Source organism: Tachypleus tridentatus, chromosome 6, assembly GCF_004210375.1.
Source record: "Tachypleus tridentatus isolate NWPU-2018 chromosome 6, ASM421037v1, whole genome shotgun sequence".
Taxonomy (NCBI): domain Eukaryota; kingdom Metazoa; phylum Arthropoda; class Merostomata; order Xiphosura; family Limulidae; genus Tachypleus; species Tachypleus tridentatus.
Genome location: NC_134830.1, coordinates 162,810,351 through 162,882,439, shown reverse-complemented (window position 1 = coordinate 162,882,439; position 72,089 = coordinate 162,810,351). Strand labels below are relative to the sequence as shown.

At 37.3% G+C, this 72,089-nt stretch overlaps 1 protein-coding gene and 2 non-coding genes across 3 annotated transcripts; 1 reads left to right on the top strand and 2 right to left on the bottom strand.

Annotated features, from left to right (window-relative positions):
- Positions 1-19,854: 19,854 nt before the first annotated feature.
- LOC143254327 (adhesion G protein-coupled receptor E2-like) lies at positions 19,855-22,800 on the bottom strand. Its single transcript, XM_076509314.1, has one exon. It carries the CDS (start codon positions 22,397-22,399, stop codon positions 21,368-21,370), a length of 1,032 nt encoding a protein of 343 aa, XP_076365429.1. The 5' UTR covers positions 22,400-22,800; the 3' UTR covers positions 19,855-21,367.
- A 36,296-nt stretch (positions 22,801-59,096) lies between these two features.
- On the bottom strand, positions 59,097-59,168 carry TRNAG-UCC (transfer RNA glycine (anticodon UCC)). Its single transcript has one exon. It is a non-coding gene; the product is annotated as a tRNA-Gly (tRNA).
- A 2,584-nt stretch (positions 59,169-61,752) lies between these two features.
- On the top strand, positions 61,753-61,824 carry TRNAG-UCC (transfer RNA glycine (anticodon UCC)). The gene has a single exon. It is a non-coding gene; the product is annotated as a tRNA-Gly (tRNA).
- The last annotated feature ends 10,265 nt before the right edge of the window (positions 61,825-72,089 follow it).

The following is a 72,089-nucleotide window of genomic DNA, read 5'->3' as shown; positions in this document are numbered from 1 at the left end:
TGTATGTTTTCTTACAACAAAGCCACATCGGGCTATCTGCTGTGCACACCGGGGAGAATCGCACTCCTGATTTTAGCGTTGTAAGTCCGAAGATTTACCGTTGTCCCAGCGTGGGACTCTTTATAAATGGTTGTCTCCCGACTTAATATTATATTGGCATAATGTGCTTCCTCGCTCAGTTAGCATATCTTTATGATGACTTGTAACTCAAGACTTGAATTATCTGTGAACAAGTTCAATAACCCGAAAACTGGGAGTTTCCTTCACCATGGAAGAATTGAAAAATGCCAAAAAAATATCCTCACTCACAGTCACCATGCAAAATGCTCATAAATTTCAAATTGTAACACTGACTGCTCGAGATAGATCTGTCTCATTCTAAATCATGATGGCTAGAGTTTGCCACATATGTCAAACTCGTGAAATCTAACACAACTCCAAATCGTAATATACGTCAACCAATGCAATCCAACACAGTACATCCTTAGCAAAATTACAACTTAGTGTTTAAAAAAAGAGCGGAGACTTCGCCCACCAGGAACCATCCAGCAAGATGAGAATGTTCACTTTCCTTGATGCAGAAGAAATAATCTTGTATTTAAAATGCAGCATTACATCCTTGAACCACAATTTGACATCTTTTGACGACTTTACACAATGTCTTTGCGTAAAGAACTGCCAAAATAGTTTTTTAGTAGTTTTTTTTTGTAAAATTATAAGTGCATTTGTGGAAAAGTTTCTTTGTTTTTGATGGTGACAACGTTAGGGACTCCATACGGAGTTCTTTTCTTTAACTTGAAGGCCTAAACCGTCAACAACAAGCATAAGGCAAAAACCGTCGACAAAAAAAACAACAACAAAAAACTCCAAAATGTTAACGACACGGCCTAAAGATACTTTCAAAGAACATTAGTTCCTTTAATATAACGTTATGCAATGTTCCATAGGCTTTTCCCCACATACTAAATTTCTTTTGTATAGTCAATACATAAAACAGAATATTTACCGTAAGCACGAATAGAACTTAAGATTAGTACTTCCCCTGTATACATACTTTTTTTCTCTCGTAAAAATACTTAAAGGATATCCACGCTAAATGTCCATAATTCAGCGATGATAGGCTAAAGGGAAGACAGCCAGTCAAATCCGTCATATTGATTGACAGAATATGAAAACAAAATGCTATTGCGGAAGTTGTGTTTTACCAGCTATGAATATAAATAGTATTTCTGTCTTTCTTCTTAACATACCAGTAACGACCGACGGTATACAGACTGTAATAAAAGAGAAAAGTAGAAAATTACCCTAGTGGCCACCATCACAAACTGATCTATATGTAGCCAGCACTGGAGCTACAAAATCTATGCATTTTAAAGAAAAATAACATACCTAAACATCCTTAGTTGAGTAAACTATATTTCACGTGTCCAATGCAAAAGTCCAGAAGTTGAGAGGACGAACAAGCTAAGTAGGATAATAAGCGTGACCTATTAAGGTCCAAGGTTAGAGCTCAAGGTATTTTGTTAAATACGGCCCACTTTTATAATACTTTGGACGTGTTATAAAAACGGCAGTCAGTCCTGCTAAGCAGCTGAGATTAGTTGTGCAGGTAGTGGATGCTAGTAGCTGTAAGTTAGCGACAGACATGCTAAAACCTTAGGGTATCTAACCTACATACCTACAAACATACAATTAACATATATGGTATTCAAAACAATACGCGTTTTTCTGTTCTGTTTTTACTGATTCATCAGTTAGAACAACTATTTGATTTGTTCTTTACAACGTTTCTGTCCTGATCTCAGTTTCATACGACACGTGTCCTTTTATAAATCATTCATCAGGCTTCGTAATCATTGCATATGTTTTTTTAAAACGATACCATTCAATTTGGTCGAAGCATGTGGCACGTCTGTGTTTATTGTTTCTCAAATGTATTTTTTGTTTCACCTTTTTTTTATCTCTCTTTTTTGCACGTGCATATATACATATATTAAAGTGATTAATTTCGTAAATACAATAGCCACTAATAAATTCTGAATAACGTTATCACAAATTCGAGTAATGTATTTTATATTTCATTTGTTCCGGATGTCAGCAAGTATGTGGTAAACCAGAAAGAACGAAAATGTCAAAAATGTCTCTGTTTTTCCTTTTACAATTTTAATCTAAGTACTTTTGGATATGAGGTAATACAAATTTCGGCAACACTGTAAGAAATATAAATTTTCTGTGTAAAGAAGTTTGAGTAACACTAGAATGTTTTTATGTAGTATTTTAAATCTTTACCTAAAATAAATGGAATCCCAAAACTAATCAGATGACATGTTTTTTTGGATTTTCATCAACCTAATTACTTATGTGAGATATTAAACCCATGATAAAAAGTACTTTAAAGACTCATCCACCCGAAACTCTTCGTCAATACAGAAAGTGGCTGACTACAAAAACACAGCCGACAGGTTTTTATGGTAATTAATCAACTATACAGATATCTTGATGGATATATAACATCTAATTATTTGCCCAACGGTTAAAAATAAACAAATATGCAATTTGTAGAAAGTAAATAATCCGAAGTTTGCTGATTAGCGATTTATCATCATCAGATTTATTCGGATTATAAGCTTGTTACCGTCTACTTCTTCGATTATAGTTTTTAGTCGCTTTTATACCGTTTATTTCTATGTGCCTGTCTATCGACAGTCCGTCCAGTGAACGTACATAATTATCACAAGTCGTGTCTGTTGTTACAGGCAGACAGATAACTGATTCAAAGCAGGAAACGCGCGTAACAAGAACTTGCGTCCCTGATAAATTTTTGAGAGAGGTAAAGAAGCAAAACAAAAACAGACAAAAAAAAGTTTTGTTTTGAAGACCGTTGAAAGGAAACAATGGGTCACATACAGTTTGCAAATGAACCTCTTTACGGAGTTTGAAGCTGATCCACCCGTGTTATTCGTAGACGTTAATATTTTACGTAGCTTGGATTGTTGATAAGTGGAAAAGGTACGGGATGGATTATATCTTGCTCGATTCTTAATAAATCTAGTCTAAGGAATTGGAAAAGCGTATGTTAGCTGTTTGTTTGTTTATGTTTTGCGGTACCCTCTTCTATCGAGAGTATGTTTTGAAAGATAAGAAGGAAATATAAGTTTCTTTTGTTTACCATAGTTATTACAGTGAGTAGTTGTTTTATACCTTGTTCGTATAATTAAGTGCTATCTCTATGGGTGCACCTTGTTCATATAATTAAGTGCTATCTCTATGGGTAAAGTTTGTTCATATAATCAAATGCTACCTGAATCTGTAACGATATTTTTTTATTTATTTTAAACTTATAGCTTTTGTTTGTTTGTAATTGAGAACAAAGCTACACGATGGGCTATCTGTGCCCATCATGGGTATCGAAATCCGGTTTCTAACGGTATAACCTCTCAGATTTACAGCTGTGTCACTGTGAGACAAACTTATAAATACTGAAGTTATTTAGTATGTGTTAATGGTTCAGGCTCGTGTCTTTTTCGAAGTTTTATTTCAACATACAAACTATCTTTCAAATCAGATGTTTGTTTGTTTGTTTTTTTGAATTTTCGCACAAAGCTACTCGAGGGCTATCTGTGCTAGCCGTCCCTAATTTAGCAGTGTAAGACTAGCTGCCTTCCCTCTAGTCATCACCACCCATCGCCAACTCTTGGGCTACCCTTTTACCAACGAATAGTGGGATTGACCGTCACATTATGACGCCCCCACGGCTGAAAGGGAGAGCATGTTTGGTGGGACGGGCATGCGAACCCGCGACCCTCATAGTCGCACGCCTTAACACGCTTGGCCATGCCGGGCCCTTCCAAATCAGAACGGGTGAAAATAGTTATGACGTAGCATGACGTATTCAGTTTACGGTAAAAAAACAAAACAAACAAACTAAATTTCCTTACGTCAGCAGACTACAATAATAACATATGTGTTTTATTTAAAAGTTACCCCAAGTTACTCTGGAAAGCGGTGTCCCGCCAAATCCCTTTGACTATAAAGAGCATGCGTGTGAGGTAACAAGACCAAACGTTCAGTGTTTCAAGCGAATTAGATAAGCCTACGACATTTCTAATATAGCATCTTATTACCTGTCCTCGTCTTCGATAGATTACCCAAGTCAATAAGTTAGTTAATTTTCTCCCTGTTTCTAGAATTAGGAAGAACAAGGATTTAAATAGATGGTAGGATTTGGCAGCACAATGGCTCGCGCTGATGATCAGACAGTAGTAATCCGATTAGGCTCTACCAAATACGCCACGTAAAATCAAGACTGCTCGTATACATAGACTGGTTTGTTTTTTACTTTTTGCGCAGAACTACAATAGGGTTATCTGCGCTTGCCGTCCCTAATTTAGCAGTGTAAGACTAGAAGGGAGACAGCTAGTCATCACTGTCCACTGCCAAGTCTTAGGCTACTCTTTTACCGACGAATAGTGGGATTGAGCGTAACATCATAATGCCCTCACTGCTGAAAGGGCGAGCATATTTGGTGTGAAGGGGATTCGAACCCGCGACCCTCACATTACGAGTCGAGTGCCTTAACCACCTGGCCATGCCGGGCCGTATATATATAAAAAATGCAACCGCATGGTTAATGTATACATATATATAATACATTCTGTTGAACATAATAATAATTATATTTGTATAAAATAGATAAGAGTGACTTATTCTTCTTTTCACTGAAGAATAAAATGAGATATATTAAATATGGTTTATACATGTTGGTAATAGTTAAGGATAAAACGACTTTTACACTTCATTGGCCCGGCATGGTCAAGCGTGTTAAGTCGTGCGACTCGTATTCTGAGGGTCGCGGGTTCGCATCTCCGTCGCGCCAAACATTTTCAGCCGTGGGGGCGTTATAATATGATGGTCAATCCCACTATTAATTGGTAAAAGAGTAGCCCAAGAGTTGGCGGTGGGTGGTGATGACCAGCTTCCTCCTTCTCCCTAATCTTACACTGACTAAATTAATGACGGTTAGGGCAGATAGCCTTCGAGTAGCTTTGTGCGAAATTCAAAAACAAACAAACAAACACTCCAGTTATATATAAAAGAATACATTTTTATATAAACCAACGTTTCGCCTTTGTGGCTTCTTCAAGGTTAATATAACACAACTCTGTATATTAACCCTGAAGAAACCGTGTGTTAAGTGTAAAGGTGTGCCCTACGAATCTTAAAAGACAACAAAAAAAATGTTTATGTATACAAAATAATTTCGCACAACTGTTTAATATACATAAGTGAATATTTCATTGTAGATGTTTCACGTAATTTTAATTAGAAATTTTCAACAAACACACTCACATAAACAAGTGACGGATTTTGATGACGTTTCTTCCTAATGATCATTTTATTCTACTTATTTATCTTGACATGCACCATGAATAGAACCAGAAATATTAACAGTGGTCCAGTATGGCCAGGTGGTTAAGGCACTCGACTCGTAATCTGAAGATCGCGGGTTCGAATCCCCTTCACACTAAACATGCTCGCCCTTTCAACCGTGGGTGTGTTATAATGTGACTGTCAACCCAACTATTAGTTGGTGGAAGAGTAGCCTAAGAGTTGGCAGTGGGTGGTGATGACTAGCTGCCTTCCCTCTAGTCTTACACTGCTATATTAGGGACGGTTAGCGCAGATAGCCCTCGTGTAGTTTTACGCGAAATTCAAAAACAAACAAACGTATACGTAAACGTGAATGTATACGTGGATAAAAGAGGTGAAGGAAACTTAAAGAAATTGACCAGTTCTAGAAGAAATTCCCTTGTCTTCATGGTTACTTAGAGTTAAATAACATTGTGCTTTTCAACTTTATGTAGCATTGCAATTATCACTAGATGCGTAAATGAACCATGAACGAAGAGGGTTCAGAATGCAGTCTTTCATATGGGGAGAAAAAAGGTTTTACCTGATATATTGATTTAAAGACAATTCTCAAATGAATTTGTTCGTAGTACTTACTTAACAATTTCGAGAGTTGGTGTTTAATAATTAAGTTATGTTTGTCTAAGTAAGTAACACGTAAGTATACTAAGCGTTTAAATACCATCTTCCGTTTGATATTGAGTTAAGTGGATTCGGTTTCCCATGATAAAAGTCACGAAGCTGTGTTTCAAGTAAATGTCAGGATATCTATTTCTCTCAAGATAAATGAGCAAAAAAAAATTAATGTTATTAAATAGAGAAAGGTAACACGAACCATTATTAATAGTTTTATAAAGATAACAAGTTATCATGTTACTTGTGTGTGTGTAAGTAGAGACTAGTGGTAAGTGGACGTAGAAAAACAGCGTCAGAGTTTATAATGATATCCAAGAAAGACAGACCATGTTCGACAAGCAAAACTACCCGTCCCCAGAGGCGAAAAATGTTCAAGTTAATTTATCAGTTTGAATTATTTCATGGACTTTAAGAAGGCTAATTACTTTGAACTCTTGGTTTCACTCAGAGCTGAGATCTAATATATTTATTCCGCCCAACACGTAACGTAATTATTGAGCATTTCAATCATGCTAAGAGCAGGTCAACAACAACATATGGTAAATATACATTTTTATTATTTAAGTTACGTCACATTTCCAAATGTGAATGATAGCGTGGTTAATTCCAAACATCTTAGTGTACAATATCCTGCCTTCGAAATAACATTTGGCATCAACGTTATTCATGCCTATTCTAACGCCACTTTAGAAGTGAATGTTCAGTTCTGCCTGCTTGTACAGCTTTTCACACAGGAGACAGACAAATATTCTAACAGGCACCATCGTTCGTAATATATCGTGCATGGAATATCTCAGCTTCGTAAGTGGAATTGATATTGAAGTAACAAGAGTTTGAATATTATAGAAATTTGAGCGAAATATTGAGAAAAAGTTTCGTGAACACACCATCTGTAACAGGCTGGATTATATTCAGCAAGATAACTATCGAACCATGATTGGTTTTAGTGACAGAGAAAAGCGTTAGCTTAAGTCATGCAAGGAGCTGGCCAAACAGCAGTGCCACCTATTTGATCCAGAAGGTAATAATGGAATAAAGAGCGAGTGTTCATAACAGAAGGTTGGAGAAGATGTTCACATTCTTGAGAATTGAGACCATTCATCAACAAGAAGTCGTTTCTGAAAAGTTTAGAAATAGAAATGTCGATTATTTCATCAGCGGAGATGTTGGTAAAGGTGGAGTTATTGTTAAAACTAGTTGTAATCTTCCATCTGGTCGTGAAATAACATCATTAACTAAGCAGAATGAGAAATTGACAGTACATATGTTGGTCGTAAGGCAGACTGGTGGTAGAATCATTAGATGGATACTGAACCAGAGATTGAACCATAAATGCACTTTAGAGACTGTATTCCTAACAACGTAAACTCCAATTAACCCCAATGTACTCTCTACAAATGGGCTGAGACCCTGCTTGCTATCACTATAACTGTGATCATATGAAGAACTTTCTCAAATGTAAGCACAGCTCGCTAGATTTCATCAAATGGTAACGCCCCTTAACAACAGTTGCTATCCAACATATTGGACGGCACGGATCGTTGATATTACATGAGCCTTCGTAATCTTCTGAGCATAAGACGGGTGGTGAGTTAGTCAACAAAGCAATTTGTTGGCTGTTATAAACCTCTAGTTTCTAAAATTAACACATTCGTACAATGTCTCATGAGAATTTGTTTAAAAAGGTGTATTATGATCCATAAACGTATCGTTAAAAGTTCGTGTTTTTTTTTTCTTTTCCAAGTTTAAAATTATAAATGTCTCAGCTTCAGGATAATACAACACATTGCTCTAACAGTTTATCTGGTTGGGCGAGTTATAATGGATTATTCCATAAAAAAAAATGATGCAAAGCCCAGTCCACTTAATGATAACAAAAATATTTGATTAATGGATTTTGTTTGTTTGTTTTGGAATTTCGCACAAAGCTACTCGAGGGCTATCTGTGCTAGCCGTCCCTAATTTAGCAGTGTAAGACTAGAGGGAAGGCAGCTAGTCATCACCACCCACCGCCAACTCTTGGGCTACTCTTTTACCAACGAATAGTGGGATTGACCGTCACATTATACGCCCTCACGGCTGGAAGGGCGATCATGTTTAGTGTGACGGGGCGCGAACCCGCGACCCTCAGATTACGAGTCGAACGCTTTAACACGCTTGGCCATGCTGGTCAACATTACACAGGTTGGCTTTACTTATCGGTCTTAGTTCACAGCAGATGATAGAAATATAACAGTAACTTCCCTCTCTCTCTAGCCTGGCATGGCCGAGCGCGTAAGACGCTGCGACTCACCATCCAGGGTCGCGGGTTCGCGCCCGCGTCAAATAGTGCGCTAAACATGCTCGCCCTCCCAGCCGAAAGGGGAGCACGTTTAATGTGACGGTCAACCCCACCCTTTGTTGGTAAAAGAGTAGCCCACGCTTTAACACGCTTGGCCATGCTGGTCAACATTAGACAGGTTGGCTTTACTTATCGGTCTTAGTTCACAGCAGATGATAGAAATATAACAGTAACTTATTCTCTCTCTCATAAGGCCCGGCATAGCCAGGTGGTTAAGGCACACGACTCGTAATCCGAGAGTCGCGGGTTTGAATCCCCGTCACACCAAACATGTTCGCCCTTTCAGCCGTGAGGGCGGTATAATGTGATGGTCAGTCCTACTATTCGTTGGTAAAAGAGTAGCCCAAGAGTCGGCGGTGGGCGGTGATGACTAGCTGCCTTCCCTCTCGTTTTACACCGCTAAATTAGGGACGGCTAGCGCAGATATGCATAGTGTAGCTTTGCGCGAAATTCAAAAACAAACAATATATATGTAAAAACAGCTGGTATGGGTTAAGATGGCCAAAGAAGGTCGAAACGTTGTTCGCTCCTCTACATAAAAAAAAAAATTCTCAACCCATACCAGCCGTTTTTACATATATATTTTTCTCTGCGAGTGGGTTTTCTCGTTATTACGGATTATTAAAAACAAACAATCTCTCATATACGTACTTTACTATATTGTACCACGTCACAAACATAAAGTCATTTATCTTTACAATGAACTAACTGGTGAATACTTTGGACAACAATGTTTTCCAGTATTTAAAAGAAACTTCCTTGTCAAAAAGGCCCGGCATGGCCAAGCATGTTAAGGCGTGCGACTCGTAATCCGAGGGTCGCGGGTTCGCATCCCGGTCGCGCCAAACATGCTCGGCCTTTCAGACGTGGGGGCGTTATAATGTTACGGTCAATCCCACTATTCGTTGGTAAAAGAGTAGCCCAAGAGTTGAAGGTGGGTGGTGATGACTAGCTGCCTTCCCTCTAGTCTTACACTGCTAAATTAGGGACGGCTAGCACAGATAGCCCTCGAGTAGCTTTGTGCGAATTTCAAAAACAAACAAACAATACTTGTCAAAAGATTTAACATGAAATATTTCCCGAGTGGATCAACTGAAGTATTAGCATTCAATGACATGATTATAATAGCCAGTTTTTTGCCTATAACTACGGCTCCTCACACCAGTAAAAACATTCCTTATTCAGTTTTCTTTCGAACTGGTGACGTACTCACTTGAAAAAAGCAATACAAACCTATGAGCATCAAGAATTAGGCTGTCTTTATCGCATATGTTATACGTCCTAGGTATTGCTTTATACACACATGAACCAAACAATATATTTTTAAGCACAAATTACGGAAAACGTAAATCTGACAATGATCAGGTACGTTTAAAATCCAGGATTGCTGGCCCGGCATGGCCAAGCGTGTTAAGGCGTTCGACCCGTAATCCGAGAGTCGCAGGTTCGAATCCCGGTCGCAACAAACGTGCTCGCCCTTTCAGCTGTGGGGGCGTTATAATGTTACGGTGAATCCCACTATTCGTTAGTAAAAGAGTAGCCCAAGATTTGGCGGTGGGTGGTGATGAGTAACCGCTTTCCCTCTAGTCTTACATTGCTAAATTAGGAACGGCTCGAGTAGCTTTGGGCGAAATTCAAAACAAGCAAACCAAGATTGCTCGCCACCATTACTTACACTCTGTCGTAAAAATAGAACGTAGCACATTCCATTCATTGGTTTTCCAGCTGGCTGAGTAGGTCCTACCTCAAAGTATCAGTGAACAAAATAGCTACACCTGAAACAAGTTCAAGTACCTCACTGTTACTCGCTTGTTCAATACTTTAGGCCTAACTATTACAAAAAGAAAGATCATTCTAAGTTTCTTATGGTAGTTCTATACGATACGCAGGTAGGTTTATTGGGAATACGGCCACAGAATCTGATTATTCACGTCGTGAAATTTTCTTGGAAAAATGTCTACATAAAATTCTTGGAAAATATGCAAAGTCTTTCACTCACGAGCAAACTTGCGTAAAACGCGAAACATGTCATTCAACGTACGTAAGTTAACCACGTGTACAGTGAACGTTTCTCAGATACGATGACTACAATTGGTGGGACATGCGTAGCTGTACTACATATTATTTTTATAGGTTAGGCTAATAACTACCGAAATGTAGTTTCATGCTTGTGTGATTTTTATCATTTTTACCGGCATGTCATTATAAAGGTACTATACAATGCACTATTTATGGATGTGTGTGCCAGTTTTTCTGTGTGTGCTTTTCGTATCAGTCAGTTCCAGCACCTGAAGACAGGTGATTTATTGACCAAAAGGTTGTTGTTGTTTTATTTTTGTGAAACGTATAAATACTGGAATGAAATTAATTGGAAAGTTGGTTAAATACGCAGCTCATAAACGATAATTCAAAACAAACCGACGAACAAACGCAGGTCATAATCAAAAATCTCTAAATGGATTATCTTATCATTTTAACTTGTCGAAATTAAATACAAAAAGATTAATTAATCTAAGGAAAGTAAATACGTATTACGCTTATCAAAGACCCCTAGCGAACTGCCAGTAAACCGAGGAATTATAATGCTACAAAATCTGGTTTCGATACCCGTGAAGAGCCTGAAAGAGCACATTGTGTATCTCTGCGGTGAATAACACAAACACTTACCCAGATACGCAGGGGTGGGTGGAGGACAAAACGAGAGATGATCGTCTTACTTTCTTACAATGATTTCTTGTTGTTCTGAAGAAACACGGAAACATTAAAGGAAAACATGCTTCTCTACTATTCCACTGGGAAGGAGTGGCTAACCGATATTACAATATAATAATTTTTATTGAGTTTTCCGCAAACTTGTGAAGTAAACACGATATAAAAAAATGATGTGTTTTTGTTTACAACTAGAAAATCGTTTAACGAAATAGCTTTTCGAAAAATGAATCATACGTTTTATTCAACAAAAATGAAATTTTCTTTTACCTGATAAATGCAATAGTACACGTGTAAAGCGTAACAAGTTTGAAAAGCTTCAACATTTTCTCCCTGAAACTGGTTGGATGTTTCTGTATATTTATATATTTGTTTGTTTGTTTTTTGAATTTCGCACAAAGCTACTCGAGGTCTACCTGCGTTAGCCGTCCCTAATTTAGCAGTGTAAGACTACAGGGAAAGCAACTAGTCATCACCACCCACCGCCAACTTTTGGGCTACTCTTTTCCCAGTGGCTCGGCGGTATGTTTCGATACCCGTGGTGGGCAGAGCACAGATAGCCCATTGAGTAGCTTTGTGCTTAATTCAAAACAACAACAACAACGAATAGTGGGATCGACCGTCACAATATAACGCCCTCACGGCTGAAAGGGCGAGCATGTTTGAAGCGGCCGGGATTCGAACATTTTTATGTATTTTAAATGCAATAGTAAATCACGAAAAATAAAAGAGGGACTTGGAATAAAAGCCTGTTTTTCGTTCGTCATCAGTATAAATGCATGGAAACATTACGGAGAGTCATTTCAAATGTGAAAGTTCACGTTTTCTAGCCGCGTTTAGCTACAACTAAAGTTTTTTTTAACTAATAATATTGCAAAAATACGTTTTTCACTGTTGGCTGTCTTTCTTTTTTTTTCTTTCATCTGAGCTACTTAATGTTATAGACGTTCCATACTGGCATCACTGGAATACAACGTTTTCTTAAAAGAACCAGGCGTCGTGTACCCATTCCTAGTGCGACTACATCGCTTTTTGTTTTCTAGTTAAACTATTGAAAACAATTCTTAGATTCCTTTTCTCTGTACAAAAAAATGTTAATGGCCTTCAATATAAATACAATATATTGAATCTGGTATCTCTGTACGGTTTTTATAAAAGGATTTGTTTTGAATTTCGCGCAAAGCTACTCGAGGTCTACCTGCGTTAGCCGTCCCTAATTTAGCAGTGTAAAACTACAGGGAAAGCAACTAGTCATCACCACCCACCGCCAACTTTTGGGCTACTCTTTTCCCAGCGGCTCGGCGGTATGTCTGCGAACTTACGACGCTAAAAACCGGGTTTCGATACCCGTGGTGGGCAGAGCACAGATAGCCCATTGAGTAGCTTTGTGCTTAATTCAAAACCACAACAAGAACGAATAGTTGGATTGACCGTCACTATACGACGCCCCCGCGGCTGAAAGGGCGAGCATGTTTGGTGCGACCGGGATTCGAACCTGCAACCCTCGGATTACGAGGCGAACGCCTTAACACGCTTGGCCATGCCGGGCCTTTATAAAAGGAATACCCTAGTTGTTCCTGGTGGAACAGCGGATAGTCTTCGGATTTACAGGCCCGGCATGGTTAGGTGATTAGTGCGCTCCACTCCTAATGTGAGGGTCACGGGTTCGAATCTCCTTCATACTAAACACGCTCGCCCTTTCATCTGTAGGGGTTATTATTGTTGATTGGTTGTTTGGCGTTTTATGGCGCAAAGTAACCAGGTTATCTGTGCCAAACAACCGGTAAATAAAGTAAAATTATTAAAATTCGTAAAAAAAATCATGTTAAAACAAAGTCAATTTTTTTCAATTAAAAACTTAAATAGCGTTAAAAAGGCCAATGGCCCTTAAAAAACTAAAAACATTTGTAAGGTGGACAATACTACCATCACCAGTGACAATGTCCAGCGTCAGAAGTGAACCTGTGGACAAAACACGTCTAAAGTAGTGTAGTTGTTTAGAGTCGTAACGACGGTGTTATTTTGTAACGATTAATCCCACTATTCGTTGGTAAAAAGAGTAGCCCAAGCGTTGGCGGTGGGTGGTGGTGACTAGCTGCTTTCCCTGTAGTCTTATATTACTAAATTATAGACGGCCAGCGCAGGTAACCCTCGTGTAGCTTTGCGCGAAAATTAAAAAAAAATCAAATGGGTTTTACAATTTTAAAACGAGAGGTTCGAATCCCCTCGGTGGAAACAGCAGATTGTCCGATGTAGATTTGCTATAATAAAACTCTCTCTCTCTCACACACGCTCTATGTAAGGACTTAGTGTTCCAAAATGTTCAATATTATGTATAATTGACAAGAAGCCTTGTTCCATATAAGATAATAAACACACCAATACTTTATTATCACGGGTTAAATTATCTCTACGTAACGTATCTAAACATCTGGAGATCTAAGAGTAATAACCACTTTAAACAAAGTGAGAGATGCAATAACTAACTTTCGAGAGTAACGTTCAGAATCTCTTTATTAAAAAACTCATTTTATCTCAGCATATTAGACTGGCTACTGAATAAATTTTAACAATAACATATTCTTCCTTCCTCTGTTATTATTACAAAAGTTATTATGAATTAATATTAAAGTTATTCCAATTATCCATGAAATATTTCAAACATAAATAACAACTTCATCAATAACAAATTTTGGACGACTTCTCTGCTATTATTTGATATTATTTTTGGCAATTTTATACAGATACACAAAGAAATAATCTGTATGAAAAAACAGTCGTTTCAAACCGTCAGAAAATGACAAGGGCCTAACAAACATTCCTATCTGGTTCTTTTCATAAGTAATTTACCCACATAGGAAGAAACATGGGTTGTATTCGGTTTGGGAATTATGGGTTCGAAGCGTGCTATATACGAAGATGGGAACAAACACATCCTCACCAGCTCTGTGACAACAACAACAAAAAACAACACTCATTGGTAGTGTTCTTTCTCCCTATATTTATGCTGTAGCGCTTTGAACAACCAACTGGTACACAAATACATACAAAACTGTTGTAGTATACTGTTTAGTAAACTGTAGTATACTAAAATTAGGCCTATTGCATTTATTACTAGCACTAGGTATTGTATATCTAGTCCCTTAGGAAATTTCAAAAATTCGACGAATGCACAATACGAGCACTCGAATTGTGTTATGTCCGCCATATTCATTGCCGACGGCACGTTTTGCTCATCCAATGATCTTTTTCACATCGATGGGAAACAACAAATACAGAAGTGATCCAAACGCTGTTTATAAAGCCATTTGTCATAATAACAATTGTAATAATAGGAACTCCTTTTGAAGATAGCGAAGCAGGATTATAATTTATTCGCTTGTCATCAGTATTAGGTCTATTATATGTTTCATCATTGCATTGAGTATTAAAAATATTAAAAAATATATATACTAATAGTTTTAAATTGCATTATGTTCGTTATATCCGCTGCCGACAAAGTTGTTAAAATATAATAGGCTTAACACTAACGTCTGCTGAGAAGAAAATCAATTGTAGTCGTGCTTCGTCAACGGTTATTGTAATAAATGCTTATATAGATAATGTTCAGACGACTTCTGTGTTTATCGTGTCCCAGCTGTTTTGATGAGCTCTGGAATGAGAGAACCGCATCGTCGACAATAAATTTTGTGAATATAGTGTAACTGGAATAATATTATTTTTATTATACACTTTTCGTTACTGAACATCTCTAACGGATTAGATATAGAATGGAGTGCTTAAAAATATAACAAACCTAGCAGTAACATCTGATGACAAATTAATTAATTGTAATTGTGCTTCTCCAGCTTGGAAAAAGAAGTTCACACCATTATGAATTCTATAACTATTAGAAAAGTACTAAATCATTAATTGATCTCCCTTTGCTGTTAACAATATTTTCGACCATAATTCCAACAATTCTTCGTGAGATTCGATCAGTCTTAAGCCCATATTTTACGCAGCTAACAATATACAGTAATTTTCATAAGCGTAAACGTTCAATTCCAAAACTATTCAAAACTATTTTAACCAATAAGAGTTTAATAACCTAACTATAAAAGAAGAAGAAAACACGAGCCATTCACTCGCGAAACCCATAAGGCTTAGCGATACACAAATACACTTATAAGAGCCTAGCCATTCATTTTAAATGTGCATCCGACAGTAAAACTTCATGAAAGTTAAAGCAATAATAACAGTAGTAACATTAATAATTTCACTTTATTAAATTTCTCACATCATACCAACATATTAGACTGGTTACTGAATACATTTCCACAATAACATTCGATTACATATTTAGAACCAGGCAGCATGTATCACCCTGCATATTGTACTCTAATCAGTTTTGCATTCATTCTTCAAGCATTGTAAACGAGAGTTAAGGTCTTTTGACTGCGTAGGCCTAGAATGGCCAGGTGGTTGTAGCGCTCAACTCGTAATCTGAGGGCCAAGAGTTCGAATCCCCGCCACACCAAATATGTTCGCCCTTTCAGCCGTGAAGGCGTTGTAAAGTAACGGTCAATCCCACTATTCGTTGCTAAAGAGTAGCCCAAGAGTTGGCGGCAGGTGGTGATGACTAATAGCCTTCCCTCTAGTCTTACACTGCTAAATTAGGTACCGCTGGCGCAGATAGCTCTAGTGTAGCTTTGCGCGAAACTCAAACCAAACAAACTTTCGACTGCAGTTTTTGCGTAACAGCGTAACATGGACAGTTCAAAAACAGAGAAACGATCAATGATTGTGGAGTGAAAAACCGCTTACTATGCGTCATCGACCACTAATCTTGTGGAAAAGCCACAATAAACTTCCTCTACAACAGCAACATGACTATTAATAGCACATGAAAATAATAACCTAATATAGATGTACAATGTAGGAACTCTGTCCATTAGGAACATAGTTGTTTTGTTTCTTGTATTTTTGAAATAACCAAAATAATTGATTGCACTGCGCGTAATATGGTGTAACATTGGCGATTCAACCATTTCAAATATAGTTTTGTAATCTGTTTTTGCTTAATCAGTATTTTAACGGCAATTTCTAATTTTCCAGATCGAGTTATTCATGTGGCATTGTGGTTCCATGTGTATTTAATACTTACTGGTATAGACCTTGAGATCTGAATAATTTGTTGGATTCGTATGTTGTCACAAAAAATTATTAATTAGATTTTAAGAGATAAAAGGTTAAAGTTCTGGTGCGTATGTTATTAATATGTTACACAGATTTGCTTATTATATATATAGTTCTTATTTCTATCTCACTTTCTATCATGGCTATGCTTGTTTGTTTGTTTGTTTTTCGGAATTTCGCGCAAAGCTACACGAGGGCTATCTGCGCTAGCCGTCCCTAATTTAACAGTGTAAGAATAAAAGGAAGGCAGCTAGTCATAACCACCCACCACCAACTCTTGGGCTACTCTTTTACCAACACATAGTGGGATTGACCTTCACTTTATAACGTCCCCACAGTTGAAAGGGCGAGCATTTTTGGTACGACAGAGATTCAAACCCGCGACCCTCAGATTACGAGTCTAACGCCTTAACTCACCTGGCCAGGCCGGGCCCTTCATGGCTATGCATACCCAAAAATTGTACGTTTAGTTCGTTGCGTCTATTACTTTTCATTTCGTTTTTCCAACAGTTATACGTTGGTTATAACATCTTAACAAATTGTTAAACTTTTCACAAACCTCCATCTAGATGACTTCACTCCCCAACCCTCGTAATCACTCAAAATCGTTTTTTGATTATGTTGATCGCAGACACTGCATTAAATGTATTACACTCTTAAGATTAGTGTCAGAAGGTGTTTTAAAATCTTAACTTGGAGAGTAATGAGACCATAAGTACTTCCTTGTTAGTCTGAACTTTCCAACCTCAACAGTCTGTTTTTTTCTAAGACTTAATTAAAAACAATTAAACATAACTTATGTTACACTGATAACAATTTTTTGTACATAATTATTTCTATATATTCTCTACGTAATAGATCAATAAAGATTCTACGTCTAGTTTTCTCTCATTTGCCCAGAAAAAGCACCTTTAGTAATTCGATAACGAAAGTAAAAATCTACTGGGCAAAACACTTCTTGCACTGATAAATGGGGGCCCGGCATGGCCAGGTGGTTAAGGCACTGGAGTCGTAAACATGCTCGCCCTTTCAGCAGTGGGGGCATAATATAGTGATGGTCAATCCCACTATTTGTTTGTAAAAAGAGTAGCCCAAGGGTTGGCGGTGGGTGTTGATGACTAGCCACCTTCCCTCTAGCCTTACACTGCTATATTAGGGACGGCTAGCGCAGATAGCTTTGGTGTAGCTTTGCGCGAAATAAAAAAAAACAAAGAAACAAATTGATACATGGTAAATACTTCGCTGCCAGATTAGTACGAAGTGTTTATGTTCCGTGATTAATATATATATATACTGATGTTTCACGCATTGTTACTTTTTAACCATTAACGTAAAGTTACAGCTCAATCCAAATGTTTTTGTACAGTCAGCTTGTTAAGATCAGGGTTCAAGTGTTAGATATAATTAAGACATAATCACTGGAAATTACATCCTGTTTGTGTTTTGTGTGTTGAGAAGGAAGGACTTTCTGAGCGAGATGTTTCGGCTTTTACACCAAGTTGATACTTTTACCGTTCATTTAAAGTGAAAATTACTTTATGGTATATTTGAGTATAAGACTGTTGTTTATTTTTGAATTTAGTACAAAACTACCCGAGGGCTCTCTGCGCTAGCCATTTCTAATTTAGCAATGTAACACCAGAGGGAAGACAACTAGTCATCACCACCCACCGTCAATTCTTGAGCTAATATTTTACCAACGAATAGTGGAATTGACCGTACCATTATAACACTCCCATGGCTGAAATGGCGAACGTGTTTGGTGTAAAGAAAATTCAAACCTGTGATCTTCAGATTACAGGTCGAGCGCCCTAACCACCTTGCAATGCCAGGTTTACTGAGTATCAAAAAAGACAAGAAAATATTTGTATATTTTAGAATTCTTCATAAGAATGCACAAAGAGCCGTTTGCGCACGGCCGTCCCTAATTTTGAATTGATGAATAGATAGAGATGAGACAGCTGGTCATTAGTACCCACCGCCAACTTGTGTCTGATCGAATAGTAGGATTTGACTGTCACTCTTATAACGCAGCCACAGGTCCAAAGTGCGAAGCGTGTTTTTTCAGCAGCGGGTTGGAACCTTGAACCTTTAAATTCAAAAGCCGAGCATACTAACTACTAGGCTATGCCCAATTCCCAAAAATAATAGGGGTAGTTGACACGGCAGTTATGAATTAATATAAAAGAAACAGAAAATAAGATCGTACATTTTATTAATAACAGTGCGGTAAATACGGATATACCAAGGATGCATTATCTTAAATCAGTAATGAAAACGCTAAATATAAATATATAATCTGTTCATCACCTGAGCAAATTTTCATTCTGACAGCCATATGGCTTGAGACTTTTAGTGACAAAGTCTTCAATTCAGTATTATTTTTCTTAATACAACTGTTCTGGATATTGGTTACCTTATTTTAGTTAATCAGGGCCTGGCATGGCCAGGTGGGTTTAGACGTGCGAGTCGTAATCTGAGGCGCGCGGGTTCGCATCCCCGTTGCACCAAACATGCTCGCCCTTTCAGCCGTGGGGGCGTTATAAAGTGACGGTCAATCCCACTATTCGTTGGTAAAAGAGTTGGCGGTGGGTGGTGATGACTAGCTGCCTTCCCTCTAGTCTTATACTGCTAAATTAGGGACGGCTAGCGCAGATGGCCCTCGAGTAGCTTTGCGCGAAATTCTAAAAAAAAAAAAAAAGTTATTCGGTATCTGAGATCCCATAGAGATAGCTCGCTTATTTAAGCACACCAAAATTACGTATTGGACAGTACGCGAGCTATCCAGTAATAAAATACTTATTTCGTCTTGACACATCAAAAGGTCCAATGAGGATACGTTACTTGTCAGATAACACCAAAATTTATATATTGGATTATATATCGGAAGTCCAATTAGAAAAGGTTACTGATGTAACCACGCAAGCATTTATACGTTAAATAATACGTCACCAAAGTAAGAAATGTTACTTTTCGGAACACACCATAGTTTATACGTTATGGGTCCAACAGCGTCCCTATTGGAAAAGGTTACCTGACGTATCACACTCAAGCTAACATATTGATAACACGTCAATAGTATAAATTGAAAATGTTATTTAAACGAACACAATCAAGTTAAAACATTAGAAAACGTATAATAAGTCCAATTTAGAAAAGTTTACTGTTATCGGATTACACCTAAGTTATAAAGTGTCAGATAATGCATCGAAAGTCCAGCTTAGAAAGGTTATTGTTTTCGTATCACTCTGAAGCTGGCCATGAGACATGTTGTGTCTAACACGCTGTTGTTGATACAAAAGATCGGAGTACGAGCTTCGCCTTGATTTTGCTAGTTTGTCTTTTTTTACTTTTATGACTTAACTGTCAACTCTGTTACTTCAAGAAAGCTTCCATTCTATTAATATTTTACAGTGTGAGTTATTTAGCTGAGAATAATTTTAAAACTCCAGATTATTTTCGAGTCGTTATATTATTTGATATACTTTATCTCCTATTCAACAATGAAATTATTTCTTCTACAACAATGAAGTTTAAATGTTGTTATTGTTGTTACAGTAGACCACTGTTCTAAGAGATTATTTATACCACGAAATTTTATTTGCAAAGAACGTATTTAAATTTGACAACAATAATACTGACAGAGGATATATATTTCTGTACTTATATTTAACAACAAACAAGAGCTTGACCTATAAGTAATATATATTTCCTTTCATAAACATATGTTGAACTGTTATTAGATTTTCTACATACTAGGTACTAATTACAATAAAATATACAAACATTTTTATCTGAAATGACTCGGTTTAAGATACAGAAGTGATGATGCGACTGTTGAAAGTTAAACAAAGATGCAGATAAGGTTTGTATGGTCATATAATGGAGGTGATAAGGGTGAAAAAAATCAGATCAAGACCCATATGTTTACAGAATAAACATACGAGATGAGTTAAACAAAACTTGATACGGGTGTTAAAGCATAGAAGAAATAATATTAAGTGATGGACAGATCATACACGAAACGTGTTGTCAGTGTGTGATGTGTCGTACAGCAAATGTGATATGTATGTTAAAATATGTAACAAAGCTAACTATGAGTTAAGAGTTATACCATAGGTTTCCAAACTGGAGACAGCGGGCCCCTGAGGGCCCCATAAAAATAGTTTTTGGGGAAACTAACAAAGAGACAATACTGTTAACGTACTTAATATCTTTAGGTTCGTGATGTGGTAGGCCTCAGAAAGGATGTGGAATGTCCTAGGGAGTCTTTGCTGTGAACGTTTGGAAACACACGAGTTGTATAACAAAAGCTAAGACATTTGTAAATATTTACATTCTAGGGGGTTCATACTACATAACACAATAATACATCACGAGTTTATATGCAATTATGTTCATCTAATTACAGGCAGGTTAGAGTCTGTTTCTTACATACTGAATGAAAGTTTAAGAACCCATGGGTTGTACAACAAAAGCTAAGACATTTATCAATAGTTATATTTTACGGGGTTCACACCACATAACAGAAAGATACATCATGACTATTTCAGTACTGATGTTCATATCATTACAAGCAGTCTAAAGTCTGTTTTCTTAAATATTGAATCTTCTTTCACTTTGATAAAGCCAGGCTTTGAACCAGTTCTGAATTTATTATTGGTTAGATGGATCCAAGTGTTGAAAACCGACTGATGATATCATTGTTGGATCAAACTTGTGTTATACAGCTACAAATTCAAAGCAATGTTACCACTCATTTCCTGTAGTCAGCAAATCGTTTAACATTTAGTGTTAGGACACATTAATACTACTAAACGTTAAGTGTGGTCACATTAGTGTTACTAAACACTGATGTTAGCAGACATTAGCTTTTATGTCAAACCATTATTAGAAGCCATTATGTGTATTGTAAGACCATTATTATCAAACATTGGACATTTTGTCAGACCACAGTTACATAATTTTACGAAGTATTGAGTATTTTAGCTGACTGCTGACTGGTGTTTGGTAATTTTCAAATACACTAAGTGCGTAATCAGATTAGCCCTAAAAAACCGTTGGTGAGGTTTGAAAGAAAACAGTTCTTAACATTTAGACCGTTTCGGGTGGCGGGACCCACGTCAGTTGGGTTAAACTAGTCGAATGAGAAATTTCTGATGTTCCATAACCCACCTTCTTCTTAGTTCGACTCTCCTTTAGAGATTTACTGTAGAGACGAAAAACATCCGAGTTACAGCTGTACGCCATGGCCACAAAGAACCCTTGAAGAGAGGCTAATACGGAGAAAACGAACCAAAGAGAGAAGAAATCAGCAACTTGAGCCAAGAGACAGCACATCCAAGTGACCACTTGGAACAGTACAAGCTTTAGATAGAGGCACAGCTGAAGGTAGCGGCGATTCCTCATTTTCTGGGCTGTGCGGCGGTTCATCTGCATGCTAGCGGTGTATCGAATAACGACAGCCGATTGGACAAAATAGGCCAGGTCAGCTACAATCAGCACAGCAGCGGGCAACACGAAGGTGTAAATTAGCGAGACATTATCGACGAGCCAGCAAGTTGGAACCACAAGAGGTTGCTTGTGAGCGTGGCCTTTGGTGTAGAAGAGTGCCGTTATGCAGGTCAGAGCACCGGGTAGGCCCCAGGCGAAGAGAATACACTTGAGAATCGACTTGCGGCTCTCAGTTTGCGGTGACAGTTGCAGGTTGACGTTGTCGCGAAAGGTTTGGAACATGTCCCGGGCCATGATGGTTAGCCAACAATGTACGGATAACCACAAGTAGTGAAGTAGAAAGGCCAGGGTCAGACAGAGTCCGTGGTCACCCACCTTTTCAACGCTGATGACGGAGAGCAGGTGGGACAGAAAGAGAGCGGTCAGCAGGTTCAACAAGGACGCGCCGCTCACCGTGCGGAGATCAGAGAAAAGAGTGTACGTGATAAAGGCCAGAACAACGCCGACTATCGAAAGGCTCGTCCCGATCACCGTCAGCAGAGAGAGAAGGCTCTGAGTTTCAGACTCCCATTCGTCATCACCGCTGAAGTTACCCGTCCGGTTTGCCGTCTTTCTTGGAAAAGTGTTGGCACCACTAATAGCGTGTAAACTCACCGAGAAGACGTCTGCCATGTTGATAGTCACTGTTCATAGTTTTACTGAAATATCTTTTCCATTGTTTACAGATGTTTACGGAGAGTTCTTCCTTAATCTTACTAAAATGGTAAAGATGACGTATTAAAACAGTGTACACTTCGAAGTTTCTACTTATTTACTGATGTCTGTTACTTCTGTCTCTGGTTGCACGTGCTAATAAACAAGCTGCAAACAAACAGAATCCTTACCCACTCTCAGATTCCAGATACTTTACCGTTTTATCACTAGGTAACAAAGGGAGAAAATTCTGTGTTCTGCTTGCGGCTACACATGCTCTCGAGAGTCTGCTATACCAGATAGCTGAAATATGACGTCTACGTCTCCACGTTTTATGCGCAGCTGTCGCGTGCACATCGGTTGTCATTGAGCTGATTGGAGTTGCCGCGTTTAAATACATGTGTGTGTATATATATATTCTACGTGCCGCTCACATGCAGTACCGCAGCGCCCTCTATGGAAGAAAGATAGTCGTCATATCGTTTCATTTCGGTTTTGATTGTCTTTCGAACAATATTAGGTAATGTTTTGGGGGTTATTACTTATGTGTTACAATTTCGTTTTTGTTTTTTTGTTTTTACTAAAGACAGGAAGAGACAATTATGTCTGACAACTGGTAGAAAACGAAATTAATTTATAATAATAATAGGAAGCCACAAGGACGAGCTCATATTTGGTGAAGAAAACAAAAGAAACTCACAAGTAATGGCTGATATCAGATCGAAATAACAAGACGGAATGAAGAGTATGGCTTAAATAAAAGATTATTTGCTAGCCATCCCTAATTTTAAACTGACAGACCGGTGAAACTATTAGATGTCGCTTGTCGAATAGTGGGATTTGTAGTCACTCTTATAACGCACTTACGGACTCAGAGTGCAGAGCGCATTTTCGTGATAGCATAAAATCCTCACACTCACAGTCCGGCATACTTACCACTAAGTTACACGCGACCCGAAAATAAGGTCACCAAGAATTGCACTTGGACATCACTATAGAGCTGTATATCAAAACGTCGCACGTGACGTTATCAATGTATTATATTTCGACAGGCTCATGTGGCTTACATTTCTTATCTACACGAAGCATATATATGTTGTTTTCAGAATGTATTACTAAACAACAAAACCATCAACAAGAATTCTAGCTTATTTCATTCTATACCTGATAAACTCGAAAACATTGCTTAAATAAGGTACGTATGTGGGTAGTATATGCGTATATTTCGTTCGCGTCTTTTGATTTAAAAGCTAAGGTAAAATAGCAACGCGTGTACGACTGATTTAAGCGTAGCTTCAATGCCGGGAATGAACTACTCTTGTAGTCCTTATTTTCTAACGTTGCATACAAGTCGGTCGTCCGTAGCGTAAGTACCCTATTCTATACGCAACAGCAACATCAGTTATGTTTGGTGTCAAATTATCTTTAACTCCTGGACTGCCCCCCAGTGGCTCGGCGGTATGTCTGCGGAGTTACATCGCTAAAATCCGGGTTTCAATACCCGTGGTGGGCAGAGCACAGATAGCCTATTGAGAAGCTTTGTGCTTAATTCGAAACACGAACTCCTGGACTTCTCTCTCAGACGGCGGGCCCGGCATGGCCAAGCGTGTTAAAGCGTTCGACTCGTAATCCGAGGGTCGCGGGTTCGAATCCCAGTCACACCAAATATGCTTGCCATTTCAGTCGTGGAGGCGTTATAATGTGACGGTCAATCCCACTATTCGTTGGTAAAAGAGTAGCCCGAGAGTTGGCGGTGGGTGGTGATGACTAGCTGCCTTCCCTGTAACCTTACACTGCTAAATTAGGGACGGCTAGCACAGATAGCTCGCGAGTAGCTTTATACGAAATTCAAAAAAACAAACAAACAAACATCTTCTGTGGCTCAGAGCAGTAAAAAAAAAAAAAAACAGATTATTTCTTCAAGCTCTCTTTAAAATTGTCCCGTGTACCTGTCATGTTGTTTCTAGCGGATCATCGACTCTACTGCCAAGAGGAAATTGACCCAGTGTCTATGTCTTCACCTGCTACTCTAATCTATTTCTGACCTCTTATTTAAACATAGTGTATTTCACTAAGTAAGGCACTGTTAATCGTTCTTGTGTATTACGATTACATCTTAATGAGACTAATATTCTATCATAAACACTTGCAATAAAGACTTTTATGTCGAAAATTCCATTTATATGGTAACTAGACAGCGTGAACAATGCGATTTGAAATGGAGATAGAACGCGAATAATCTTTTTATAAGAGTTTATGCGTTAAGTTACTCAATAGTCATTCTTAGTATAAGCTTATAAATCAGAGTAAAAATAGTTATTGAACAACATAAACCACAAATTCCTGAGATACTCTCAATAATGACCCAAAGTGCGGAGCGCGTTTTCTGTTCCTGTAAGGAGGGAAAGAAAGCGCATATTCCCAGTTGTACAGATAACTAGTAAGACACACCCAATCCTTGTGGAAAATGTTTAAAACGTTCAATCTTTTTAATTGTTTTAGTCAGTCGTTGCTAAGTGACAGGAGCCAGCATAGCATGGTCTGATGATTAGCTCGCTCCACGTGCTATCGTGGTTGTCCTTGCTAAGGTGGGAGCGTTATTATGTGATGGACAATCCCACTCTTCGTTGGTAAAGAGTGGCCTAACAACTGGATGTAGGTATTGTTGTCTAGCTGCATTCCCTCTAGTATACAACTTCTGAATAAATGACGTCTAGCGCACATTTTTACCATAAATTGAATAAAGCAAGAGCGTATTCTGATATACCTGAGCTTCATTTAAAAGCTTTGAATGCACACGAATTTGCATATCTATTACTTATAACGCTAGAAATTGGGTTTCGATACCCTTGGCAGGTAAGGCACAAGTAACCCCCTCGAGTAGATTTATGTACAATTCAGCAAATAAGTGAGGGCCAAGTAATTTTCAACACGAGAACCTGACTGGATAAGATTTTTAACGTGTTACTCAGAATACCATCCTGTGAAAGACCAATCATCGCTGTGTAATTATTACGTATAATGTTAACCAATCTGTGTACTACATATGTCTGTGTACTAACTGTGTAAACTGTGTACTACATATGTCTTTATTTTTAACGAAACAAATACTGCTGTTTATTCCGAGAAAAACATGGACATCTTTGTAGCTAAAAGAAAAAGAATTTGTGAAATTCATAACTTATATTTCGTTACTTTAAAACCGTAACGCTTTCCAAAAGCATACAAAGGAAGTTAGATCCGTGTTGCAACAAAACTGAGTGCCATAAGATGCTCTGCTTCCATATTTTATATTGTAGGTTAACACTATTCTGTTGATGAGTTTACCCACTTCACACGTTGACTTAAGTTCTACATGCTGAGATTTGAGTTGAAAAACTTTCACATACTGACTTAAGCTGTACATATTGAGGTTTACGTTTACACACTTCTCACAGTGACGTATTTCTTATGATAACATAATAGTCTTAAAGTGTAAGTTTGAATACTAAACAGTATGTTATTCCTCTTTCATTTGTTAAGTTATTACGAGACACAGCGCTGTTTCTGTAGACTTTTAACGCTATAAACCGTGTTTCGATACCAGTAGCGAACAGAGCACACAGATAACCCACTGTATAGCGTTATTCTTTACTACAAACAAACAGTAGAAAGTAATTCATAATAACGAGAAACACACTTGAAGTAAAAATGTATTCTCAAGACGGCTGGTATGGGTATTAAAACTTTAATTAAAATAAAGTACAGAACAACGTTTCGACCTTCTTAGGTCATCTTCATGTTAACCTTGCGGATACAAACAAAAGAAAGATGAAACACTTCATATTTCTCAGCTAAGTACTTGAAATAGCACTTTAAAGAAGATCCGGAGAATGAACTATAACACTTAGTCGCTTACTATAACTATAACAACTATAACACTTAGTCACTTACTTTAATAAGCAGCGAACTTTTCGTCTCTGGTTAAATTCCCTATCTTTCACTATCCAACGCTTCCCAAAGCTATAACCGTTCTCTAACAACTTAACGAGTTTAAATAAAAAAAATCGTTCTACAAAACTGCATACACATTACTTCATTACACACACTTCTCACTTTGACTTAACGACCTTTATTCTTGTGAAAATTATTATATGCATGAAACCTGTTTTTGTTTTGTTTTTTCCGATCGATGTTTAGTTTCGAAAACTTAATTTGTAGCTCAAGCGGTTTAAGAAACACAAGAGGTAGGTACATACATCTAGTAAGATATCACTATGTTCCCCTTGCCCCTCTATTAGCCTGGCGGACTTCTAACTCCAGAAAGCAGGTTTAGATACCCATAGGGGGATAAATAACGCAGACAATCCATTGTCTTACTTTGACGTTACTTACAAAAAAAAAAAAAGAGTACGCAATGAATTGTGGGTATTCTCCTCGAGGCCCGGCATGTCCAGGTGGTTCAGGCACTCGACTCGTAATCCGAGAGTCATGGCTTCGATTCCCCTTCACACCAAACATGCTCGCTCTTTCAGCCGAGGGGGCGTTATAATGTGACGGTCAATCGCACTATTCGTTGGTAAAAGAGTAGCCCAACTAAATTAGGAACGACTAGCGCAGATAGCCCTCGTGTAGCTTTTCGTGAAATTCAAAAACAAACCAAACTATCTTCGAATTCTTGTAGTTCCTTACAGATTAACAAAAATACCATTGTAATGTTGCGATTGTTGTTTTGACCCTTCAAATATGAAGCCTTGTTCTTCAATTACTTCAAAAAAATCCTTTTGACTAGAACATCAATCTCGCTTATGATTCTTCATTCATGTATAACCAAATTATTCATTAACGTATCGCCTTAGTAAAACAAGTCAAACTTCTAAGCGCGCCCTCTACATTCCGACACTCAGTTACACAACCCCTTTGAAACATGTGGTCAGTTACCTCTTCCTTTCTTTGTGAACCTGAGGATGACCGAAGAAGGTCGAAACGTTATTTGCTACTCTACGTAAAACATTTTCTCAACCCAAACGAGCCATTTTTACATATAGATTTTTCTCGACATCACTGATCACTCATCTGTAATATACACTTAAAAACTCACTTGTGACTAGAATAGTGACTCATCTAACTATATAATAAGGTATTAGTCACATAAAGGTTGACTCGTCTGTTTAAACAAAATAAAACAAGTAAAATGTTGACTCACTTCATTGTCAGAATTATTAGTAACATACATATAAATACTGACGAGCTGGTCCCACAAGAATCATCAGTAACACAGTCAAATATGGTTTGTGCTTTACCAATTTTATCCAAATTCATCAATAATAAACAAATTATATAGCGTTTACCTGTTTAGATTTTATTTTATAATAATCGTGTATTTGTCAATCAACGATAATATTGTACTAAAATCTGCGGTGAAACTCTTCGTGGTGGACAGAGTTCAGACAGATGACTGGGTAAAACGAAAGAAGGAAGAAACGTATAATAACCATAGAACCGCATGTAATAATCATATGCAAGTTTTTGACTTTTACAAATTTCTTGCTTTAACGAAAAGGAAAAAAAAAAAAAAGGTCGTTTATTATGTATTATAGCCAGTGTTAAGCCTAAAAATACACGAAGAAAAGGATAAACTCGTTGCATGGGATGTTTGTTTCATGAATTTCGCGCAAAACTACGCAGGGCTACCTGCGCTAGCCGTTCCTAGTTTAGCAGTGTAAGACTAGAGGGAAGGCAGCTAGTCATCACCACCCACCGCCAACTCTTGGGCTACTCTTTTACCAACGAATAGTGGGATTGACCGTCACATTATAACGCTCACACGGCTGAAAGGGCAACCATGTTTGGTGCGACGGGGAATCGAACCCGCGACCCTCAGGTTACGGGTCGAGTGCCTTAACACGCTTGATCATGACGGGTCATGTTTCATGGGAATAAAATTTTTATTCATGTTTCAGACAAACAATTTTCGTAAGAATCTTAGTATTTTCAGACTTTTTTCATTCAAGATAAACATGAAATTATGGATCTGGTATTTAGCGACTCCTGGTGTCTAAATATTATCCAGTTTATTTTCGCACACGAAGACGAAACGTTTGGAATAGATTTCACTCTTACTGCGAAGTGTCAAAGATTTACTTAATTTTCATCGTCAGTGGACAAAAGGTGACAATTTTTTTATCTCTTCAGTTTACACTGAAGCCTTACCTTTATGTCGACAGCCATCCATGGGGAAATCAACATGGCATGTGTAACATTAAACTTTTATAGCCATAGTTTTGAGCAAAGACTCCAAAAGAGTGCGATGTGTTCTGTAATCATGTTTTGTTTCTTTTTTGTTTATTTTGTAAAAATAAAATCAGTAAAACACCGATTCCTTGGTAACAAACGGGCAGTATTTGTGGGTCCACTATTTACAAAACTATGTGGATCTTATATAAGCTTCAACGCATAATTGTCGCCCGGTGAAAGGTTACCTCGTTTAATTTTTCAAAGGTTGTATCTAGAAATGGACCAAGATTTTTGTTCGATGAAAAAAAAGTCCAGCATGACCAGGTGGATTAAGGCGTTCGACTCGTAATCTGAGGGTCGCGGGTTCGATTCCCCGTCGCGCCAAACATGCTCGCCCTTTCAGCCGTGGAGGCGTAATAATGTGACGGTCAATCCCACTATTTGTTGGTAAAAAGAGTAGCCCAACAGTTGGCGGTGGGTGGTGATGACTAGCTGCCTTCCCTCTTGTCTTACACTGCTAAATTAGGGACCGCTAGCGCAGATAGCCCTCGAGTAGCTTTGTGCGAAATTCCAAAACAAACAAACAAACGATGAAAAAGAACTCACTTGCAGGGTGACCACATCTATAAGCACTCATAGAGCAGCGCCAGATTAAGGAAGAGCTTCTGACTCCAAGTTATTCAAGATAATGAATGGACACTATAATTTTAATGCAACTAAAAATCCGCAGGTCTGAAAGTTTTTCGAAGAACCATCTTATTATCAAAGTTGAATGAAATAACAAAAGTTTCATTTCAGAGAAAAGACCTACAGGTTAAAACAACGGTCTCGCAATCTGAGGGACATTGGTTTCAGTCTCGTCCCCAAAGACACTCGCCCTCTCAGCCGTGGGAGAGTCATAACACTACGGTCAATCCCACTCCTCGATTAGACAGTTGAAGAATTGACAGTGGGTAGTGTTGACTGGCTGCGTTCTCTCGAGTCTGTCATTTCAAAATTATGGACGACTAGCGCAGGTAGCCATCAACCAGTAATAAATAAATTAAGAACATATATAATAACTACAATTTTAAAATAAACGTTTTGATAACATTTTACCCTTGAAATTGTTTTTGTTGTTTTTTTTTGCAGCTTGGTCCGAAAAGTCTTAAGAGCCTCAGATCCCCTTAATTTGGCCTTGACGCAAGATGTGTTAAAACACAAAGTAATGGATGATCTCAACCTTCTAAAGCTGTGACGTCGATTAGTTTTAAATGATAAATGTAGATAAAGGATAAAAGAAACAAATGTGTGACAAACACGTTATAATCACATCAAAATGAAATCCCAGAAAAAATACAAACAATAAAAAAGTTAAAAATCAGACAGTGGTTGTTTGTTTGTTGTTGTTTTTATTCCAACAAATTGCACAATTTCATTAAAAGTGAACTGAAGGAAACTTGGCGCGAAACTTCAAAAGCAAACAAACAAACAGAATATTTTTGTTATTTCTGCTAAAAGACAGATTGACAGATTGCTCGTTCCGCTACTTTAATAAATATTAAAAAAAAAGGATTTGTGTTAACAAATAATAAGTAAATATTAAGTAATAGATTTTTGTATAATACGTGATGTTCATTAATAGGGCTAAGTGACTTTCGCCATTAAATGTCTACGTTAGAAATAAGACCTGTACTAGATATCAAAATTGTTTCATGAACAGTTATATATTATTGTGGTATTTAAAATAGGTATTTTACGTATAAATACGGCCCGGCATAACCAGGTGGTTATTTCTGCCTCGAATTTTATTAAAGTAATTCATTATACAGCTCTTTATTCACAGCGTGGCACGGTCCGGTAGCTGCCTTACAGGGCTGCGTACTGGAAGATATGTCGCTTCATACTTTCAGGATGATGCGATTGCGATTAATAGTCACGGTTTAGACAGAACGTACTGCTGATGGATTCAGTCCCCCCACAGCGCGGGAGGGGGGCTTCAAATGGCAGTTTCAGTGGAGCGTCAATTTCTATTCAGACTACACTGACACATATATAAAAACTCTGCACATAACTGGACACTACCTGAATTTGGATGTGAGGGCCCATACGAAGTCAGCAGCTTTCTTTACACCCCCCTGAAGCCTTATACTAAATTACCCTCCTGATCGCTGAATAGATTCTTTCCTTCTGGCCGGAAATATTAATTCAGACACGATTAAATCTAAGTCTTGATGTCTCTGATCTCTGACCTGGTTGTTTTGTTCATATGTGGTATAAAGTGCTGTTAAAGATAAAGCATTACACCATACAGCTGATAAAATAATTCGATTATTTAGAGAAATGGGTCCACAAAGACTTCTATCATATCGTATATTTCTTCTCTAAACCTACGAGACGTCTCGCTTTACAAACCCAGCGAAAAATGTCAGTTCAATTGGCGAGTCAAGACAACAATTCTGGGGTGGGATGAAGGTTTTTGTTTTTTTTGTTTTTCGCGCAAAGCCACACGAGAGCTACCTGCGCCAGCTGTCCCTAATTTTGCAGTTTACGACTAGAGGGAAGGCAGCTCGTCATCACCATCCACCGACAACTCTTGGGCTACTCTTTTACCAACGAATAATGAGATTGACCGTCACTTTATAACGCCCTCACGGCTGAAAAGGCGAGCATGTTTGGTGAGACCGGGATTCGAACCCGCGACCCTCGGGTTACGAGTCGAAAGATTTAACACGATTGGTCATGCCGGGCCCAAAAAAAAAAACAAAACGATGCCACGGCCTGGAATTGAACCGGGGTCAACTGCTTGGCGAAGACAGCAATGTTAACACCACTATACCACCGTCGCTTACAAAAAGAGAAGGAACGGTGTTACTGCAAACATGTTTCTAATCTCTGAAAACATCGTCTTCACAACACCTTTCTCTCTTCACGTCCACGAAATATTTTTCTTCCGCGCTAAACAATATAATAAATAAACGACACAAATATAATATATCGAAAATGAATAATGAATTAATTTTTAAGTTAAATTTTAGCATTAATATATTGACTATTTGTAGAACCTCGTAGTGTTAATTCTTAGCACAGTATTTATTTATTTTTAAAAATCCCTACAGTGTATTTTTCTCTTTATCTCCATCTAAGCCTTTTCGGTCTGCCATGGTCAGGTGGGTTAAAGCGTTCGACTCGTAATCCGAAGGTTGCGGGTTCGAATCCCGGTCGCTCCAAACATGCTCGCCTTTTCAGCCGTGGGGGCGTTATAATGTGACGGTCAATCCCTCTATTCGTTGGTAAAAGAGTAGCCCAAAAGTTAGCAGTGGGTGGTGATGACTAGCTGCCTTTCCTCTAGTCTTACACTGCTAAATTAGGGACGAGTAGCGCAGATAGCCGTTTAGTAGCTTTGCGCGGAATTCAAACAAACTAAACCTTATTTTAACTTCATAAATAATTTTAGTTTTAATGTTTATTTTAGTATCTTTATTATATGATTCTATAATTTTCTTTGCTGATAATAACTTAGAGATAAGTAAAATAGCAGTAAAAATACATTTTTTGTCTCCCTAGACTCGTGCCAGAGGTAACTTTCATTTAAAACCAAAACACATCCACTGGGCTGGACTATGATAACAATAATTAAATACGCTCTGAACTAACGAAACGTAAAACCTATGTAGCCCTAAAAATAACTGAAACGAAACATAATATTAGGCTACAGATATTTATTCCCTTAACCTGTTGACTACCAAGTATTTCAGCTGCTACAACACAACTCCAATGCTTCTTCATTTTGTAACTTTTTCGTGACGCCATTTTGGATCGAAAGTGAAACAGTTTGCAAGTAGGTCAAATGCATGTATGGTGCTGACATCTAGCGTTGAAGTTAGGTATTATTGAGAACGAATTAACTCGTCCATGGTACTGTGTTACCGATCGGCTTGGACGAGTTATCTCGTCTACGGCAGTGAACAGGTTAATCTTCTTAGATAGGGTTAAGGAATTTAAACTAAAATAATACGAGTTCACCATTTTGAATGTACTAACAACTGTAGTTTGTTTAATACCAAAACAATTCTTTGTTCCAGCTGGAGTATTGTAATAACTTCTGAAGATTGGAAAACAGTTAATTCACTTTGTGTTTGATACGTCCTATGAAACATTTGCCCCCCACTTTCACAATTTACTCTTTACGCTAATAAATTCACTTTTGTCAGCCACGAAATAATTTGTTGGTAAAAATTTTCTCGGCTGTAATCTTCTAAGGTAGTTACCTAACTATTTATGAACTTATATGGTCTTGTTTATTTGTTTGTAATAAAGCAAAAACTACACAATATGCTATCTCTGGTCTGTCTGCTACAGGTATCGAAGGCTGGATTCTAGCGTTGTAAGTCCGCAGACATGCCGCTGTGCCACTTGGGGGGGGGCTACATTTTTTTAATTAAACTTAAGAACTATCACTGGAGATGAAGGTTCGCGTGTTTGTATTTCTGCGTGAAACTGAAAAAAAAAAGTTCCTTGCGCAGTTAGAGTGGACTAAATCGATTTATATAAAAAATTTTCCTCGTGTTATTTCAGTGCAAAATAAATTAGTTTACACCTTGCCTTGTTATTTACCAACTAATATCATCAAGGATTTTACTCTGATTACAATCTGAAGTAATAGCTCATAGCTGTTACTGAACACTCGAATTGTCCAAATCAATCAGCCCTCTCTAATAACGCTTCGTAATATCAGAACACATACTTCTGAAAACTTTTACGATTGTCCAATACATACAATATAAAATTAACAGTTTAATAACAAACTACTAGAATTATTTTGCATACAAGACTGATTCAAATACCAGAAGAAGCTTTCGAATAGCGTTTTTTTTTTCCCTAACATAAATATTTATAAGTCATTAAATTTAGGAGGGCCTGGAAATAAGTGGATTATTATTGATAGTTTAAGACCGATTTGTCTTTACATATGAATTATTAAGTTGCATGATTACCAAAATATCTTTCAACGCACCTGCTTCATTCTCTGCTTTGATGAGATCTTCTTATAAGCCTTTTCCCCCCTCAAAATTTTAAAACTATTCTATAAATTGAGCTCAGCAAGCTGGTGCTAATTAGCTCGACAGATGCTACTGTTAGGAGCTCTGAGGCTGAAAATTAACGCAATCGAAAGTGCTTAACGAAGCATAACGCGTATACTTTCACGTCTTCTCTGTCTGGCTGAGAACCAGGCGTACAGAGTAACTCAAAAACAGATTATTATTATTCTTAAAACATAACTGAGAAAACTACTCATTATTATTTACTTTTCTTCGGTACGTAAACGTCATGAATTATAGAATGTTGTATAAAGTACCGTACAAAGTCAAATACAATGAAACTTCGATCTCGAAATGAATTGCTGTGTTCACTTTAGTTCAAGGCATAGTTCGATAGCTTGCGTTTTTTTAAAAATGCAAAACGATTAGTTGGTGCCTGCTAAATGCTATTGCATACTATAGGTTACATCCAAATTACAAATACACGTCGAAGAACAAAGTAAATGATAGGTTCTCGTTTCTATTGAAAGGAAAGTTCGTCTTTCGCTATATCGTATGTCAACTTCATGCAACATTTTTGTTTACAAAGGTTTTCTCTGAGGCAAATAAAACGCGTCACCGGTTAAAATTGAAAGTCTGCTTAATTGATAGGTGCATGAGGAGTTGGTAATCGTAAAAGGTCTACTATGAGGAACTGGTATTCATGAAATGATCTACTATGAGGAACTGCTATTCCTGAAATGGTCTACTATGAGGAACTGCTATTCATGAAATGGTCTACTATGAGGAACTGCTATTCCTGAAATGGTCTACTATGAGGAACTGCTATTCATGAAATGGTCTACTATGAGGAACTGGTATTCATGAAATGGTCTACTATGAGGAACTGCTATTCATGAAATTGTCTACTATGAGGAACTGGTATTCATGAAATGATCTACTATGAGGAACTGGTATTCATGAAATGATCTACTATGAGGAACTGCTATTCATGAAATTGTCTACTATGAGGAACTGCTATTCATGAAATGATCTACTATGAGGAACTGCTATTCATGAAATGATCTGCTATGAGGAACTGCTATTCATGAAATTGTCTACTATGAGGAACTGCTATTCATGAAATGGTCTACTATGAGGAACTGCTATTCCTGAAATGGTCTACTATGAGAAACTGCTATTCATGAAATGGTCTACTATAAGGAACTGGTATTCATGAAATGGTCTAATATGAGGAACTGCTATTCCTGAAATGGTCTACTATGAGGAACTGCTATTCATGAAATTGTCTACTATGAGGAACTGGTATTCATGAAATGATCTACTATGAGGAACTGGTATTCATGAAATGATCTACTATGAGGAACTGCTATTCATGAAATTGTCTACTATGAGGAACCGCTATTCATGAAATGATCTACTATGAGGAACTGCTATTCATGAAATTGCCTACTATGAGGAACTGCTATTCATGAAATGATCTACTATGAGGAACTGCTATTCATGAAATTGCCTACTATGAGGAACTGCTATTCATGAAATTGTCTACTATGAGGAACTGCTATTCATGAAATGATCTACTATGAGGAACTGCTATTCATGAAATGATCTACTATGAGGAACTGCTATTCATGAAATGATCTACTATGAGGAACTGCTATTCATGAAATTGTCTACTATGAGGAACTGCTATTCATGAAATGATCTACTATGAGGAACTGCTATTCATGAAATTGCCTACTATGAGGAACTGCTATTCATGAAATTGTCTACTATGAGGAACTGGTATTCATGAAATGATCTACTATGAGGAACTGGTATTCATGAAATGATCTACCATGAGGAACTGCTATTCATGAAATTGTCTACTATGAGGAACTTCTATTCATGAAATGGTCTACTATGAGGAACTGGTATTCATTAAATGATCTACTATGAGGAACTGCTATTCATGAAATTGTCTACTATGAGGAACTGCTATTCATGAAATTGTCTACTATGAGGAACTGCTATTCATGAAATTGTCTACTATGAGGAACTTCTATTCATGAAATGGTCTACTATGAGGAACTGGTATTCATTAAATGATCTACTATGAGGAACTGCTATTCATGAAATTGTCTACTATGAGGAACTGGTATTCATGAAATGGTCTACTATGGTAATCATGAACTCGTCTACCATATTTCAGATACAAAAAATAAAACAAAATAAACGCATACCTCTGTTTGCCTAGGCAATCCACAACGACAGAATGGACGCTGGAACGTGTATTATACTTGTTACACGCTTTGTAATATGACTATCCTTGATAATAAATTGCATCAAATGACCAAACTATTGCCTAACGTTTGTACGACGATCATTAATTTGTATAAAAATTAGTTTTCTAGCGTTGTAAGACCGCAGAACTACTTCTGTGCCACTGGGGGAGCGATTGTATATTAAAAGTAAAAGAAAAAGGTATTTTGGCACAATGAAATATTGGCCTTGAAAGTTAGAGCTTCGTATAAGATAAGCTAACAGTTTATTCATAACCACTGAAGGTGGGAACGTTTACTGAAATTAGTCTACTAAAACAATTAATAACGACTGTTGTTCAATGTACCAAAAAAAAACAAAACACCTTCGTTTATTGTTGTTTTACTTTTAATATATGTACAATAAAGTTACGACTTTTAAAAGAGTTAATATTAATATGAAACACTTTTATATTGTTTACAGACTGAAACTTTAATTTTGCTATCGTTATTGGTCTGTACAGAGGCTACTAGACACTGGCCCACCTCAGTCTAGTTTATATAATTACTCGAATTTCCAGCGAAAGTGGTTAAACGATTTCTGTTCCTGAACAACGCCACCTAGGATTAAATTGTTAATATATCTTTAGAACATCATTTGCAAGCTAATTCAGAAGTGATACACTAGAAGGAAGTCAGCTAGTCAACACCACCCACTGTCATCTCTTGGGGTATTGTAATCGAATAGAGCAAATGGCATTCGAACGTCAACATGACTCAAAGGCCAGGTATATTCGAGGAAGAGATTTGAACAGATGACCTGCAGGTTGCATATTCAGCCACTGACTAGCGGAATATGCCAAGGTATAATAGATCTTCTGTTAACTAAGCAAGGTTCAGGAAAATTAAACCTTTAAACAGTAAATGTATCTGCACTGCCAAACTTAGAGTTTCCACTCTGGGCCTAAACATATTGACAGTACTAAGCGTTGAGACATTAAACTATGAAAAGTCCTAACTGATTAACTACATATAGATCCTTTACTTAAGACTAATTTATATTCTCTCTACACTGGAATCTTTCCTCGTTTACACGGATGTTTGTGTCATTAAATGTAAAACTGAGCAACAGCTTTAGAAATAGGATCTGCTAATAATAGCATCGCTTGGTGATTGGCTGTGACATAATTCTGCAGAAGGCATACAAAATAAATATTTGACTGTGGACAAATAAAAAGAAGAAAATGGCAGACATCATAGTCACAACTATCGTGTCTCGGGAGATTCTGTTCGACAGTTTCACTGATATCTGTATGAGACGAACCGTTAAGAATGTTTATCGGTTCACTCTAACTATTTGTTACATCCACGTATGGTAAGAAAACCTAGTAGCCAATAACCTGCTCTTATCTTCTAAATGTTTCCAAGTCAACAGTCCCAACACTGAGCGAAAGTTTCACACGAGACTTAACACATTGTTACTACCTGTTTTAGCAAGCGGTCCTTCTTGACGAAACTCAGAACGAGTGAAGAAACTAGAACCAGAACAAACAAAAAATTGTACATGACAGTTGTTACCCACGTTTTCATAAAATAATAAACTAAGCACAGCGAACATCGAAGTAAAGAACTCATTCCACAATTAATTCCAACAGTAAACACAACAGAAATCAACATTTCTTCTACGTATAGCACTTTACAATAATACTATGAATACTGAAACATGTTTCTGAGATACAATATTTTTCTTTCTTTTTTTTTGCTTGTAGAGTAAATAGAAATCTTTGAAGCGACATTGTCAAATTGAATGGAATGATGGGTATGCCAGCGAATTTCCAGAAGAGAGACAGAGGTAAACTTCACTTATTGTCGACAGCAGATCACTGGGGTTTCATGTTGTTCAGATCACTAAATTATTCGACACATTCCCTCTGGTACACACACACACACATATATATATATATATCCACAAACACAACACACAGATATATATCGAGAGAGAGAGCTAACTAGTGCCAAGTTTGAAAGTCGACACCTCTGAAGTAATATGGCCATCCAGAAGAAGGTGTGTTTATTATAACCGTCTGCATGATGAATAGAAAAAAAAATTAAAAACTGTGACTAATGTTTTTATTTGTCTTTAAGCACAAAGCTGTACAACAGACTATCTGCACTCCGCCTATTGTAGGAGTCAAACCTCAAATTTTAGGGAGGTGAATAATTTTAAAATGCGCTTTTCTGAAGAAACTTATATATATATATATATGCATCTTGAAGGGTTGCCTTAGAAGTCGTTACACACACACACACACATATATATATAAGAGGGAAGACTATTTATAAGTAATTATCACTTGGGTACAAATGTATAGGTCCAAAGATAGGGTGGCAGTAAGTCTTCGAACTTACAACACTATAATCAGGAGTCAAATTCCACACGGTGGACAGAGAAGATAGCCTTATATAGTTTTGCTACAACCAAACACAAGCACATGTTTAGTGCTCATAAATCTCTGGGATCGAGAGTTCTGCCTTCTGGAAAAAAGATTTAGAAATTTATGCCACTGAACTTAAGAACAAAAATGTGGCCGTGTGTTCTTATGTAAAAATTCGCTATTCATGCGTTAGTCAAAAACAAAACAACGCATGCTTAAGCATATTAAAAAACAAGTGGAACACATGGCTATTGTAAAGTTGGAATATTTCGATCAAAATGGATTATATGCCAGTGGCTCGTTATAAATACTGAAACTAAACAGGAATTTTGGATAAGAATAAACTTGTTCATATGGAACGGTGAATTAACCATCAAAAGGAAATACTGTGTTGCTTATTGAAGTCTGTAATCAAAATGATTTCTGAAAATAGGCTTACGTCAGCACTGATATTTTCTTCTTTTTTTTCCTAAAATCAATACTGAACAACCCGATTGTATAGCCAGAAAATCCTAATATAAGTCCCAAAAAGTTTGTGCTTTGAAGTCAACAGTAATGTAATATCTAACCAGAATCCGATTCGATTTACGAACTTGCCTAAATGTCTTATCCCTAAAGTTTTATATTTGATATTGAATATACGTACTACTTCATCCATTATAATGAAGAAAGTTAATACCAGTGAACAGTGTATTTTATGTGCTTTGTGCACGGCATAGCAATGCTCCAAGTATGGTGCATACATGCACAAACAGACAATCATATCCTGCATGCAGCTTCATCAAACAGAAAAACATGAAACAAAAGGTACAAGGCATCCATTGGTATACAGTAAATCTGCCTTTGCGACATTTAAGGCAGAAACTAAGTTACACTTCTTTAAAATATGTGAAATTTGTGTTTGTAGATTTGGAGCCAGTACCTGTAGAAGAAACTGGATGGTAGTGAGCTATATGGTTCATGTAGAGGTTGACCTGGATAACTGAGGATATTAGTGTAGTGACCTTTATCTTGTCGGTTTGTGACTCGGACTAGGTAAGTAGAAACATCCATGTTGCACGAAAGCACTACATTTTCCAGTAAACTAGAAGGCTTCAGTCGAAAATTGTGGCGTATCGAGCAGCGTGGCTGTCTTTTCGCATACGAACATTATCCATCTTCCAGCTGCCTACGCCATAGCAGAAATACCGCAGTATTTTGCCATCGTTTGCAGATTGTTCAACGAAAGTTCCCCTAGAGGGCAGTCGCCAAAGCTTTCCAAATGCCACTTCACACCATAGCAGAAATGCCGCTGCATTATATCATAGTTTGTAGATTGTCGCCAATTCCAATATCCGAAAACTGTGCAAACATGAATACTTCGAGAAAAACATTACAAAGAGGTAGAACAGTTGTGATATTAGCAGTTATACTCATTTATATCGATATATCTTCAAGTAAGGAGCGGTATCGGTCTAGCTACTCAACCATAGTTACCCATATTATGAAGACAATCTCTTCATAATGGTGTCAGGAAACACTTCCACCTGTTCTTCATCAGTATGACTATTTGCCACCTTCACACATGATTGTAACTGCAGGCCTTCCACCTCTAGATGGCTCAGAGGAAAATATTTAAAACAGTTACATCAGTGGCAAGAAAAACAAAGATAATCCATTGTCTATCGTTAACATGGTGTATACATGAAAATACATCTCATAATATGTTAACCATATGTAATAGTTTCTGCAACTGACACATATTTAAATATTCAGGTTTGATTAGGACACACCTGCGGGTCATGAGTTCGATTCCTGTCATCAAACATATTCATCCTTTCACTTGTGAGAGCGTTGTAATGTGACAATCAATTCAACATTTCGTTGTTAAAAAACAAAAAAAGCTAAAAGTTGACGGCGAATATTGTTTACCAACTGTCTTCCCTCTAGTTTACACTTATTAGGCCCGGCATGGTCAGGTGGATGAGGCACTGGACTCGTAATCTGAGGGTCGCGGGTTCGAATCCCCGTTACACCAAACATGCTCGCCCTTTCAGCCGTGGGGGCATTATAATGTTACGGTCAATCCCACTATTCGTTGATAAAAGAGTAGCCCAAGAGTTGGCGGTGGGTGGTGATGACTAGCTGCTTTCCCTCTAGTATTACACTGCTAAATTAGGGATGGCTAGCACAGATAACCTCGAATAACTTTACATGAGATTCCCAAAACAAACAAAGAACTATCCAAGTTATTAATTCTACTCTTATCAAAAAACAAAAACTGCATTGTTATTCTATCTACTGTGAACAGTGCTATTGCGAGTGACCTGGCGATTCAATTTGATCGTACTTTCTTCGTCCAATTCTGTGAGCTCATGAAAATACGGTTAATTATCCCGATTCTATCATTTTAGCATTTCTATACCTTTATTCATACGTTGGGGTTATTTGCATATAGCGTCATGGAGATCGTCAGTTTCTTCTCGGGAGTCTATTTGCTTATTAATAGGTTGTGTGTATACATGTAAGCATGCCTAGACATATGTAAACTGTGTGAGAAGACATAGCTTGCGTAGTTGTAAAAAAGTAGCACCACTGTAAACAGCGCTGCATGTAACAACTGCACTAAAGCGCCCTAACTAGCCAATGGTAGATCAGCTTTTTCAAGTGAAGATAACATTTACATAAACGAAGCGATGGTTTACATTCTACTTGACAATTCCTTAATATGTGAAATAAGACTTCTCACTATAACAAAAAGATATCCTCAATAGCCGCGGCACATGAAATTCTTTCATACCAATACCAATACAATACCAAGCGTTGGACGAGTGTATATCCGATTCGATTTTATTACTTATCGAGATCTCTGCAAAGCCTACCTTCAAATTGCAGTTCTTTAACGCATGATTAGAGCAAATTAATCTATGAGACCTTAGCTGTGGTCAAACTAATCAATCAAAATGCTTTGACCTCCTAAGTCCAAGAAAGTAACTAGGTCTTAACCTGGTCATGAGATAACGGAGCTATGAGCTAAACGTTTGCACTCGAAAAACAAACAATAAGCCATTCTATATGTGGCGGCTAAAAATGTGTACTCCTCAGTACATACAGTCATGTGAAAAAGTTAAGACACCCAATGAAAGCCTGTGTATTTTTGTAACATTTTTGGATATATAGATATTTAAACTCAATTTTAACAACACTGAGAGATTATGGGAATATAGCTAAACAATTAAAACTGAAGAAAAGACTTTTCAAGATCTTCTGTAAATGTATTTCTACAAAAATGTATATTCAAACTGAGGAAAAAGTAGAACACCCCCACATTTATTCCCACTTAAAATGGCTGAAGTCACACGCAGGTGTATCACACCAGGTGCACATGATTAGAAGATCGTTACCCAGCATTTTGAATGAGGCTTGCCCTATTTAAACCTCAGACATTTAGTTTGGTGTGCTCCTGACTGTTGAAGTGAGAGTGAGCACCATGGTGAGAGCAAAAGAGCTGTCTGAGGCCTTCAGAAAGAAAATTGTAGTAACTTACGAGTCTTGTAAGGGATTTAAAAAGATCCCAAAAGATTTTGAAATCAGCCATTCCACTGTCCGGAAAATAGTCTACAAGTGGAGGGCTTTCAAAACAACTGCCAACATGCCCAAGTCTGGTCGTCCAAGCAAGTTCACCCCGAGAGCAGACCGCAAGATGCTAAAAGAGGTCTCCAAACACCCTAACATGTCATAACGGGACCTACATCAGGCTCTGGCTACTGTTGATGTGAAAGTGCATGCCTCTACAATCGGAAAGAGACTGCACAAGTTTAACTTGCATGGGAGGTGTGCAAGGAGGAAACCTTTGCTCTCTAAGAGAAACATCAAGGCCAGACTGAAGTTTGCCAGAGATAATGTAGAGAAAAACCAGAACTTCTGGAATAATGTTCTTTGGACAGATGAGTCCAGAATTGAATTATTTGGACACCAGAACAGAGGACATGTTTGGCGTAAACCAAATACAGCATTCCAGGGAAAGAACCTCATACTAACTGTGAAGCATGGAGGTGCAAGTGTCATGGTTTGGGGCTGCTTTGCTGTAGCAGGACCTGGACAGCTCACAATCATAGTATCCACCATGAATTCTACTGTGTATCAGAGGTGCTTGAGGACTATGTGAGACCATCTGTACGAAAATTAAAGCTGAAGCAGAACTTGACCCTGCAACACGACAATGACCCAAAACATACCAGTAAATCCACCAAGGACTGGATGAAAACTAAGAAATGGAGAGTCCTGAAATGGCCGAATCAAAGCCCAGATCTTAATCTCAATGAGATGCTGTGGGGTGACTTGAAACGGGCTGTACATGCAAGACACCCCTCAAACATCTCACAGCTGAAAGAATTCTGCATTGAGGAGTGGGGCAAACTTTCTTCAGACCGATGTCAGAGACTGGTAAATGGCTACAAGAAGCGTCTCACTGTAGTTATTTCAGTCAAAGGGGTAACACTAGCTATTAGGAGATAGGGTGTCCTAACTTTTCCTCAGAATATGCATTTTTGTAGAATTACATGTACAGAAGATCTTTTCTTCAGTTTAATTGTTTAGTTATATTCCTATAATATCTCAGTATTGTTGAAATTGAGATTAAATATCTATATATCCAAAAATATTACACAAAAACACAGGCTTTCATAGAGTGTCCTAACTTTTTCACATGACTGTACATGTGAGGAAGTCGATCTGACTGGTGAGTCTCTCTCACCTTACATTCTAATCACTCGTAGATAATCAATACAAATACAGTGAGTATATTCAGATGGTGTTTAGAAACTTTATAAATAGTCCATATTTTTTCAAGCTTCGAAAAAAGTAATTTAATTTATTAATGAGTTGTATTTGAGCTCAAATAACTGTTAAGCCCAAATTTACACAAAGGACTTTCTGTGCTGTGCCCATTACGAGCTTCAGCAAGGGCTATTTGTGATTTGTCCATAGGCGAGTTATACAATAGGCTATCTATGCTGTGATCATCACGCGTATCAAACACTGATTTCTGACTTTATAAGTTTCTTCCACTAGAGTTAAGAAAAGGCCAGTTTAATGTCCAGATATAGTCCTAACAAAATTCATTTTCTTAAGTTAACGCAGGTATTTTAAAGGCAAGTTATTGAAATAATCGTAAATACCAGACAGCTTATTTGGCGACTTAACTTATCTTGTTTCAAAATAAAGATAAAATAAATCGATCAAACGGAAATCACTTTTCACGCTTGCTTTTAAAAAAAAGAACACTAAGAAAAACAAGCATTGTGCGAAAAGTCTTTTATTGTAAACAGTTTACCCTGTTTGCATTTATAAACAAAAAACTGCGTTCGACCGTTCGCATTTACAAATAATGCACTATCGGCTTTTGTTTCGTTCTTTCTATCTTACAGTTTCTTATACACCAAAAACAAAGATATTGGCTAAGAAGAAGTTAATGCTCCATGCCCCACCGCGGGTATCGAACCTGGAATGTGTACGTTATAAGCTCTCAAGTTTACTGCTGTGTTACCAGAGAATTTAATAAGTAAACTTTTATCATTAACTTTGCAGAATTGCATGTACCCGAGACTTTCAATAGAAACGCTTTTTACATGGCATTTACAAGCTAGTGGCGTTCCTAATAACCACAGGATGGAACAATAAGCGGTCTTTGACACCTGCTAGGCTAGCTTCTCTTAACATAATGATGAAATATTTCGCAACCACCAGAAAAACCTAGTTCACGTTTATCTTTTGTCATTTTCGCGGAAGGCTCATATCTTTAAGAGTTAGAGAATAGAAACCTTACACAAAGGTAAATAAAGGGAAAATTGCATTCGATAGACTCGCCATAGCTAAGCAAGTAAGCCAAATTTAGTAATACTTTGTTTTATGCTTTGAAAGCAAGAGAGAATCATCAGTAGCTGCGGCACTTGAAATTATTTTAAGTAGAAGTAAATTAATCTATAAAATCTCCCCCCTCCCTTTATGAGCTTTATTTTGTGCGTTAGTAATACCAAGCGTGGGGCCCTGTATACCGGATTCCACTGTATTACACATTAGGATCTCTACCAGTCCATCCTCAAATAGAAATCCTTTTATGGAAGATAAGGGTAAATTTATCTATGAGACCATCTTGGGGATAATAAAATACATCATTCTAAAAAATTTGACCTTCTGATTTCAAAACTGTAATTAAATCCTAAATCAGTCAAGAGATGACAGAACTATGAAGTAACATTTTGTATTAGAAAACAAACACTCACAACTAAAAACCATTCTATAAGCCGCTACGCCGTGACTAGGAATTATTATTACGATGCTGTTACCATTCACAGCTAGTTTCCGGTTCTTGTTTTAGAATTTTCGAGCAAAGATACAGTTTGTTTGTTTTTGAATTTCGCACAAAGCTACTCGAGGGCTATCTGTGCTAACCGTCCCTAATTTTGCAGTGTAAGACTAGAGGGAAGGCAGCTAGTCATCACCACCCACCGCCAACTCTTGGGCTACTCCTTAACCAACGAATAGTGGGATTGATCGTGACATTATAACGCCCCCATGGCTGAAAGGGCGAGCATGTTTGGCGCGACGGGGATGCGAACCCGCGACCCTCGGATTACGAGTCGCACGCCTTAATGCGCTTGGCCATGCCGGGCCGCAAAGATACAGAAAGGGCTATCTGCGCAGAGCCAAACCTCCTTAATTTTGAATGGTGGACCAGAGAGAAGATTAACAGCATTCACTATCAACTTGTTTGGCTATTCTTGTCTGACCAATCAGTGAGATTTGACTATCATTCTTATAGCGCATTCACAGCCCCAAGAGCGGAGAGCGTTTTTGAGGTGAAGAGACTCAAAACTTACCCTTAATTGTTTACCCAAAAACCACATAAATATGATAAAACTAAATGTATAAGGACTATTTCCCAGTAATGGCCCGGCATGGCCAAGTGTGTTAAGGCGTTCGACTCGTAATCCGAGGGTCGCTGGTTCGAATCCCGGTCGCACCAAACATGCTCGCCCTTTCAGCCGTGGGGGCGTTATAATGTTATGGTCGCACCAAACTTGCTCGCCCTTTCAGCCGTGGGGGCGTTATAGTGTGACGGTCAATCCCACTATTCGTTGGTAAAAGAGTAGCCCAAGAGTTGGCGGTGGGTGGTGATGACTAGCTGCTTTCCCTCTAGTATTATAATGGTTATATCTGCCTTGTATACGCTCTTCATTCCATAGTAAACTTCCGCTCGAAAAGATAATTCCAACTAGAAGCCTCAGTGAACTCGTTCAAATATTATAATGAATATTGGCGTTAGCTCAATACCTCTTTCATAACCGCTTCTTTCACAATATTAGTAGTCCTTGCTTTACCACAAATATTGGAATTGCAGCTGAAAAAAATTAAATAATAAAGATTTCGCTTAAACACTACAGATAAAAATCATAATTTATAATCATACTTACTTTTCAAATTTCTTCAGTCATACTGAAAGGTACGCATGTGTAAACAATGACGCAATTACAACTCATTGTGACGTCCCGTAGGTACTGGGGAGGAAAAAAGGCTTAGCGACTTGAAGACCTCATTCAACCAGTACGATAGACAGATGCGCCCTTGCATGTAAAAACCAAATTGTAATTTCTTTCCCACAAGTATTTGTTATTAGTAGCCCCTCCAGTGACACAATGGCATATCTGCGAACATAACAACGCTATAAATCTGGTTTCGATACTCATGGTGGGCAGAGCACAGATAACCCATTGTGCAACTTTGTGTTTAATTCAAACAAACAAGTGTTATAAGTATGAAATGTAAAGTAATAATAGTATTTTTACTATTAACTAACGTTATGTCATAAAATAGAATTTCAATCTATTCACGAGTTTACGTTTGAACTTAATTATTAATTATTAAAAGTTACGCATCTACTTGCACGTACTATTAAATCTCTCTCAAGAGTCACCAAGATGCTTAAATAAAACTATGCTTCAGTCATCGACACAACAACAATTATCCTGCGAATAAAGTGAAGAAGGGGATTTCTTGGCACTCTTCCAAGATAAACAGCACGTTCAAGAAAATGGTAAACGATATTATTTAGCGAAGGTAATGGATCATTTTTTATCTTTTCGTTTGTGGGTCAGGTGTGGCCTGGTTATTAGTGTGTTATAACGATGAAAACGAGAGCTCATAACATGTGGCTCGTTATAACAAAAACACATTCCGCCATTTAGGGCTGTGGACGGGAAAATTCCAATAATCGCCAATAAAGTAGTAATCCAAGAATTAGCAGATGGTGCTGTTGACTAGCTACCTTTGCTTTAGTCTGTTAATAAGGATGGCTATACGTAGTTATTGTTTTTTGTAACTTTTCGTTTGTACTTGCTAAAGGTTGTACATCTTTAATACGAAGTCGTGATTATAAGTAAGGAATAGAGTAAAATATAACAACCACAATGTGTCTGCGGCACTCCTATGGTCCAGTGCCAACGAGATCTCTCGTCCAATACTAGAAATCTTCATTTGGTAATCAAGCCGGTTGTGATGCTTGTTTTGTTTTTGTTTTTTGAATTTTGCGTAAAGCTACACGAGGGCTATCTGCTCTAGCCGTCCTAATTTAACAGTGTAAGACTAGAGGGAAGACTCATCACCATCCACCGCCAACTCTTGGGCTACTCTTTTACCAACGAATAGTGGGATTGACCGTCACATTATAACGTCTCCACGGCTGAAAGGTCGAGTATGTTTGGTGTGACGGGGATTCGAACCCGCGACCCTCGGATTACGAGTCAAGTGCCTTAACCACCTGGCCATGTTGGGTAAATTGTAAAGAAAAACAGAGCTCGGTGAGTTTATAAGAACAAACGTTAAGAGAGTTGATGTCGTACGGAAGTTTATAAGAACAAATGTTCAGAGAGTTGATGTCGTACGGAAGTATATATTTCTCATTTTATTTTTGATTCGGGCGTGGCCCAAAGGTTAGGAAACTCAGACTGTAAATTCAGAGGAATCATAATTTGCATTCTCTTGCCTCAAGACGCTCTTCGCTCTTTGGGACTGCGGATGCGTTATAAGAGTGATAGTCAAATCCCAATAGTCGGTAAAACAAGGGTAGTCTAAAAGTTGGCGGTGGATGCTGTTGACTATTTGTCCTCACTCTATCAGTTCAATATTAAAAAAGACTATGCGAAAATAACCCTTGCGTAGCTCTGCAGAAAAGTTTTTACGAGGGCTGTTCAAAAAATACGCGGACTGTTTGAATTGGGCGGCTCTAGTTGGTTCCAGGGAATCCGCTTGGTGTCGCTAGGTTTGGACAGATCAGCTGATTACGACGCCATTTCCCGATTGCAGATATCTTCATTTGTTTATTAGCTACGCGGTTTTAAGTGAAGTGCGATTTTTTCGTTTGGCGGATTTCGGAATGAATGACCTGAAGGAGTAACGACTTGCTGTGAAATTTTGTGTTAAACTTGGAACATCTGCGACTGAAACTTTTGCTATGCTTAACACGGCTTACGGTGATGTTGCTATGAAGCGTACGGCATGTTTCAAGTGGCATGAACGTTTTAAGGATGGTCGACAGTCCATTGAAGATGATGAGCGTCCTGGACGTCCTTCCACGTCAACTGACGATCCACACGTCGATAAAATCAACACCCTGGTGCGGGCAAGTCGGCGTCTGACTGTCAGGGAGCTTGCTGAAGAGTGTGGGATATCAGTTGGATCTTGTTACGAGATTTTGACCGAAAAATTGAAGATGCACCGCGTTGCTGCGAAATTCAGCCCTCAGAACTCGTGAGTTTTTGGCCAAACACTCAATCACTGTTCTTCCCCACCCCCCTACTCACCTGACCTTGCTCCTTGCGACTTTTCTTGTTCCCCAAACTCAAAAGACCCTTGAAAGGAAGAAGATTTGAGACGATTCCCGAGATTAAAACAAATGCGACGAAGGAGCTGGAGGACATTACAAAATAAGCGTACCAGGACTGTTTCAACAAGTGGAAACACCGTTGGGATAAGTGTGTGCGTTGGGGAGGAGAGTACTTTGACGGGGTCCCAGACCTGTAACTTCTAAATAAAGTACATTTTGTTTTATGACGTCAGTTCGCGTATTTTTTGAACAGACCTCGTATAAATCAGCAAGTAACAAAACAATTTCACGTATGCAAAGTCTCACATAAAGTTTATTCTCTTGTCATTGTATTTTGAAAATCACGAAATCCTGGTCCGAAACGTCGTGAAAATCAAAACATTTCTTTATCAAATACTATTTTTTGTGATATAAATTTTCCCCCTTTTTTTGTTGTTGTTGTTGCCATAGTTACATTATAAGGCTAAACAAATTAGATTCATTTTTACCTCCCTTTCTTTTATTTAGGAGAAGGGGTGAAAGCTTAAACGCAACGCGAAAAAATAATTTCTCTACGCTGTATCCTGATGTTTAGCGTTATTAGCCTTTAAGTTTACTGCTGAGCCACCAGGGGCAGAAACATTGCTGGTTAAAGTAGTTTTAAGGCTAAAAACTAATAAAATAACTAAAACATACAATAATGAGGATTATATTTATTAGAACTAGCCAATTATCCGTGGCGTCAGTGCATTATATCCGCGTGTGACGTATTCACAACGTCATATTTGCACCCTGAGAATGGAGTGAAATAAAGTTTTCTGTGACGGGAAATGGAAGATACACAGGAATATCGCGTAATAAAACAATTTTTCCAGTATCATACTTATAAGCAAGAGTTCCATTATGGTAAAAGTGTGACGTATTCATGACATCATGTATGCACTCTTAGAATGGAGAAAAATAAAGTTCTAAGTGATGAGAAACGGAGGCGAAACGGGAAAATATTGACCCCTATTGCAAATCTACATGCACACAGGATCCAAATTTCGCAAAGATGGCGATAGCACATCGCGTAATAAAAAAGTTTTTCCAGTATCATATAAGTAACAATTCTATTATAGTATGATACACTAAATTAAAACAAAAACAAACAAACACATTTCAACAATACTTTAAAAATTCACTATTTTTATCAATAGCTTAAGGTAGACATTTTAAGTTTATAGCATTAAACTAGACAATTTTTAACCTCATTAGAATTTAAAACGATCGAAAAGGCTTAGTAAATAACCTCATAACTTCAACAGTTAAACGATTTTGACCTAAATTGAATCTCGAAACATTAAAATAAACGCATTTCACCAAGTTCGGTTAAAAGATAATATTTATTTAGGTTTTGTTGCATTTTCATAAAGTTAAATCTTTCATAAGACACCTCTCATTAACGTATATTGTGAAAAACATTTGGTATATATCATGAAAATGTGCAATACATTGACCCACTTAAGATATTAATGTGCCAAAACATCACAGTATTACACCAACATTTTTAAACATTCCACTCTTAAATGTAATATTATGATGATTCCAGACGAAAGCCCTAATATACAAAATATTGAACGGGCTTGAGATAAATTGTGTTCATTTTTTTTAAAGTTTCCTGCTAAAGTGCGTATGTACACTTCACTGATACATACACACACACATGTATATGTGTATATATATATATTCTTAGCTACCCTGTGCGAAGCATAATTTCTACTTTTTTGTATACCTCACAAAATATGAAAAATATTTTTTATATGGGCAACATTTTGAACAATAATGACATTTTAATATTCTAATTGGCTATTAAAGTGAAATAATTGAAATTTCTTGCCAGGCATCATTGTAATAACCATTGAGAATATTAAAAGATGTTCCTAAGCATTAAAGCTACATTAATAAAAGTAATTAAATCTATTTCGTAATTTCGATTTTAAAGAGAAAGGCAAAAAGTAGCTAATACTAAAATAGAATCGATCAAGAAAATTAAGATAAAAAATAGACTAACGTTTATATATCTGTATTCAACAATAAAACTGTTGAAGTGCGAGTTGGTGGTTTTTTTTTGTTTTCTTTAAGGATTGTCAGATTAGTAATAAATACGATAGAAGGGTTTAAGATCTGACAGACTTATTCTAATTTGGACATACATGCACGTCACAGAAATATATAATTAAATGCTTAATTACATAAGCAATGTTCTGTAAGAGAATGTAAACTATCTTTTTGATGAGATTTATTCGCATTTTAAAGTTTATCTTAAAGATTAATTAATTTCAATTAATGGGCGTATAGAGACAGCGGAGCCTTTCAACCACAAGAAAGCAAAGATCAATTATAATATAATGACACAGAAGGAGATTAGCTCAAAGTAATGGGAGTGAAAAGGAATGTGTAATTAAAAAGGTCTAGAAGAGACCGACAGATTAATGAAGTAGTTCAGGAACATATAGAAATAAAAACAGAAAATTACATACTTATTTTCAACAAAAGAAAATATTTACTTTTCTTTCGGCCAAAATATTAGAGCATCTTTTTATTTTAATAATGGCAGTTTTAGATTATCTTTACATGTGACTTTATATCTATTAGAGAATAGATCATTTCCTTTACTTCGAAAGAGCGGAATGGTGAAATCACTATTTTTTTCTTTGCTTTGTGAACTACAAACACAGCGTTTAAATTATTATTAACAAAGTTCCTCGCGGGTTTCATTGATACATGTTGTGGCAAAAATTGGTAATAAACTCACCGAGTTCGAATTCCAGTCACATCAAACATGCTAGGTCATGCATGGCCAGGTGGTGAAAGCACTTGACTCGTAATCCGAGGGTCGCGGGTTCGAGTCCCCGTCACACCAAACGTGCTTGCCCTTTCAGCCGTGGGAGCGTTATAATGTTACGATCAATCCCACTACTCGTTGGTAAAAGAGTAGCCCAAGAGTTGGCGGTGGGTGGTGATGACTAGCTGCCTTCCTTCTAGTCTTACACTGCTAAGTTAGAGACGGCTAGTGCAGATAGTCCTCGTGTAGCTTTGCACGAAATTCAAAACAAACCAATATAATATAGTTGGAATACGAGTGTGATACATTCTTATAATTCTTGTCTTATAACAAGTATAAAATGAATAAAAAAACTGTTTAAATACTTTAAAGGAACTACCAAATGAGAAAACAAAAAACTGGGCAACAATGTTCAAGTACAAGGTTTTAAAGAATAGAATGATGACCGCGTTCCTCGCGTTCTCATATCGTAACTTTACCCAGAAATAAGTACCTTCAAGATCTGGTATTGTTTTGTGGTGTGTTTTTAGAGATATTATTTTCATCTGTAATTTATCTCGGAACTTTTGGATGACTGTTAAATCTATAAGCTTTGTGCGAATATGTGCGTGTGTTGTTTTTTAATGTTACTACGGCATAAGTACATTTTAGCACAATGAGTAAAAAGACATTAGTGTGTAAAGTGTAAATAATTAGCATCATATGCTTATATTGGAGACCCCAAGCTCTGTGTGTAAACATTTTTAAACTACTGCGAGTTGTTTTGAGAACATGAAGCTTACTTGAATATTAACCCTTTCGAAAGGGTTAAATAACACAAAAAAACAAAAACTTAGTATACATGCAGGAAGGCCTGTAATAAACTGTATGAAGATTTGCTTGTTTTTTGAATTTCGCGCAAAGCAACACGAGGGCTATCTGTGGTAGCCGTCCCTCATTTAGTAATGTAAGACTAGAGGGAAGGCAGCTAGTCATCACCACCCACCGCCAACTCTTGATCTACTTACTTTCTCAGGAACGAATAGTGAGATTAGTCGTAATATTATAACAACCCCATGGCTAAAAATAACGAGCGTGTTTGGAGTGATGGGGATTCAAACCTGCACCCCTCAGATTACGAGGCGAGCGCCGTAACCATGTGGTCATGACGGGCCTGTATCACATTCGCCATATTTATATTGCTGACGACACGTTTTGCTCAATCCAAGAGCTCTTCAGGCTGGCTGGGATACAACAAACACATCAGTGGTCGGAACAATATTTGTATATTCCATTCGATACACCAACAATTGGCCCCCAGTGGCACAGAGAAATGTTTGCGGGTTTGGAATCTCGTGGTGAGCAGAGTACAGATAACCTTTTATATAGGTTTATGCTTCTTAACAAACAACATAAGACATTAGTTTTAGGCTTATAATTCATTGTATTTTAATTTTAGTTGTCGTCGATTATTGATCCAAGTTTTATTTACTGTGTGATTGTTTCAGTCAACGCTGAAATTAAGAATCGATTTATGTTCGCTGAACCTTCACATTAGTTGTTCTCATTATTAGACCAATTTGTAGTCATTTAATAAAAAATTTGGTTTGTTTGAATTTCGCGCAGAGCTACTCGAGGGCTATCTGCGCTAGCCGTCCCTAATTTAGCAGTGTAAGGCTAGAGGGATGGCAGCTAGTCATCACCACCCGTCGCCAACTCTTGGGCTACTCTTTTACGAACGAACAGTGGGATTGACCGTCACATTATAACGCCCCCACGGCTGGGAAGGCGAGCATGTTTGATGCGACCGGGATTCGAACCCGCGACCCTCAGATTACGAGTCGAACGCCTTAACACACTTGGCCATGCCGGGCCAGCTGTATTTAAGACAATCACGTTATAATTCAAACTTTGTTTCTCAGTCAATCTATTCAAGTAATTATTGAAGGGATGGCCTTAAGATGAAAGTTTTAGCTACAATAGATTAAAAACATTGAGCAATGACTAGCTCATATACGTTTTACGTTTTCAAATCTGAGAAATAAAAATGACCCCATAAAAATGCTGCGCACGAATCAAAATAAACTGTTCCTTAGCACTGATATCAAACCTTTCAGGTGCTTCTCGTAACTGTTGTCTGGAGGAATGTATTGGGAAAATAATCTTCGCACAATACAACCAAGAAAAACGTTCGTGAAGAAAAAAGAAAAAAAAAACATTACGTAGTAATGACGACAATAAATTGGGATTAACTCATGTGACGCCTACTTTAGAGGACTTTCTAAGGTTATTGGTGAAGGTGATGTGCTTATACAATTTAGGCTTAAGCAATTATTTTCCGCATAAAATTAAAAGTGTGAATCAATAAAAGAAAGTATTTCTAAAACATTTAAACAGAACTTGATATAACTGTCAGGATTTTATAAAAAGAAACTATTTGTCATGAACAAAATTATACCTAATTTTTATATAGACAGTTACACGAGTGTTTCACTTTAATGTGTTGAGATAAACGTATATCTCAGTTTTAAATAACAGGCGTCATGGGTAGGAATCACACAAAAACTTATTTATTTGTGATATTTCGGTATTATCTGATTTTGCATCTTTTTTACATATTTCTTGTTTTTTTACAACTAAAATGTACATGATTTGTTATAGTCTTAGTGAAAAGTTACATAAAGAAGACTCGAACCTAGAATTTGCTTAGTAGGTCCTTAGACTCACTGTTGACCCACTAATTATATCTTTCATTCATTCAGCAGTTGGTTAATTAATACTTTTATTTCAGCTGAATAGACTATAACTTTGTCGTTAACGTACCTTCATATAATACAAAAACTAATTTTGCTGGTCGTGTAATAAAATAGACTTCAATTCAGTAAGAGCCCGGCATGGCCAAGCGTGTTAAAGCGTGCGATTCGTAATCTGAAGGTCGCGGGTTCGCATCACTTTCGCGCCAAACATGCTCGCCCTTTCAGCCGTGGGGGCGTTATAATGTGACGGTCAATCCCAATTTTCGTTGGTAAAAGAGTAGCTCAAGAGTTGGCGGTGGGTGGTGATAACTAGCTGTCTTCCTTCTAGTCTTACACTGCTAAATTAGGGACGGCTAGCACAGATAGCCCTCGAGTAGCTTTGTGCGAAATTCAAAAAAACAAGAAGCTTTATCGTAATTTAAATTGTGATTATTTATCAGTTTTACATATTATCCAATCACCATGCTGTCTTCTAGTGGCACAGCGGTAAGTTAAATTAGCTTATAACGCTAAAATGCGAGGTTCAATGCCCGCGACAAACAAAGTGCAGATATCCCATTGTGTTGATTTGCACTAAAACGAACAAACACTAAACCTTTCAGGCTCTGGAAGATTACATCTCCTACATCACATGCATTACATGTTCTTTAGATTGTTCCTTATTTTATTACTTCCTCAGTAACGATTTTATCGTGTGTTATTGTTTTTCTTCTAAACAAAACCTAAGTTACTTTGATATTTCTATCGAAAGAACGTTCATACTTGAATTTCCCTTAACGTTGTGGTGAACCAATCCAACATAATGATTAGAAAGAAACGTCTGTTTATAAGTTACGAGCCATCTTCGGTTAATCATGAAAACATAAAAATCAATCGCAGACATCAATTTCTCAGTACCTTCTCATTCCCTTCAGTGTTCCATTCCAAGTATGTCAATTCATATTTTGGTTATTTGTTCTTTAACATGTAATTACCTGGAAGGATGATACACATCAAGACTTATCAGCAAAATGTTCCTGAAGCTTACCAACTGCACAAGATTTATATAATAAAGAGTTCTCTCAACTGCCTGCCAACTCTTCCTAGAACCCTGTTTCGTGTATGACAAAACAACACGCGACATTTGGCAAGAAGAAAATAATATAATTAAAGTTATTATTGGATGTTTTATTGTAGATCGATAGTCACATTGCTTCAATGTATTTTTCTTTGTCAAAATATATGAAAAAAAATCTTACGCAATGTGTATATGTGCTTGCGTTTTTTTGCAATGAGCCACTCATGTTCTATTCCATAATCAATTTCTAATTACTTGAAAAATTACAGCTTTGCCTTTAACGTATGCATAGTTAAACTCTAAATTTGTTGTTTGTATCATTACAGAAATATGTTGTAACCAAGCAGTGGACTCTCTCAAGCTGAATAAAATACTAAATTACTAAAAGATAAAAGGAAACTCGTTGATCTACCGTCAACGAATCAGAAACCTGCAAATATATTCGTATACATATTGCGAAGAAAAGCTCAAACTATTTGAAAACATAATGATTCATCTTACTATACGCATAGTTTAACCCTAAATTGTTTTATTAAAACTAGGAAATCCTAGCAGCTGATAACCTGTTTTTTTATGTATTTTCGTATTAGTAAATTGGAACACACGTAATTATGGGAAATGACTGTGACGCTAGTGATCAAAAATCTCTTTTTTTTCTGGTTGCAGAAATTAAAACACCCTCTATTTAATTAGATTTTTAGAAAACGTTAACTTCTTAGCCTAAATTAAAAGCGTGTTAAGGCATTCGACTCGTAATCCGAGGGTCGCGGGTTCGAATCACCGTCGCACCAAACATGCTCGCCCTTTCAGTCGCGTGGACGTTATAATGTGACGGTCAATCCCACTATTTGTTGGTAAAAAGAGTAGTTGGCGGTGGGTGGTGATGACTAGCTGCCTTCCCTCTAGTCTCACACTGCTAAATGGAGATGGCTAGCTTTGCGCGAAATTCAAAGCAAACCAAACCAGCCAAGTGGAGACATATTGCATTTACCCGCTAATATTGGCCTCTGCAGATCAAAAGCTACTTGTGTTTTGGCATGTTTCAATGGCCTGGCATGGCCTAGCGCGTAAGGCGTGCGACTCGTAATCCGAGGGTCGCGGGTTCGCGCCCGCGTCGCGCTAAACATGCTCGCCCTCCCAGCCGTGGGGGTGTATAATGTGACGGTCAATCCCACTATTCGTTGGTAAAGAGTAGCCCAAGAGTTGGCGGTGGGTGGTGATGACTAGCTAATTAGGGACGGCTAGCACAGATAGCCCTCGAGTAGCTTTGTGCGAAATTCCCAAACAAACAATCATGTTTCAACCGTACATGGTTTTTGTTAAGCGCCATTAAGTTATTCTTCTCTCTTGGTGACGTTTTCATTTTAACGTTATTTTGTTAGAATTTTATCATTGCGTATATGAATGTGTTTTTTTTTCTAATAACAAAGCCACGTTGGGTCATTTGCTGAGTCCACCGAGGAGAATCGAACCTCTGATTTTAGCGTTGTAAATCCGTAAACTTACCGCTGTACCAGCGGGGGACGAGGGAAGACGAACGCACAAGAAATTCAAAATTCTGGAACGTATTTTGTTTTGATTTTTTCTTCATAAAGAAATAGACCATTGGACTATTTAATACAGAAGAACGTTATATTACTAATACTGTGGTGTTAATTTATATTACTAACGCTGTGGTGTTAATTTATATTACTAATACTGTGGTGTTAATTTATATTACTAATACTGTGGTGTTAATTTGTGTTACTCCAGAGTGCTCTCAAAACCTCTGTATACGTCACATTTGTCGCCGTCATCAGTTTTAAATAACCAATATTAAAATTAGCTAGCATGCCATCACTGTGAGTTCGAGGGTTCGAGTCTTGTTGTGGTCAAAACACAGACTGTATTCTAGGACCATGGATGCGCTATACGAGTGACAATCAAATCCAAACCATTCGGTCAAACAAGGGTTAATGGTGGTTATTACTCACTATATACTTTCCTTTTGGTTGATCAGTTCAAATTATCGACGGCTATGAGCAAAAAACTGTAAACAAGGAAAGTGTGACATATTCTCCAGTAATTATTGATTTCAAAAATACTTAATAGAGTTATAAATATCGTTAATAACTTTGCACTGACGCTGTTACTTAGACGTAAATAATACGTTTGTGCGTTTTCTGTGGAGAGTCTTCTTTTTTTTTTTTATAACAAAGCCACTTTGGGTTATCTGCTGAGCCCACCAAGTGGAATCGAACCCCTGATTTTAGCGGTGTAAATCCGTAGACTTACCGCTGTACCAGCGGGAGGCTTCTATGGAAAAAAAATAGTGTTGAGAAACTAAGAACTTTCCTTGTTCTTAAACGAATTGCATTTTTTTGTGTTTTTTTTTGAGGAGGGGGATTTATAGAACTATTCTAACGCTGCAAAAACACAATAGATGACCACCAGAAGCTATTGTGACACATTCTCATCTAAGACCAAGAAAAATAACGTTGGTAGAAATGAGGTGACAGCGTATATCGAAATCCTATTGCGTTGGTCCAGACTTAAGGCACAACCATAGGTGACAAGATAAACGTTTCTACAGAGACAAGACTGAAGGATCGATCACCCATCCGTAAACCAGCCTGTCTGAGATAACATTTGTTGGTAACAATGACCAGTTACTAAATCGGCCTGCATTATTAATTACTTGAATAAACAATAAAGAAACGGTCGCGAATGGAAGGTTAAACTTATAAGAGATACACAATAATTGTGCAAAGTCATCAGTAAACCAATCCTACAAAAGGCAGAGACAGCCATTGTTGTATTAACCTTGGCTGAGAACCTTGGCATATTTAGATAAACTATTCACTGTTTTATTACTAAGGAACTTACAGCCAGAGTCATACTAAAAACATGAGACATCACTGAGACAAGAAACACGTTTCAAATGAAAACACGACAAAAATAAAAAACAGAAAAATGAGTCGCTGAAGATGTGAACCCTCGTTTAAGACTACAAAATGTTTTACTTTGAAACACATTTAGGTGCCTCATTTTGACTAATCAACTAAATCACCGTGTCTCAATCAACTACATTACTTTTGTTTGTTAGATTCATTTCGGTTGCAGTGACACACAATAGGCTACCTTCGCTATGTTTACCGTGGTGAATCGATGGAACCTCGAACTTTAGCGTTATAAACCCTCAAGCTTACAGGAGGGCTACAAGCGACAGTGTTTGACTTGTTTCGAGACACAAATGTTCGTGTTTTGATATAAACTTATTACAATTTGTCTGTTAAAAATAAATATACATTTGTAATTTCTAGAAGCAAAGAGAGATAGATACAAGTGGTTTTTATGATGAAATATATAACTCTACTAAAATTAAACTACTGGATAGCTTTTGCGCAAAATTCTATAACAAAACACGCTATATTTATCTATACCTTTTATTTTGCTAGTTTTCGGATACATGTACAAAGACACGCAAGGTATATCTGCGGGCCGGGCATGGCCAGGTAGTTAAGGCACTCGATTCGTAATCTGAGGGTTGCGAATTCAAATCCCCGTCATATCAAATATGCTCGCCCTTTCAGCAATGAGGGCATTATAATGTACGATCAATCCCACTATTCGTTGGTAAAAGAGAATCCCAAGAGTTGGCAGTGGGTGGTGATGACTAGCTGTCTCCCTTCTAGTCTTACACTGCTAAATTAGGGATGGCTAGCGTAGATAACCCTCGTGTAGCTTTTCTCGAAATTCAAAAACAAACAAATAGGTCTATCTGCGCTAGCCTTCCCTAATTTTGAACTTATTGAATGAATGGAAAACAGCTGGTCAACAGCACTCACTGCTAAATTATGAGCTACAGATGTATGAACAAATAGGGAAATTAGATCGTCAATCTTATAACATGAACACAACCCCAAACCTGGAGGCGCTTTCTTCAATTTGTTTTTTCAATAATAGAACGCGCAGATAAACCCCGAAAGTCCATAATTCGGCACAGTAACAATTAGCCCAAGTTTATCCCAATATTTTATTATCAATCTTTATTAATAAACTTTGTTTAGAGAAGCCATTACTTCATTTGTCTGGATATGCAAAATCCCTTTGCTTCAAGCAAACATTTATTATCAATACGTATATCCTTACAGTTTGTTTATTGTCTCACAGTCCGCAATATTAACCACTAAACAACATTCGTGCGAAAACATTTGATTTGCGGTCCAATGTAGGATTCGTTTTGACAGTAGGAAATACTGTCTTTGCATCTATTATGTAACGAAACCAGTCTTTGCCTATTTACAAAACAATTATAAAAATTATGCGACGGCCGGGAATCGAACCCGGGTCAACTGCTTGGAAGGCAGCTATGCTAACCACTATACCACCGTCGCTGACATGTAACTCTTTACCATTAATGTTAGCTATACCTTTAAATAAATGTACTAATTCAATTTATTATAAATTCACGTACAAATCCATCTTTTCAATAATATAATTTGTATACAATTTTTAATTTAACTTTGTTTGTTACGACTGTATATTTCGTCTGTCATGCATGCCAGACAAAATCGTGTACATCTTTTTTATTTTTCTGCGTCTCTTCCGAGTTGTGTGTTTTCTTCATTTAAAACCGGTTTTCTACAATGTAAAACGTATAGTGTCTGTCCCCTCTAATGTGCTATGTATGTTCCGCCCACCAGAAGTATTGAACCGATGTTTAGCGTTGTAAACCTGCAGACTTACTGCTGAGCCACAAAATCAGTTCCTTAAATTTTTAACTGACAGACTAGAGCGAGGACAGCTAGTGAACAGCACTCACCGCCAACTTATACCTGTATTACCAAATAGTGGAAATAGATTGTCACACTTGTAACACACAGACAGCCCCAAAGTGCTAGGAACTTTATTTAATTTTTTTTTCAATATCAAAACACAAACATAAATCCTGAAGGTCCGTGGTTCGAAATATTGGATAGATAAAACAGTTTAAGAGAAACAAGACAGTTTACACAAACAGGTAACAAGCTGGGAATAGAAAATATTTGTTGTTGAATTCGACAGTAATTTCTAAAACTTGAATGAAAACACACTCATTTTAGAAATTACTAATGGCGTGTTTAGAAAAAAAAAAAACCTAGTGAAAAGTAGGACTAATAAGTACACTTTGCGTTATCGATCCACAATGGCTTAGTTTGTTTGTTTTGAATTTGGCGCAAAGCTACTCGAGGGCTATCTGCGCTAGCCGTCCCTAATTTAGCAGTGTAAGACTAGAGGGAAGGCAGCTAGTCATCACCATCCACCGCCAACTCTTGGGCTACTTTTTTACCAACGAATAGGGGATTGATCGTCACATTATAACGCCCCCACGGCTGAAAGGGTAAGCATGTTTGGTCCAACCGAGATGCGAACCCGCGATCCTCTGATTACGAATCGCACGCCTTAACACGCTTGGCCATGCCAGGCCCTCGCCACTGTATCAGGCCCGCTCAATAAATGTTTTCTATTGCCAGCCTGTTACCTGTTTGTGTGAACTGTCGTTTCTGTAAAACTGTTTTATTTATCCAATATTTCGAACCATGGACCTTCAGGATTTATGTTTGCGTTTTGATATTGAAAAGAATAAAAAAATTAAATAAAGTTTCCAGCACTTTGGGGCTGTCTGTGTGTTATAAGTGTGACAATCTATATTCACTATTTGATAATACAGGTATAAGTTGGCGGTGAGTGCTGTTCACTTTTACCAACTTCGCTCTAGTCTGACAGTTAAAAATTTAACTGAGTCTATAATAGGTAGCCCTTTTAATCGAAATTGGTTCACAAAGGTTTAAGTGAATAATTTAAAGACTGAGTTTCCACTCAATACTCTAGATTAACTAATTTAGATTTACCAAAATAGATCTTGTAGGTTAGTTTCTGAAATGTGGTCCTAATGGGCGCTGATGTACAAATGTAACCAGGATTTATTTAATACTTTCTGCAGTATACAATAATTATTTTATCTTAATTCATCCATTAACCATAATATTCGTTTCAATAAGCCCCCCAGTGGCTCAGCGGTATGTCTGCGGACTTACTACGCTAAAAACCAGGTTTTGATACCCTTGATGGGCAAAACAACAACAACGTTTCAATAAATGTATAATCTGATCAGTTATTAGAAAAATTAAAATTATCTTACACGTTCTTATAAATGAAATATTTTTGAAATTACCCTGTCTAGTTCGTAATAAACGGTTTCTATTGTCAGCCTGTTAAATATGTGTCTTCATGAATGGGGTTTTGTTTCTGTAATCCAGGAAAAATTTTACTTAGAGGCTATAACAATGATTGTTTGTGTTTTAATTTCGCGCACAGCTACTCGAGGGCTATCTGCTCTAGCCGTCCTTCATTTAGCAGTGTAAGACAAGGGGAAAGGCAGCTAGTCATCACCACCCACTGCCAACTCTTGGGCTACTCTTTTACTAAGGGTTGGAAGAATTGACCGTCACGTTATAACGCCCCCACGGCTGATAGGGCGAGCATGTTTGGTGCGACCACGATTCGAACCCGCTACCCTAGGATTACGAATCGCACCCCTTAACTCACCTGGCCATGCCAGACCCCTATAGTAACGAACGATTTTACTTAGAAGCTATATGAATATTCTCCCAAATATCTGTGAAGAGGGGACAGACGTTTTACATTGTAGAAAACCGGTTTTACATGAAGAAAACACACAACACGGAAGAGACGCAGAAAAATAAAAAAGATGTACACGATTTTGTCTGGCATGCATGACAGTGTAGATCACGAAATATACAGTCGTAACAAACAAAGTTAAATTAAAAATTGTATACAAATTACATTATTGAAAAGATGGATTTGTACGTGAATTTATAATAAATTGAAGTAGTACATTTATTTGAAGATATAGCTATATTTATTTATTCAATATAAAATATGATATCAACATTAATGGTAAGGAGTTACATGTCAGCGACGGTGGTATAGTGGCTAGCATAGCTGCCTTCCAAGCAGTTGACCCGCGTTCGATTCCCGGCCGTCGCAGAATTTTTATAATTGTTTTGTAAATAGGTAAAGACTGGTTTCGTTACATAATAGATGCAAAAACAGTATTTCCTTCTGTCAAAACGAATCCTACATTGAACCGCAAATCAAATGTTTTCGCACGAATGTTGTTTAGCGGTGAATGTTTCGAACTGTGAGACAATAACCAAACTATAAGGATTTACGTATTGATAATAAATGTTTGCTTGAAGCAAAGGGATTTTGCATATCCAGACAAATAAAGTAATGGCTTCTCTAAACAAAGTTTATTAATAAAGATTGATAATAAAATATTGGGATAAACTTGGGCTAATTGTTACTGTGCCGAATTATCGACTTTCGGGATTTATCTGCGCGTTCTATTGTTGAAAAAACAAATTGAAGAAAGCGCCTCCAGATTTGGGGCTGTGTTCATGTTATAAGATTGACGATCTAATTTCCCTATTTGGTCATACATCTGTAGCTCATAATTCGCGAAAGGTTATCTACGCTAGCCATCCCTAATTTAGCAGTGTAAGACTAGAACGGAGACAGCTAGTCATCACCACCCACTGCCAACTCTTGTGATTCTCTTTTACCAAAGAATAGTGGGATTTATCGTCACATTATAATGTCTTCATGGCTGAAAGGGAAAGCATATTTGGTGTGACGGGGATTCGAATCCGCGACCCTCTGATTACGAATCGAGTGACTTAAGTACGTGGCCATGCCTGGCCCGCAGATATACCTTGCGTATCTTTGTACATATGTCCGAAAACTAACAAAATAGAAGGTATAGATAATTATAATATGTTTTGTTATAGAAATTCGCGCAAAAGCTATCCAGTAGTTTAATTTTAGTAGAGTTATATATTTCATCATAAAACCACTTGTATCTATCTCTCTTTGTTTCTAGAAATTACAGATGTATATTTATTTTTAACAGACAAATAGTAATAAGTTTATATCAAAACACGAACATTTCTGTCTCGAAACAAGTCAAACACTGTGTTACACGAGGGCTATCTGCGCTAGCCGTTCCTAATTTAGCAGTGTAAAACTAGAGAGAAGGCAGCTAGTCATCACAACCCACCGCTAACTTTTTGACTCATCTTTTTACCAACGAATAGTGGAATTGAGCGTACCATTATAATGTCTGCACGGTTGAAAGGGCGAGCATGTTTGGTGCGACAGGGTTTCGAACCCACGATCCTCGTATTACGAGTCGAACGCCTTAACCCACTTGGCTATGGTGGGCCTGATACAATGGCGAAGTTAATACTAAGTAGATTACATATGTTATCTCGTGTTTAACTCCGTTAGTAGGTTGTAATTAAAAACACACACACACACATGAAGAGATTTGTGTATACAGTATTTTAGTTTCAATTAATTTATTTTAGCATAGTATTGCACTGGGACATTCAAAATTTTGTAGAAATTACCACAAGAGAGTAATAGAAAAATTATACAAGGCTGATATCACAGGTTATGTATACTCACTCTGTGTTTAACAATCGGAATGAAACAATATGGTAAAAAAGGAGTAAGTTAAATTATATTACAAGTGCAAAGTTAAATGTAAATTACATCATTAGAAACAATCATACAATCGGTGGATAAAATTAAATAAATCACCAGTTTATGTTCCTTCTACATGAAAACGAACTGTATTAGAGGTACAGTTACATGCTGAAACTTACACTCTGATTAGCTGTCATTCAACCATTCAAAAGGTGCCACATCAGCACAATACTTATAAAAGTGCAGGCACTCACACTACCCCCAGCAGTAGGGTGGGTACTATGATAGAAATGCTACAGGATAATATAAGTCAAAGTTTTTACTGACAAAAGGAAATTTATGTGATTAACTGAGATGCAATTTCATGATTCAGTAGATTTTGTAAATCAACTCTGAAGATGGTTTGTGAAACTGGTACTGTGGATAATAGAAACGATTCATGTAAAAAGCTCAGCGTCTTCAAACACGATGTTACTTAAATCAGAATACTCTTTCGACGTGATACACTACAAGCAATAGAGATCTTGCTGACGGTGTACTTGTAAGTACAGATATAACTTTTAAATTTAGAATAGTAAGGTATACATCAACATGAAGAGATTTCAATAGATGCTCCAAAACTATTGCTTCGGACAGATGACCAAACCACTAGGCTTAAATAGGCATCAGACTTCAGACAGTGGGATGATAAAAGCTAGTGGAAGATATCTTAATTCAAATGTTCTGGTGACAATCAATAGTATTTTGTTCGAATAACAACAACACAGTCAACCTATATATTTAGTGCTAAAGGACCAGTACAAGCGTGGGATAAATCTCAGCCAATGGTACTGGAAGTCTACCCTAAATTGATGGCACATTAGCTGCTAACAAGTACAAGAACGTTATCATCCATCAATCCAGTCTTTCAGAAATCAGATCCATTGATTCCAAACATGGAATAAACAGAAGGATTAGAAAGAGAGAGTCCGTAGTCCTTGATTGTCCTGCACAAAACCAGTTCATGTATGTTATTAGGGTTGTATAGGTTTATATGGAGACTGAGGGAGTCAAATGACAACAAAAAGACTTGGTTGATTTATAAAGGAATAATACCAAGCGTTTGGAACGACCCTTAATAATCATAAGTGTACGAGTTGTGGTAGCACTAAAACAAATACAAAATCGCACGTTCGATAGCTTATTCGTATCTTTTGTAATATTGAATTGTACTAATGTCAGTGGCTCAGCAATAAGTATGAGGGTTTATAGAACCAAAAACTGGGGTTTCATACTTATTGTGGGCACTGCAGAGACAGCCCTTTGTGTATGTGAAATTATTTATTGTTTGTGACTCTTGTATGTGTATCTTTCGTTCATTTATGTAATTATTTCCAGTACTATATATATATAAGTATTATTTTATTTGTTTTATTAGTAAGCATAAAATCTTTATAAGAGGAAGTCAGTACTGTGCCGATTGTAGAGATACAGTCCGGATTTTTAGTGTTATGATACATCACGATTACTACTGACCCACTGGGCCCGGCATGGCCAAATGGGCTAAGGCGTTTGACTCGTCATCTGAGGATCGCGGGTTCGAATCCCCCTCGTACCAAACGTGTTCGCCCTTTCAGCCGTGGAGGCGATATAATGTGACGGTGAATCCCACTATTCTTTGGTTCGTTGGTAAAAGAGTAGCCCAAGAGTTGGGGGTGGGTGGTGATGATTAGCTGCCTTCCCTATAGTCTTCTTACACTGCTAAATTAGGGACAGCGAGCGCAGATAGCCCTCGTGTAGCTTTGCGCGAAATTTAAAAACAAACAAATCTCTACCATATACTTCACTTTTTTTTCTCCAAATCGTATGCTTTTCTGGTGTTTATTTAACACACAATTATTTAAAATTAGACTTTTACGTATATGTAACGACAGTTTTCAATACTTTTAAGCGCAGATAGCCTAGTTGCTTTGCGCCATAAAACGCCAATACTGTTAAAGAAACATACAAACATATTTTTAAAATATTTCTTATTAAAATATATGTATAAACAATTTACCAACTTTCAAAGTTGTTTCATCTTATACCACTGTAACACATCACATTCAAATATATACACGCTATTAACTTAAACATTAACAGGAGAAAAAGAGAAAAACTGAAGGCTTTCTAACATAAATTTATATGTAGAAGTCTATAAGATATAATGAAATAATTTATCCGTAATACATATTAGTAGCTAGTTTGACAAGTTATTACTATAATTTATTCAAACTACTTATTCATTCCCAAATCTACAACAGCTGATCACTTCATACTTGTAATATAAATGAATCAAACGTTAACATTTGCAAGTTTTAACAGAATAACTCGCATATTACGATTTACAAACGCCATATAATTTCCTTTTATATAGTATATATATATAAACATATCTTAGATATCATTAGTTTGTTTTAACAATATACATTGAATGAGACGAAAAGACTATTATAAGCTGGTTAAAATAACGTTAAACCACAAAAACACTTTAAAAGACTTCTTAGTGGCTTCGGTGCAGTAAAACACAGTATACGTAGCAGAAAGAGTACGTTTATCAAAGCATTAAATGACAAGAAGGCAGAATAATTCTTGTATTAAGGATTTCCTAACTATAAAGTTATTCATGAAACTGGGTCTATAAGATAAGGACTGAATGACAATCACACCATTTTATCTCCTTTGTTTTTATCGTAACTATGTGGAAATCAATTAGGAGAGGATATCTTTCTTATTATCATGACATACACAGCCGTCTTTGGGAAAGTTATCCCTCGTAATAACGGGTTGAGTGTATAGACTTACAGCCGCCAATGTCTGCACCTATATTCAAGTCAACACTTGCTGTAATTATTAGATGTTTCCTAATGTCCGTTACTGGAAGATCAGTAAGATGGGGTCAGACAAAGCCGTTTAATCATCTCTCACGAAATCTTAAAATGTGGTAGAAAGAAATGACCCAGTCACTTTCTTCTGACACACACCTACGCTTCAAGCAGCTCTTTGAGGAATTACAATCACGTTAGTAAGATTATGTTATGATAGTAATAGAGGTTTATATAAATGTTATATGAAGAAGTGAGTATTACATCCTTCGTTTGTAGTTTATGAAAAGACAAGGAACCACGTGATTCAAAAGGCTTTCGTTTCCATTGGTCAACACGTACCAGCGTATTTAACGTGTTTAATATTTTGAAGTTCTTTATAAAGCTGAGACAATCAGAAGAACATTACGTGGTAATCATAATGTTTTTAAGACAGCTACTGGTACCATGGCAACGGCATGGAAATCAATTAACAAATTCAGAAAGTTTAAGAATATACTTAACGTTGTCGTGAAATACAAAACTGTTTTTGGATGTGTTATCAACGCATTATTGAGGAAGACGGATTTCAAGTGATTTGGACAGGATAAACGAACTGTTTTTTTGTACGAAGAACACTGTAGTTCCATAGAGAAATTCGGTACTAATTTAAATAGACATATATCTGAAGAACATACATATAGCCTGAAGAGAAACTTTATATGAAAATGAAACTCGTCGTCGGAAATCCAAACAAAAATATTGGGTACATGACCAATAAATGTCTACAAATACAATTAACATGTTGGCATTGTTCGTGATAAAGTTCTAACTTCTTCTTTTCATTTAACGACGACGTTTCGGGCTCCATATTGAGTTTTTCTTCAGGTCATTTCTAGCTTTATTAATGACGAAACTACTTAGGAACTTCCAGAATACAAGCCTGCGATAAACAGTGCAAATATGGTAGACTTGTCCACTACATCTTTTTAAGAATACTGTTAATACTCTTATATTTGGAAACATTTCTTGTTATTGCTTCTGAAACAAGAGATATTACTCTATCATGCGTAAGTGTTTGCTTTTGTTTGTTCTTGAACTTCGCGAAAAACTATCAAAGGGCCATCTACGCTAGCCGTTGTTAATTTTGCAGTAACAAACTAAAGGGAAGACAGCTAGTCAACAACACCCACCGCTCGTTGTTGGACTACACTTTCATCAACGAATAGTGAGATTGACCATTTGATTTTAACGCCCCCACGATAAAAGGCGAGCATATTCTGTGAATGGGATTTGAGTCAGCATTCCACACCTAGCGAGTCTAAGCGCCCTAACCATCAGGTCATGCCAGGATATGTGTGTAGGTAAATATAGGGCCAATAACAAATGTGTTTTAACCTTCTTAGCGGCTTTAACGCACTAAAACATAGCATTTAATTCTTAGAGATATACGTTCACTAGGAATTCAGTGCTGATTCATTTAAGTTCAGCGACTATTGGATGATCGATTGAGCGATTTGAATAACAGGTTGATCTCAGAGCACAATACGTGGATGACAATAACTTTAAAATGTTGGCGGTAAAACAGGATGAGTTATGTGAGTTGGCTTAGTTAGCAAGCCAAGCTACAAGAAATCCAAATGTATGAGCATATTACGACAAATGTTAAATGACAAAAACTGTCATTGACTTCACAATTGCAGTTTCATTTCCCCTGGGAATGAACAGGGGAAAGATGTAAAACATGATGAGTTATGTGAGGAGGAATGAATAGGAGAAGATGTAAAACATGATGAGTTATGTGAGGGGGAAGGGGTAGATGTAAAACATAATGAGTTATGTGAGGGGGAAGGGGTAGATGTAAAACATGATGAGTTATGTGAGGGGGAAGGGGAAGATGTAAAACATGATGAGTTATGTGAGGGGGAAGGGGAAGATATAAAACATGATGAGTTATGTGAGGGGGGGAGATCAGTTTAAGTCCCACAATGAATAAGATCAGTAGGAAACGAGGGTCATGGTAGAGATTTCTGTTGAAGAGCCTCTTGAACAAACAGCAAGGAAACGGATGAAGCAGAGCAACGGAAACCACGATTTCTCCACCAGTTGAGTAACAACCAAAAGAACGTATCGATTATCAGCGACATATCCTGAGCGAGCTTTTCAGTCTTTTCTAATTAAATATTCACGCTTTCTTTCACAAATAAAAAGGGCTACAGAAGATACTAAATCTTATTAAAGAATCTTTGCTTTGTGTTCAGTATTATTGAAGAACGTAAAACACTGAAGAAAAATAGAAATGAAACTGGAAGGCTTTCTTGATTGTAGTTAAGCACAAAGCTACACAGCGGGCTATCTGTGCTGTGCCCACAATAATACCGGGTGTTTTTAGTGTTATAATCCTTCAATCTTACCACTGAGCCATTGGAGTTCTGAAATACTTATAATTCACTTTGTATTTGTACATTACTTGAGAAGATTTTGAAAACATTATAAAATGTCACCAACTTAAATTTTAGAATAAAACAATATAATTATGCGACGTGTATCAGTGAGTGTGCAAATAAATTTATTTCATAAAGAAACAAGTACAGGTTGCAGATATCAGTTTTGTAGTTTTCATTCCTCATATAAAAGTAATCATCTTAACTTTCGTTTAGTTTTAAATCAAAGTTTACTCTCTGAGAATTCCAACTATATGTTGCTATTTACATGAAAGGCAGAGTGAATTTTACTTTTATTCAGAGTTTCAAAGATATAAACTTTTCCGAGTTGTGTGTTTTCTTCATTTAAAACCGGTTTTCTACAATGTAAAACGTCTGTCCCCTCTTCACAGATATTTGGGAGAACATTCATATAGCTTCTAAGTAAAATCGTTCGTTACAATAGAGGTCTGGCATGGCCAGGTGAGTTAAAGGGTGGGACTCGTAATCCTAGGGTAGCGGGTTCGAATCGTGGTCGCACCAAACATGCTCGCCTTGTCAGCCGTGGGGGCGTTATAACGTGACGGTCAATTCTTCCAACCCTTGGTAAAAGAGTAGCCCAAGAGTTGGCAGTGGGTGGTGATGACTAGCTGCCTTTCCCCTTGTCTTACACTGCTAAATTAAGGACGGCTAGAGCAGATAGCCCTCGAGTAGCTGTGCGCGAAATCAAAACACAAACAATCATTGTTATAGCCTCTAAGTAAAATTTTTTCTGGATTACAGAAACAAAACCCTATTCTTGAAGACACATATTTAACAGGCTGACAATAGAAACCGTTTATTACGAACTAGACAGGGTAATTTCAAAAATATTTCATTTATAAGAACGTGTAAGCTAATTTTAAGTTTTCTAATAACTGAACAGATTATACGTTTATTGAAACGTTGTTTTGAATAAAGCACAAAGCTACACAATGGGCTATCTGTGCTCTGCCCATCAAGGGTATCAAAACCTGGTTTTTAGCGTAGTAAGTCCGCAGACATACCGCTGAGCCACTGGGGGGCTTATTGAAACGAATATTATGGTTAATGGATAAATTAAGATAAAATAATTATTTTATACTGCAGAAAGTATTAAATAAATCCTGGTTACATTTGTACATCAGCGCCCATTAGGACCACGTTTCAGAAACTAAGCTACAAGATCTAATTTGGTAAATCTAAATTAGTTAATCTAGAGTATTGAGTAGAAACTCAGTCTTTAAATTATTCACTTAAACCTTTGTGAACCAATTTCGATTAAAAGGGCTACCTATTATAGACTCAGTTAAATTTTTAACTGACAGACTAGAGCGAAGTTGGTAAAAGTGAACAGCACTCACCGCCAACTTATACCTGTATTATCAAATAGTGAATATAGATTGTCACACTTATAACACACAGACAGCCCCAAAGTGCTGGAAACTTTATTTAATTTTTTTATTCTTTTCAATATCAAAACGCAAACATAAATCCTGAAGGTCCATGGTTCGAAATATTGGATAAATAAAACAGTTTAACAGAAACAACACAGTTCACACAAACAAGTAACAAGCTGGCAATAGAAAATATTTATTGAGCGGGCCTGATACTGTGGCGAGGGCCCGGCATGGCCAAGCGTGTTAAGGCGTTCGATTCGTAATCCGAGGGTCGCGGGTTCGAATCCCGGTTGCACCAAACATGCTTACCCTTTCAGACGTGGGGGCGTTATAATGTGACGATCAATCCCACTATTCGTTGGTAAAAAAGTAGCCCAAGAGTTGGCGGTGGATGGTGAGGACTAGCTGCCTTCCCTCTAGTCTTACACTGCTAAATTAGGGACGGCTAGCGCAGATAGCCCTCGAGTAGCTTTGCGCCAAATTCAAAACAAACAAACAAACAAACTAAGCCATTGTGGATCGATAACGCAAAGTGTACTTATTAGTCCTACTTTTCACTAGGTTTTTGTTTTCTAAACACGCCATTAGTAATTTCTAAAATGAGTGTGTATTCATTCAAATTTTAGAAATGCTCTGTCGAATTCAACAACAAATATTTTCTATTCCCAGCTTGTTACCTGTTTGTGTAAACTGTCTTGTTTCTGTTAAACTGTTTTATTTATCCAATATTTCGAACCACGGACCTTCAGGATTTATGTTTGTGTTTTGATATTGAAAAAAAAATTAAATAAAGTTCCTAGCACTTTGGGGCTGTCTGTGTGTTATAAGTGTGACAATCTATTTCCACTATTTGGTAATACAGGTATAAGTTGGCGGTGAGTGCTGTTCACTAGCTGTCCTCGCTCTAGTCTGTCAGTTAAAAATTTAAGGAACTGATTTTGTGGCTCAGCAGTAAGTCTGCAGGTTTACAACGCTAAACATCGGTTCAATACTTCTGGTGGGTGGAACATACATAGCCCATTAGAGGGGACAGACGTTGTACATTGTAGAAAACCGGTTTTAAATGAAGAAAACACACAACTCGTAGGAGACGCAGAAAAATAAAAGAGATGTACACGATTTTGTCTGGCATGCATGACAGTGTAGATCACGAAATATACAGTCGTAACAAACAAAGTTAAATTAAAAATTATATACAAATTATATTATTGAAAATATCGATTTGTACGTGAATTTATAATAAACTGAATTAGTACATTTATTTAAAGGTATAGCTAATATTATATATTCAATATAAAATATGATATCAACATTAGTGGTAACGACTTACATGTCAGCGACGGTGGTATAGTGACCCGGGTTCGATTCCCGGCCGTCGCATAATTTTTATAATTGTTTTGTAAATAGGTAAAGACTGGTTTCGTTACATAATAGATGCAAAGACAGTATTTCCTACTGTCAAAACGGGAAGGGGTAGATGTAAAACATAATGAGTTATGTGAGGGGGAATGAATAGGGTAAGATGTAAAACATGATGAGTTATGTGAGGGGGAAGGGGTAGATGTAAAACATGATAAGTTATGTGAGGGGGAAGGGGTAGATGTAAAACATAATGAGTTATGTGAGGGAGAATGAATAGGGTAAGATGTAAAACATGATGAGTTATGTGAGGGGGAAGGGTTAGATGTAAAACATGATGAGTTATGTGAGGGGGAAGGGGAAGATGTAAAACATGATGAGTTATGTGAGGGGGGGAGATCAGTTTAAGTCCCACAATGAATAAGATCAGTAGGAAACGAGCGTCATGGGAGAGATTTCTGTTGAAGAGCCTCTTGAACAGACAGCAAGGAAACGGATGAAGCAGAGCAACGGAAACCACGATTTCTCCACCAGTTGAGTAACAACCAAAAGAACGTATCGATTATCAGCGACATATCCTGAGCGAGCTTTTCAGTCTTTTCTAATTAAATATTCACGCTTTCTTTCACAAATAAAAAGGGCTACAGAAGATACTAAATCTTATTAAAGAATCTTCGCTTTGTGTTCAGTATTATTGAAGAACGTAAAACACTGAAGAAAAATAGAAATGAAACTGGAAG

Excerpts from the sequence above, each read along its gene's own strand:
- LOC143254327 (XM_076509314.1), bottom strand. The coding sequence starts at position 22,399 with ATGGCAGACGTCTTCTCGGTGAGTTTACACGCTATTAGTGGTGCCAAC.